The sequence below is a fragment of the Megascapheus bottae genome, chromosome 12 (genome assembly GCF_031878675.1).
Source record: "Megascapheus bottae isolate mThoBot1 chromosome 12, mThoBot2.hap1, whole genome shotgun sequence".
Taxonomy (NCBI): Eukaryota; Metazoa; Chordata; class Mammalia; order Rodentia; family Geomyidae; genus Megascapheus; species Megascapheus bottae.
Window position 1 is genome coordinate 55,527,589 of NC_143520.1, and position 72,089 is coordinate 55,599,677.

Sequence of the window (72,089 nt, forward strand, 5' to 3'; positions counted from 1 at the left end):
GGTAAAAATTGTAACAATATGAGATAATCAAAAGAAAGCAAAAGAGATGAGAGATAACATAGTACATTAAGGACCACAGTCACTCATTATATGGCTTTTGTTTCCTTATCCTGGAGGTCCTTACATTTAGTGTCATACTATTTGGCCTAACGTCTCTAGATTTTGTTCTATTGTAAATCTCTGCTAGGAGAGCCCAAGGTTTCTACTGATTATGACAAATGAGGGAAACTATTGGGCCTATGTTCCTTTGAGTCTGGCTTACTTCAATTAATATGATTTTTTTCTAGGTCTTTCCATTTCCTAACAAATGGGGCGATGTCATTCTTTCTGACAACAGCATAGAATTCCATCGTGTATAAATACCACATCTTGTTGATCCACTCATCAACTGAGGGACATCTGGGTTAGTTCCATATCTTTGCTATGGTAAATAGTGCTGCAATGAACATCATTGTGCTAGTGGATTTAGTATGCCCTTGTTTCTGGATGGTTGGGTAAATGCCTAGTAGTGGAATTGCTGGGTCATAGGGGAGCTCTATGTTTAGTCTTTTGAGGAACTGCCATACTGCTTTCCATAGTGGTTGAACAAGTTTGCACTCTCACCAACAGTGTAGTAGTGATCCCTCCTGGCCACATCCCCTCCAGCATCTGTTGTTATTAGTTTTCTTGATCCTGGCCATTCTAACTGGAGTGAGATGGAATCTTAGAGTTGTTTTGATTTGCATTTCTTTTATGACCAGAGATGTTGAGCATTTCTTCATGTGTCTATAGGCCATTTTTGTTTCTTCTTCAGAGAAGACTCTCTTTAAGTCTTTGGCCCATCTTTTAATGGGATGGTTGTTTCCTTGGAGATTAGTTTTGGATTGATTTAATTTTTTGAGCTGTTGATATATTTTAGATATGAGGCTTTTTTCTGTTTTATGGTTAGTGAAGATCTTCTCCCATTTTGTAGGCTTCCTAAGTAATTTACTAACTATGTCCTTTGCCATACAGAAGCCTTTCTCTGATTTGTTGTGATTCTTTGGTCCTTATTGAGAAAGTTTCAACATTTGCCAAGGAGGCCTAGTGTATCTCCTATTCCTTCTTGTAAAGTTTTCAGTGTGCCAGCTTTTACCTCGAAGTCTTTGATCCATTTGGAGTTAATTCTAGTGCGGGGTGACAAAAAAGGATCCGACTTTAGTTTTCTGCATGTGCTTAACCAGTTCTGCCAGCACCACTTGTTGAAGAGACTGTCTTTCTTCCATTCTATTTTTTTGGCTCCCTTGTCAAAGATTAGGTCTGTGGTTTAATATCTGGGTCCTCAGTTCTATTCCACTGGTCTTCAGACCTGTTCTTGTGCCAGTACCAAGATGTTTTGATTATTATAGCTTTGTAATGGAGTCTAAAGTTTGGTATTGAAATTCCTCCTGCTCTGTTCTCTCTGCTAAGAAGTGTTTTTGCTATATGGGGTCTTTTATTATTCCATATGAAATTTTAGATTGCCTCAAGAAGGACACTTTTTATACAGCCTTGTAGTATTTTTCTGATATATCTTTTTCTATTCCTTTGATTTCATTGTTGTAAATTATCCTTTTGATTCATAATATTTGCATTCATACTGGGGTACAGTTTCTATTTTGACACATATAGACAATTTATGATGATCAAGTCAGGTTATTAGTATGTCCATCACCTCAAACATATGTTACTTTTCTTCTTTACCTTTTCAATTTTTTTTCCTTTTTCATTTGCACTACGGCTTGAACTCAGCACCTTGTGATTGCTAATCAAAAGCCTAACAAGTTGAGCTATACTTGTCAACGTTTTTGTTCTCATTATTTTTAGAAACATGATCTTACTTTTACCAACCAGTCTAGATCATGAACTTCTTTATTTGTGTTTTACACTATGATTGGGGTGACAGGCACATACCAATAGGCTCAATTTTGTTCTCTTGACAATGGTTCTGGAGAGCCTTTTTGCCTAGTCTAATTCAAACTTCCACCTAGTTTCAGTCTCTAGAGCTCCATCTCAGGAGTAGCTAAGGTTATTCTCTACAAACCTTAGGTGTCCCAACATAGTTTCTTTTTAAAAATGGTTACCATTTGCAATTTATACTTGATCAGTGTTAAAGATTAAAGAAGTGACAACTGAATGGAATGGTGCACTTATGACATGGTGTCCTTGACTTTTTGTAGTGATCATAGTTTCTGCTATTTATATACTTAAGTTTTTCTATTATAATTCTTTCTAAAAATTTTTTGGCATATAGGCAAGAAACCTTGACATTACACTGGACATTTGAGTGGAGTCTGTCCAGGTTGACAGTGCCACAAATCATCTCAGGTAGATTGCAGTTCTTTTTATTTCTTGAACTAGTCTCTCTAATATTATCAATTTCATCTCCCACATACCATAATTTTCCATCTACCTGTTTGATATTGATAGCATAATCTCTTGGAACTGTTTGAGATAAGCCTCTACACAGAGAAGCAAACACTGGAGGAAAAGAGAATGACTCCTGCTCATGCTTGTAATTCTAGCTATTCAGAAGGCTTAGATCTATGGATCACAGTTGGAAGCTAGCCCAGCCAGGAAAGTCCACGAGATTCTTATCTCCAATCAAGCAACAAAAAGGCAGGAAGTGGAGCTGTGGTTCAAGTGGTAGAGCACCAGCATGGAGCAAAAAAAGCTCAAGGACAGGGATCTGCATTTGAATTCAAGCCCCAGGATACACACACACACATACACACACACACACACACACACACACACACACACACACACACACACACACACACACACGTCCTTGCTGTCCAGTGCTGTATTTCATTCTTTAAATTTCCATATGTGTCTGCTCTGATGTAGCCCTTGTGCCTCCTAGCTGTTGGGGACAAGAGAAGCAGGGTGTCTCTCAGTGTTCACAGCATCCTGTGGAGGTTCTGTCACTGTACACATTTGTACATGTCCCTGCCTTGTCTTCTGCTTCCCACAATGAAGAGTGGAAAGAAGGGCAGCACAGCCTCCATCCTGTTTGTTTTTCTCTCCAGTTCCCAGCTTGGCAGTCTGTACCTAGGTGTGGTGGGGTCACAGTAAATAATGTTGATCTAAAGAGATGCATAAGACATTTCTTCATCTTCTCCTTCACTTCCACCTATAAACTACTTTCTTTTCCCCAGGCATCTGCCTTTATTATGACTGTAGGATTTCATACAAAGTGCTTTTTGCTCCAAGACTGCATAAAGCCTGACAAACAACTTTAGGTGGAGTATGCCCAGTGACACTTCAAAATGGCTGTCCCACATGCTTTAGAAATTTTTTTCCAAGTTTTTAATGAAGACCTGCAATTTTTAATGCTCTGTATGAAGCCCCTCCACACATCTAAATCACTTTTTTCCCTTTATTACTTGTGAAGGGATTTCTTCTGGTTCACTTGTGAATCTGACATGCTCTGCATATAAAATTGATAGCCAGAGACTTTTAAAATGCTTGTCAAGACTAGAGCTATGTTGTAGCATTTTTTCTCACTTCCCCTCTTAGAATGCGTCATTTTTACCATTTCCTCTAATTCTGGCACCACACTCTTTTCCAAGTGGAGCACCTGAATTATTAATGCTGCTCAGACTATCAGAGGCCCCTGAGACATATGCACAGCACAGTCAGAAAGCCTGAAACCAATCATTTAAATGCTGCCTGTACATTCTAAATTCTGGGACTGCACCTGCCCAGAGATATTAATTTACTATTTTTTTCACTAATGCAAGTTTTTAAACCATTTCACATTTGATTCAATTAAATTTACTTTACCATTCATACACTAATCAGCCATCCTTTCCCAAGGGACTGGAGGGAGGGTTTCTGTTTTCAGCAGTTCTCATAAACTATAGAGTGGGGGAAAATAGACAGTAATGCAGATGGAGGAAGACATCTAAAGAGGTTCAGTAGAACTGAATGCTGAGGGCAGACCACTCCTCAGAATGTGGACTGGGAAAACCTGGGTTCATCCCTGGGTATTGATCACTCACAGAATGGCAGGGACAGAATACTTCAGACAAAAGGGAGAAAGAGCATGGTTGGAAATGTCTCAGCATGTGTAAATAGAAAAACAGACACCAAGTTAAGAGGCAAAATTTTACTCCTGTAGAAGAAGAGCATGCTTTACTGTCAAAGAGCCATGTATTCAAGCACACTAGGTGGATAGTCTATCCAGGTTTCATCCTGAGTGCATGACTGCTGATTGACTGGAACTTAGGTTCAGACTCTTATTTGATTGGCTAGTTTTAAAGGAAGTTTATGTGAGAAAGCAGCTGCGACCAGGACACCAGGCCAAAGCAGGAAGTAATTAGGAAAATACAAAATATGTGACTTAACTAAAACAGCTTCTAGTAAGATGGCAGTCCCCTTAAAATGGCAGTGCTTATGTCAACGCCATAGACGGAAAAAGATTCTAACTTCTAGAAAATCAACTAGAAGGTCAATGTGAGAAGATGTGAGGAACATTAATCATAAAGTCAGAAGTTGTAAGGAACATGGGAAATATTTAGCATATGAAGAGTATAGTATCATTCATATTCCTTACAACAAGGCTTCTTGGTACAGATCTGCATTATCCATTCATTTGGCTATGAAAAGTGAGAAAGGTAAAAATACCTACTGTCACTGTGGAAGAGAAAAACTACATGCAGGACAGAAAACTTTTTGATAAGTCAAGGCTCTGCTGTTGCCTCAGGAACTGACATCTGCCAAGAGACTTCCTTAGAGGAAGGACATGGGTCAGTCTTATTTCAAGAATCTAGAGGAAGACTGGATGCCTCCTTGCAATGCAGGGTCCACCCTTGGTAACCAACTTAAGAGTTAAAATTGATCAAACATATGAGAGGAGACAGAGAATATATATTATATATATGTATATATATATTGTTTGTTTAAATCTTACATGACTGTGAAAAGGAGATGGAACTTTAGTGTAGAGGGAAAATAACCAGGGAGGATAGCCTCTCTCAAGAAATATTCAGCTCAGGTTTTTGTACCAGTTTTTCCCTGAGAGGTGCTGGAAAGTGGTAATTAAACATATCTTTACCTTTCAAAGTGGCTGTTTTAGATAATCTAACTCAAAATTGAATCCCCTTGTTTGTTGGAACAGCAACAGTACATGGCTGAAGATGGTTGAATCATGTCTAGATCAGACTCAATGATATAGTTTGGTTTCATATTGAAAGCAGAACAAAAGAGCCTGGCAAGGTAATCAGGGAAAAGCGTAGGTTTACATTCCTCTTCTTGGCCTTGAGCAGTTACACATGTGGTACCATGAGTGACCTATTGCTCATGTAAGAGTTGTACATGACTAACAAGCTGGTTGCATTACAGAGCTGTGTGGTGAAATGAGCAACCAGTTAAGGATGCTGAATGATTCAAGAAGAGCTTGCGTCGGCTGTGTGGAGTCTTTGATTGGGCCCTGATATAGCCTGTGTCGTGTCCAGTGATCCTGAGAGTAATGTAGTTCTCCCATTTTTAATTCCTGCCCAACAATACATAGATGGTTTCCTCCCATGGGACTTTTCCTGCCTAGCTAGTACTCTGTCATTTTCTTCAATATCAAGAGACAGAGGACCTGATCCAGGTGTTTCAATTTTTCAATATAGGGCTGTAATGAAATGTTTTATTCTGGATAATTATTTAAAAAGGTCTATTTAGCCCCAGGCTGTAAATTCAACATCAGATGATCCTTCCTTTTACCCATGTCACTCTCCCTACCTTCCTTCCCACTCCTCCCTCTGCTCCTCCTTCTTGCCTCCCACCCTCTTCCCTCAAGGTGTCATGGTAGGAGCAAACAGGAAAGGGAAAGTGGACTTCTTGGGCAAACAGGAAGCTCACTTTCAATTCACACCTGTTAGAATTCTTGTTCTCTCGGGAACTACTACCTTATCTTCTCTGAGGAAGGTACTGTCTGACCTAACCAACTTCTATTAGCTTACCCTCTGTTACGTTTTACCATCTCAGCATATAAACCTTTGAACAACACACTCAAGCCACTTCCTGAATCACAATTGTAAGCAAACCATCCCACAGGATCATGTACAGGCAGGCCAGGAGGAGAAAAAAGAAGTTTATTAGGGAAAGGAGAAGGGGGGGAGAGGGAGAGAAGGAGAGAGGGAGAGAGAGAGGGGGGAGGGAGGGAGAGGGAGAAAGAGAGAGAGAGGTACCTGCAGATAGCTAGGAGATAGAGAGAAGCCACTGAGGGATAGATGAGTGGAGGGAGCAGGGTGGAGTTACACACTTCCCTGTGGGAAATGCAAGGGGAGGGACTGAGGACCAGAAGTGAGTGAATATAATAACCAATTTATGGCTCCTGCATCGCTTGGCCCCAATCCCCACTCGAAAGCCTTTGAATCACCTGCATGTCCCCAAATGATATCCTCCTATATTCACATCTAGCAGCAAAAGAGACTGTACTGCCACGGCCACAACACACATCAATCATTCTCATTTGCTCTGGTTAGGATCTGTGATCAGCACAGAATCAACCTCCGTGGTAAATGAAATGGACCCAAAGGACAGAAAGATCTCTTCAAGAGAGGTCAGTTATATGGAGTGCCGACAGTTTGTGAACTCATCAGGCTATACATATTGTCAAGGGAAACGTTCAGACTGAACTCCAATGTCACTTACTCTCCAAAGGCCCCTGTGATTTGTAGACTGTCTGCTTGTTCTACAGAATAAGTTAATGCTGGGATTCTAGGATGGAAACACATAGACATGAGGACACAGGTGTACACCATGTATATGCTAGAGATAAGCATCTACTCATTTATGAGCACTCCTGAGCTCCTTGTCCTGTGTGATGCCCATGCCATGATTGTTGACTGTGGGCAATCACTTAGCAAAACAACGATTGTCACAATTCACATAGAAAAATGCCATTAATGGTAGCTAGTGTTTGCTGATGAGTTATTCTCTGCCAGTCAGTTAGCAAGGGCTTTCTCTTGGTTGTCACAAAATTTTCTATGAAAGCTATTCTTGTGAAAGGAATTGTGTTCTATGAGGGCAAGGTACACTTGTAAGGGGACATCACAGGACCAGAGAGCTGACATTAGTCCATGTCTAAAGATGATGCTTCCATTAGCACACAAAGAATGATCAAGTTTAGTTACATGGAGAACACTTTCAGGTCAAGTCCAGTGTAAAGCAGGTTGAGGCAGATACGACTTAGAGCTCTTGTTCCCCACAGCCACCCTGGGAATGACTGAAGGGCTGAATTCTTTCTTCAAGGCTACAGTCAATTCAAGGCAATGGCTGTAGGCCTTATCTGTGAGACCATAGAGAGTGAACTGTAATTAGCTGGCGCCTCAAGATTCTTAGTGTATTTATTTGGATAATTTTTAAAAACAGCAACAGTGTGAGTATATAAGTATATTTTCTGGGGCTAAGGCAGAAGGGAGGTTATCACACTAAAGTGAGGAAACTGAGTCAAATAAAGTCACAGTCATCCAGGTGCCTTGCCAAGTGGTGGGCTGTTCACCCAACTCCAGGGCCTTCGGGTGAGACAAGCTATCCCTTAAACTGAAGATACCTGACTCAATGGGTAGAGCCAGGAGGACCCTGCTTTGAGGAATATGCAGAAACATTGTGTTGTTTAACCTCATGGGAGCCCTCTGCTTCTGTGCTGTGTTTACGTATAATGCTTTGCAGAGGCTTGGTTTTGACCCAAACATGTATCTATCTGGCCCATAGTGTAACAATTATCATTTTTTGAACTCAGGAAGCTATGGAGAAAGGCATCACCAGGGCTGGTGAGGCAATTCATCAAGAGAGCCTCACAGTTTTGCTCCAGGCGATTCTGCCCTGTCTCATCCTGTCCACCCATATTCCATGACAGTTTACAATTTTTCTGTGTGGATAGATGGCTTGTTATTCTTACCTACAACCTTCAACCTCTTATCATCCTCATCCACTTATACACGTACTTGCAGGACTCTCAGCCCGCTCCATCCATGAGCTCTACTGGATTGTAACACTTATGTGAGGAAAGTGGATTAACCTTCATCCCATGCCATGATATTCTATCACCAACTCGCTCAGATCTCATAATCGTCCTGTGTCTACATTTTCTCTACAGATTCAGCCCATGGCAACAACCGTCTTTCCTATTTCATCACTTCTTTTGCAGTTTCTGAGACTGTGTGATTCTAGTGTGAAGTTGGTCCCTGAGAAGCAACTGAGAAATGCTTGAAAATTCAAGTAGAGCAGCTCACAGAGCATCTAACCCATAGATGAGGATACAGAGGTCAGTTTTAACCTTGCTTATTTGCTTGGGCTCCATGTTTAACTGTGGCATGAGGGTCTCAAGAGAGAGAAAGACAGGAACTGGGGAGTTGTAATGGTGTTGCAGACTGGCACTTCTACCTCCACCTATTGGTGAGGGGAGGGAGCTATAGTTTTCCTTTTGTTTGAATGTCGTAAATCCCATTTCATACCCCACCACCAGTACTTGTCTCTTTTTTTGGCATATTAGAGTGAGTGGCCAGAACTGATATGTTGTAGCCACTGGAGTTGGGTAGGTGGCCCAGAACTCTGGACATAAGGGTCTTAAAGAGTAGTATATTATTCTGGCTCTAGAGGAAAGAACAAGAGAAGGCTGGTATGGCTCCATTCACAGGGTCACTCATCCAATGTGTCTGGCACCATTGGACCTGTGGTCTTGCCTTCTATGATGGCAAAACAAACTGTGAATGCACTTGGGAAGGTGATCCAGTAAGGAGACTGTACTGGGAGATTGTCAGTGAAACAGAAATTATTACCTTGCAGCTGATTGCTCTGGCTTGTTGTAAAAACAGCCCCCAACTCCTTCCACTGCCAGCATTCACAAAAAACCAGGGGATTTTTTTGTATGTGTGTGGAGACTGTGAAATATTGATCACCCCTGCTCCACATTTTAATTGTAATTCGGAGAACACTGAGCTGCAATCCCTGTAGATCACCTGATTTTCCTTCACGAAACCTCTGGATCTGGAGAAGCAAGGATGTAAAAAAAAACAACCTTATAAATAAACTAGAGGAATTATAGAGGGAACAGTCCCAAGTTGGCAACTACACTGTAGATTTGTTTATGAGAAAGTTGTCTCCAAGAATAGAAAAATGAATCAACTTTCTAATGTGGAAATTGAAGATATCTACTCATACTCAGCTTTCTCAGAGGTGTCTGTGATGCCAAACTCTGTCCACACAGCTGGATGGGATGTACATTCTGAACCACGTTCCAGTGAGGCAGACCATGCAGATGCACAACAAATTGAACCATCTCTGAAAGAACTGAACTCCTTGGAGCCCCATTATGGAAGAAAACCCCAAGATGTGAGAAAATTCCTGAGAGCATAGGACTCAGGAAAGGCACATGGAGAACATTCTGGAGCCTCTTCTATCATTGCACCATGTAAGTGCAGCCTTGGAATTCTTAGCCCTGGCTCAAAGGAAGAAACAGCAATGCCATCTGAAATCATAGCTAAATCAGCCTAGATTGTAAAAGACGTATAGCTAAACCTAACCCCTCTAGAAGCAGTCTTCTGTGCAGCTGGTTTTTAGTAAGCTTCCCAGCTGTAGCCAGGAATCTCTACAGGTTTTGATTAAGATAAGCAAACTTCTGCGTTGTGATTTACCTGGTATCTGGCATCTCCTCTCATAAACTTTTCATAAGTGTGCCAGGCTCATCCTTTTGCTGTTGCTGCAAGGGTCTCCCTCAGAGGTCATGGCCATATTATATGCTTCAGAATCAATATTTGATCCAAATTGTGATAGGTTCTTCTGTCCCTAGACCAAAGGAATTGAGAATCAGAGTTACAGATAGGGTGTTAGCACTGCAGGGGACTAGGGGCAGAGCTGAACTGCACCTAGCTTTCCCTTGCTCTAAGCATCCTATCACAATGGCAACACTAACCTGGTGGGTGTCAAGTGGAAGGGCATCTCCCTTCCCTTCCCTTCCTTTCCCTTCCTTTCCCTTCCCTTCCCTTCCCTTCCCTTCCCTTCCCTTCCCTTTCCTTCCTTCCTTCCTTCCTTCCTTCCTTCCTTCCTTCCTTCCTTCCTTCCTTCCTTCCTTCCTTCTTTCCTTCCTCTTCCTTGTTGCCTGCCTACTTTTCCTTCCTTCTTTTCTTCCTTTCGTTATTTCTACCTTTCTCCTCTTTCCTTTCCCTCCCTCTTTCTCTCCCTTCCTCCCTCCCTTCCTTCCTTTCTTTCTTCCTTCCTTCTTTCCTTCCTCTTCCTTCTTGCCTGCCTACTTTTCCTTCCTTCTTTCCTTCCTTTCTTTGTTTCTGCCTTTCTCCTTTCCTCCCTCCCTCCCTTCCTTCTTTCCTTCCTTCCTTCCTTCCTTCCTTCCTTCCTTCCTTCCTTCCTTCCTTCCCTCCTTCCCTCCCTCCCTCCCTCCCTCCCTTCCTTCCTTCCTTCCTTCCTTCCTTCCTTCCTTCCTTCCTTCCTTCCTTCCTTCCTTCCTTTCTCTATTCAATAGGATTTCTCATTCATAAGGATGCAGTAACTATTCATATAGTTTCCTTGAGTTTTTACTTTTTAAACCAATCCAATTAATAAATGGGAAAATAACACAGTTCTTGGAAGAAGTAAAAGTGACACACGCACACACACACACACACACACACACACACACACACACACGCACCACACACTGAGACACACCCTCCCCACACAAAAATGTCCATCATACCCTTAACTATAAAGAAATGCAACTCAGAACTACACACTGATTTCATTTCATCTCAGAAAAAGGATGAGACTGGAAGTCATCATGTTGAGTAAATGAGCTAAGCTAAAAGACACCAAATATAGTGTTTTTTGCTCATTTGTGCAATTTAGGCCTAGAAGATGTTATATTTTATATAGATAATAGAAATATTGGTATGTGTGTATACATATGTATGTATGTACACATACATGTCTGTCTGTCTGTCTCTCTCTCTCTCTCTCTCTCTCTTTCTCTCTCTCTCAGAAAGTAGATGAGCCTATGGCTACAGAGACTTGAAACAGTTCATCTCTGTGCTTAGCATGCAGAGAACGATCTGGAAAATAAGGCTTCTGGACAGAAGAAAGAAGGTATTTTCACAGGAGATAAATCTTAGGTCTGGGTTTCAAAATGTCACAAAAGAACTCATCTACCCCACTCTTCTAGGCTTGCTCAGCCCATGCTGGCAGCTCACTGCCATATCTAGCGGTGGGGCCCTGGCAGATGGAAGAGGCTTGAATCTCTCAGGTTCTTTCTGCCTGATCTCCTCTGCGGGGATCATAACAAGCCCAAAGGTCCAGCTGCTTTTCAGATCTAGAGAAAACTTGCATTGCAGCCTAGCCTATTATCTGCCATTCATTCTTCAAAACATAGCAGGCAGAACCCTCATTTCCAGCAAGCCAGCAGTTCTGATTTATAGTTCCCAAGACTGAGACTTTTGTGTCATCAGATCTTCCTATTCTGGAATCCTAAACTCATTTTCTCTTTTTCCATCAGTTGGGAAACTCCTTAGGAAAAGGGCAAGGTCTGTCTGTCTCATTTTTTTCCTAACATTTTGTATATTCCATTGATGTTTAGAAGTTTCATTGATGTTGGTGATCAAATAGAAGCTGTTTTTATTTTGACAATTTGTTATTCTCTGTAGTTTTTGCAGCCAGTGAAAAAGATGGAAAGGCCATTTACTGATCAGACCATAAGGACACTATAGGAAACTGTGAAATCTGCCAGCAGTGGCCACTTATAAATACCAGTAGGAGGTCTGAGCTTTCTCTTTGAGCCGTCTAATCTTCAGTTCTCCTCAGGGCTCTATTTGTCTCTGTAGACCTCAGGAAATATGTAGATGCAAGACAGCTCCTCTGAAGTGTGTGTCCCTGTGCCATTGAATAGGCCAAGCGGATCTGGCAAATTGATCAGGGATCTATAAATCCACCCTGGAAGCATCTTCCTCCATTCTGAGGGACTGAGCAAGAAGAGAGAAATGCCTTGTTTTCATTAGTCATATTCCTAAATACCCCTCCCAGGTAGAAATAGGCAGACGGGCTAGTTTTCCACTAGACCTTCCTGCTGGTGCTCACATCCTTGGACAGGCCAGGTCAGACCTGGTAAATGGATCTTTCCCTCAGCCAAAAGCAAGGTGGGGGCCTTCCGCTTGGATGTGTGATAGAAAACTGACTGCCTCCACCCTTGTTAGTGAGGGCATCAAAAGAAAAGGGGGCACTGTTACTTGGCAATCACTTTATCTTGACTACTACTTGCCTAACAGTAGAACCTGTCGCATTCTCAATGGGACAAACATTTCATCTAATTTGTCTTATCCATTGGAGAGCAGATAGGGAATGCATCCTATTCATCTCTGTGCTCCCTTCCACACCCAGAAAGTGTCTAAGAAACGGAATTTGGGTAAGCAAATGAACCTAGGTTATCTATAGCAGTTTGCCGGGGATTTAATATAGACATTATTATTAATGGCTAACACAGTGATTAAATAAGGAATGCCTTTTCAAATGTCCCTTGAAAAGAATCAGAAAGTAGATATCATAACCTCACTTCACAGATTGAGGACTTCCAAGGGAACTCACAGGAACATACCATGGTTCATGCTTTGTGCTCCTGCACAAGTTCCTAAAGTTGAATCTCAGAGTGTGTGTTTAGTTTTGGGTCTTGCTGGCAGTGAGATCTTTGATAGACAGACAGACAGACACACGGACAGACACACAGACACACAGACAGACACACAGAGGCTGTAGCAGATTTTGGATACTCTCGAGTCTGATCTGCTTCTGTGTAGCGGGGCTCTTGGAGATCCTAAGGGACATAACTAAGTGGCCTGAAGTGGGCACTAAAACATAAGTGGGTATCTGGATATTGGGCCTGAGATCCTGAAATGTGGACCCTGGCAGTGAGAAAAAGAACCACATATTTCCTCCAGGCAGTGTAGCTCTCAGAGACCAATGTGGGTATATTTGGAGAAAAATCCTAGCTTAAGAGGGTTTTCATTTCATTTGATAGGAGTTTTGGAACCAATCATAAAAATGACTATGGATTTTGAAGGGATCTATACTCTGGCACAGAAGCCCATGTAAAGACAATGTTCTTCTGGGACATGGAACTGTCCCAGTACACCTACAATCAGAAGCATCATATCATATCATTTACCTTCAGTTCCTGTGATTTATTTGTTGAACTTAAGTACGGAGCACATTTAACTGTTTGAATTGCTCTATTCCAGGCAAAAAATGAAAAAGGAAAAAAGAAATGAAAAAGAAAAAGGTAAAATGCTCTCTTGAATGAGACACTTCAGAAGCAATATTTTCAACTGTCCTCAAGCCTTCTGGAGAGGTGTAGAAGCAAAAGAGGGTTTAGAAGGCTTGACTTGGCGAGACTGATGTTCCTTTCTTAAGTGTCACAGGCAGGAGCTGATAGAGTCCAGTATATCTCAGGGCCTGGGGTGAAACTCAATTGTAAGGCAAAGGTTTGCCTCAGTCTTCAGTGTGAGGGCATACATTTGCACATGCATGCATGCACACAGAGAACCAAATAAGAACAAACTTTCTAGATCCATTCTTTTGCTTGATATGGGCCAGGTCAGGACTTCCTGTTGCCTGGGTGTGGTAGCCAGGCCTCAAGACCTTAAGTCATATAGAAGCAACAGTTCTAGAAAAGCCCTGAGACCTGGAGAGGCTCACAGGAGAGATCACAATGGTCATCTTCCTTTGGAGCAGTTAAATACAGAGGAGAAACCAAAGATCAGAGCCCAAATGGGAAACAAGAGGGGACATTTGGCAGAGGAGCAGAGTGGAATGGACACAGTTAGTTAATGGGAGGTTTGGAAACACTCAAGGAGAACATGGTGTATTAATAGATGGTGTAGGGAAATGACAAGTGGGCCTGCTGGAACAGACCTAGAGGTGAAGAAGCTCTGACTTTTAAGAACTCTGCCAAATTGAGAAGCAGGAATTTAACTAATGAAGTGGTAGCAGTCCTTTAACAATGTTAGAACCCCTTCTCAGGCTCCTCTGAGGTGTGAGTGGTGGCAGGAGGGTGATATTTAAAAGCAAGGAAGCCAAGGTCCTGTAGGATCAAAATTATATCCTTCGTGAGAATATTTAAGTACTTTCCTGACTTCCTCTTTACCAATTTCCTCATGTTATTTCCAGCTGAAACTAATGAAAAAGGTAAAGTTTCATCTCACAGTCAGTCATTATGAAAAATTGAACACTGACCTACAAGCTTTCAGACAGAACTCATCTCAGTTCTCAGTGTGAGGAAACCGAATCTCCATCACGGATGTTTGTAAAGATCACAGAACCCTGGATGGCTACAAGGCCCTTAGAGCAGCTCCAGTGGGAACATTTACAGCAAGTGGTTCTCATCACATGAAGGCAGGAAGAAAGAGCAGCAAAGCATTTTATTCTGTAATATTTCATACTGTTTCTGAGAGATGCACGGGAAGCAGCTATGGCCAGAAAGTCTAGAATTTCAAAAAACATGCTTCCTAAAGCAAAATGTTGGATACAAAGAAAGCAAAAATGTTGAAAAGTGTTCTGCCTTTCACATAACCGAGATAAATAGAGGAGAATCATGGTGGTGGTGCTGGGACTGTGCTGTGCTGAGGAATTCCAGAGGACAGGAAGAGATGGTAGAACAGTGTCAAACAGCAAGTTCTTGGTTCAGATCTAATATGCCAACTAAATAATGTTGCTCAAGGTAAACTCAGGAAGATGGGGAAGTATTTGATTTATTTCTGAATTCCACTTGCACAGAGAATATCTTCAACCACCAAGGGAAAAATGCACTTTTTTTTGCCAGTCCTGTGGCTTGAAATCAGTACTTAAGTACTGACACTTTTTGCTTAAGGCTAGCGCTCTGTCATTTGAGCCACAGTGTCACTTACAGCCTTTTCTGTGTATGTGTGTACCAAGGAATTGAACTCATGGTTTCATGAATGCTAGGGGAGCACTCTACCACTAAGTAACACTCCCGGTCCTTGTTTTTAAAATGTCAAATGGAGATAGTGACTTTTTCCACTAAAACATAGAACGTTAAAAACAAATAGACCAGTGTTTACAGAATTCTAAAGGAAAATTGCTAAGGCTCTTGACCACCATCCATTAGATCTAAAAAAGGCAAAGAAAAAAGAATGATTTTTTTTTGTGATAGGAAGTGCCAAAGGCTTTCCCAGCAGTGTGAGTGTTGGGGGTTGGGGTGCTGAGAAGAAAAACCCCCACAGACAGACAAAAACTGGCATCAAGTAATTCAAGACTGGAAAATAAAACAGGTGAATTTGAGTTTCCCCAAGGAAGCTGCACATGCTGTGTATAACCTACACAGGTGGGGTGTGTTTGTAGAATTTTGGGGGACACTGATGAAACAGCGAGGATAGAACCTTTGGGGGGGGCAGCACTGCAGAGTAAAGCTGGTTCTTGCATGAGTTGCTCCTCCTCTATGACCAGAAACTGGTTCTATGGTAACAACTTCCCCATAGGTCCAAAGAAACCCTTCCTTAGCAAGTCTGTCATAGATTCAGAAAGTAGGTAGAAAAACATGTCTGCTTCCTGGGAGCTGGAACCTAAAAGTGTTTTGGAGTCTGTACTGGACAAGAATAGTTGGAGTTGGAAGTGGAGTGGTATTTGGGTATGCTCATAGGGGGTTCCTAAGATTCAAGGTGAGTATAAAGGGCAGGTAACTATTAAAAATTCACTGAGCATAAAGGCAAATTAAAAGTGATACAGAACTAAACTTCCATAGTGGAAGTTGGGAACAAAACAACCCTGATTCTGGTCATAGAGTAATGTTTACAAAGTTCTTCTGTCACTTAGGATACAATGTGCTAATTGTTAACACTTTTATGGAACTGAGGACTGATCACACAGCATCAAGCTTCTTAGGGAGAGTACTCTACCACAAAGCCATCACCCCAGGTTTTTTTTTCTTAGTTTATTTTCCAGATAGGGTCTTAGACTACCTTTATCCTGCTTTTCCTTCAAACCATGACCTAAGTAACTAGAATTCCAGGGCCATCATGCCCTGCTTAAAATGCACTAAAATACTAAGGGTCACTTTTATTCAAACTAAAGTCCTTCATTTCGTTAGCTCATGTACTGATTTTTTTTCTTTTCTTTCATTATTATTATTTTTTTTGCCAATCCTGAGCCTTGAACTCAGGGCCTGGGCCCTGTTCTTGGCCCTCTCAAGGCTCGAACTCTACCACTTGAGTCACAGTACCATTTGTGGCTTTTTTTTTTAAAACAAGGGAACATCTGTGAATATATTTCTTGGACTTTTGGCTTCTGAATGCAACCTGAGAAATAATAGGTGGTGAGCAGAGTGATCTTGAGCAAAGTCTTTTTTTTTTGAAGGAAAAGAGTAGGCTTGAACACGAAAAAAAGGAAAGCTTCTTCAAAGTAGGGTGCTAGGAGGAGGTGAGAAGCTCAGCAAGTGGTCTGCCCAGCTCTCAGAAATGGACCAAATTGCTTCTAGTCACACCCTTGGCTTCCCTGAGTGGGCAGTCAGTTCCTTGTGTTCTGCCATTCTTCACCTAGAAAAGGGCTTCAGGAATATAAAGAGGGAGCAGCCTGCTTATAGGAGCAAAACTAAATACAAATCCAACCAGCAACATTCCAACATGGGACATGTGTTCACTTTATCCAGCCTCCACATTCTGGCTTTTTTTCTATGCATGTGTTACCGAGAAATTGAACCTGAGTCTTCATGCATGACTAAGCTAAACTCTGGGCCCTTCTTTCATTATTTTTTCAATGGGGTTACAGTTACTCTCAGGAGGTAGTGAGTACATTACTCCTTTTACAGTGTTTCCCCTTCCCGTGATTTTCTTCCACGTTCTCACTCCCAAATCCCACCCTTATTGTAAAGTTCATTTCCAACATGTTGTGAACATCACTGTTACACTGGTTCACACTTTGTCCTTTGTCACATCATCTTGTTTTTCCTTTTCCCTTCCCAGATTCATATAAACAAATAGACATATATACAATACACCAGGTACCAAAGTCAAATACAACCACAGTAGGGGACATGACTTTGCATAAAATACATTGGAAACAACATCAACAAGAATAAATCTTCTCTTTCCCTACCTTGGCATTCATTTTACTTAAGCTCATCCTATATCTCTCAATGTACATTGTTTTTGAGCTATTATACTCCTCTGATAGGAAAATTCAAGATGTAAACTAATTATCACAAATGATGGAATCTCTGGGGCTTATGTTCCTTTGGGTCTGGCTTGCTTCACTTAATATGATTTTTTCCAAGTCTCCATTGTCTTACAAGTGGGGCAATGGCATCCTTCCTGATGGCAGCATAGAATACCACTGTCTACATATACCACATCTTCATGATCGACTCATTTACTGGGGGGCATCTAGGTTTGTTCCATATCTTTAGCTCATGTACTGTTGATTGCATTGGAAATCACTGTTAAAACCTTTAACGGGAGCCAGGAGTTTAGCCTAGTGGTAGGGTGCTTGCCCGGTATGCATGAAGACCCAGGTTCAATTCCTCGGTACTACACACAGATAAAAGCCGAAGTGGTGCTGTGGCTCAAGTAGATTGACCGCTAACCTTGAGAAAGTCCAAGGACAGTGCTTAAGCTCTGAGTTCAAGCCTTAGAACAGGCAAAAACAAAACAAAACAAACAAACAAAAAAACCTTTAACAATGAACACCTCAAGGAAAAATAAAAGGTATATTACCATGAGTGTATGTTTTCTCTAATATGCATAATGACATGACATAATACATTGGACATCAGTGAACTCAGCTAGTGTCTAAACTGCTTTGCAGCCAGAGGCATATAGTTCTTCTGAGTCAATATGGCTGAGTTGACTGTGAATTTGGGATTTAGATGGAATCTCCTGAGCAACTTGGGTACCTGTCATTTATTTTGAAAACATGGAAGAATGCAGATTGCCATTTATTATATAAAACTTGTCATTTTTCCTCCCCAGTTATTCATTCAACTAAATATTTGTAATTTATAATAGTAAACACAGTTTACCATGGTAGTTGCTGTCGAGTGCTTTTGATGTGTGAATATGATTAAATAAAGCCTTGCTTCTTCATCATAGTTCATGTTGTCCCCTGAAATATGGAAGAGAGGAATTGGATCAAAGGAAGGAGAAGGCAGACAATAAGCCAAGTTAGAAACAAAAGCAGACTAAGGCTTCAGCTGGGTATTGAAATTCTCCAGTTAGTGGAACATACCCTGGTTGGATATGGTGAAAATGTCATTTAACCTCCTCAAGATCTGTAAGTCCACATCTAGTCAGAAGACACCAGAAAAAATAAATTAAGCAATATTTTTAAAGTGACCAATATTCTTCCAACTGTCAAGGTCATAGGAAACAAAGAAGGTCACATATTTTCACAGAGTCATGATAAACTAATATGCGTGCCTTGCCTTTAATAGGATTATGATATAGAGAAAGAATAGATTAAAAATAAGGAAATTTGCTGAGTGTGGTGGTTCATGCCTGTAATCCTAGCTACTCCAGAGGCTGAGATCTGAGGATCAAGGTTCAAAGCCAGCCTGGGCACAAAAGGACCTGAGATGCTTATCTACAATTAACCTCTAGAAAATGGGAAGTGGGGCTTGGCTCAAGGGTAGGGTGGTGGCCTTGAGCTGAATTGCTCAGAGACAGTGCCCAGGCCGAGTTCAAGTCCCATTATCCACACAAAAAAAGGAAATCTGATTACTGTGTTTTTTTAGTTATCTAGCTAATAATGACATATCACTATTAATTAATTTTAATAATTATACTATACTGTACAACATACTAACAAATGAGTGACTGAGTGTAAGGTAAGTATAGAAACTGTTATCTCTACAACAGCATTTCTGGAAAACAAACTATTCTAACACAGAAGATTTATTTAAAATAAATATTAGTCAACTACTAATAAAGTTACAAAACGTTTTAAAACAGAATATGATAGATCTTCAAGTTCTACAAAGCAAGATAAGGGTGGAGATGGTGAGAATGAGGCATACCACATTATATAGTATGGTCAGGAGAGGCCTCTAGCCTACGGACATTTCAGTAGAGAAGAATGAAAGAAGAAGCCTGCTATCAGAATGAAGGAGTGCAGCAGAGAGGGAACAGCCAACACGTAGAATGAGCAAACTGCATTTGAAGAGCAGCAGGAACATCTGTCAGACACCTTAGGAATTTAGAGAAGTGACAGGAAATGTGGGGCTTCCAGGCCATCATAGAGCAATTCTATTTCACCTTAAGCAAACTTACCAATCACTAAGAACCCTTGGAAGGGTATATTTACATTTTAAAGGACAGTTTGGTTTCTTTGACACAATATATGTGTAATAAGGGTGGAGTGGATTTACAGGTACCAGGGAGGGAGCAATGTCATTTCTCAAAAGGAGAAAGATGAGGTGCTTTAGACTAAGGTGGTAATAAAGAAGCAGACAAATTTCAAAAGTTTTAATTGGGAAGTTTCTTAAAAAACAAACATAGCGGGCCAGGAGTGTGGCTTAGTGGTAGAGTACTCATCCAGCATACATGAAGCTCTGGGTTTGATTCCTTGGTACCACATACTCAGAAAAAGCTGGAAATGCACTGTGGCTCAAGTGGCAGAGCACTAGTAAAAAGTGTCCAAGGACAGTGCCCAGACCTTGAGTTCAAGCCCCAGTACTGGAAAACAACAGCAACAAACCCAAACCATAGAACTTCCCCGTGTCTCAGCCATACCACTTTTGGGCATCTACCCAGATCTTCGCCAGTCAGGATATGTTAAAGATACTTATGCATCCATATTCATTGCTGCAAAATTTACAATAAGTAAGTTATGGAAACAACCTACCCAGATGCCCTGCAGCTAATGAGTGTATTACTAAAATGTGGTATATATACTTGATCTGTTAGAAAGGATAAGATTATGCCATTTGCAGGAAAATGGATGGACCTAGAACAAACCATGCTAAGTGAGCCAAACAGAGCATGTTTTCTCTCACATGTGGAATCTAGATCTAAAACATTAACTGGCCATGATAACTGTTCAGAACACAAGGCAGTCACATATAATCAGACTGAAGGAAGACACCTTTAGGGGAAGAACACAAAGGTGTAACTCCTCTGAACATTTAAAATGGTATTTTCTGAAAGCAACTCTAGGATAACATGGAAACATGTTTTTGTTTCTGTTGATGCTGTTTGTGTTAGTAATGATGTTTGTCTTTGCTGTAAGTTTATTTTTCTTCTGGAAGGGTGGGGGCTACAGAAAGGAGGGATGAAGGATGAACAAGTGCAGGCATTCTATTCAGTATATAATATATGGAAAAGGAGCAATGTGACTGGTGGGCAAGAGCAGGAGGGGACACTGGGGAAAGTAAAGGAAGAGGTGATATCACCTAGAAAAAAGAAATGTATTCATTACTTGATTAATGAAATAGCAGCCCCTTTGTACAACACCTTAATAATAAAACAATAATTTTATAAAATTTCAGATATTCTAGAGGGACTTATTTTAGAGAAGAACAGAGGCAGTGGGTCACTTGGGAGTGGCTTTTATGATGAATATGGACTTCCCTCAAATATTCAGAAATTTACTAGAAATTGAAAAGGAAAGTGTTTCTTTTTTAAATTATATTTTTTTTATTCCCAGTGCCAAGTTGAGGAGTGTGATTCCCAGGAATTGTGGAACTATTGTTTGCCTTACCCAATTTGTATTAAGCTTTTCAGAGCAACTAAACCAATCCCAATCCTCACTCCCACCCACCTCAATCTCTCTATTTGTATCTTTCTGTCATTTCTATGTGTGTATCTGTCTTTAAGTCTTAATGTATTGTGCTTCAAACTATCTATGTATCTAGAAGAAAAATGCTGGAGAAATGGTGTCAGTTTCAGTTCAAATTTTAATCTGAAAATGGAAGAAAGCCAATGTCTCAGCTTGAAGATGGGTAGACAGAGGAAGAGAATTCTTACCTACTTAGCTTTTCATGTAGCATAAGCTTTCATTATCTTTAATGAGTAACACCCAATGTGGGCTTAACAATCTACTTTGCTGAGTCTACAAATTCAATATACATTTCACTCAGATATATTCCCTCAGGCACAGCCATGACTAGTCAAGTTGACATAAAATTAGAGACGCACATGGATGGAGGGAGGGAAGGTGAGCAAATGCAGTCATTATGTTGAATGTGCATTATGTAAGAATTGAACTATATCACTCGAGGCCTGAGATGGAATGGGGAAAGATGGGGAGAATGATGAAAGAGGTGACATTTGATCAAGAGGCATTGCATTAATAACTGGATTTATAGAACTGAAACTCTTAAAGGTACAACTACTTAATAAAGGTAAATATCTAAAAAAAGCTGGAAGTACAAAGATTGTTCCATAAAAGTTCTATTGTTTATCATGTAGCCACTGTGTGGTTCAGAAGAAGAAATGGACTGAAGCAAATATGGCATGCTGCCCACTGAAACAAGCCCATGTAGTTCTCTGTAAAAGCTTGTCTTCATCCTGAGAGCTGGGACTGCTACAGGATTCTGTAATCCAGTCTTCAGAAGACCATGTGCAGCCAGGTACTGGTGACTCAACCTGTAATCTTCTTAGCTACTCAGGAAGATAAATAGTCAGGGGACGAAAAACCCAAGAGACTTATCTCTCATTAACAAAGCCGGAACTGAAAGTATGGATCAAGCAGTAGAGCACCAGCTATAAGTTAAAAAAAGACAAAAGAATTAGGACTGGGCGTTCAAGACCAGTATGAACATACACACACAAATGGAAATCAAAAAATATTAAATAAAATGTGGGGGGTTAACTACGTGTCAGTCACAGGAGCTGGCACTTCAATGACTCTAGAGCCATCTACTGTGCAGGATGGGGGGACTTTGACATTGTCCTCAGGTTTCATAGGGAGAATTGGGATGGGAAAGTAGTATAGTTCAAGCACTTGCAAGTCACAGGCTGTCAGAAGTAGAATAAGATTGTCTGACAGAGCCGGGCACAGTGGCTCACGCCTGTAATCCTAGCTACACATGAGGCTGAGATCTGAGGATCCTAGTTCAAAGCCAGCTTTGGCACTAAATACCGTGAGACTCTTATCTCTAATTAACTACTAGAAAAGTGGAAGTGAGACTGTGGCTCCAGGGGTATGGCGGAAGACGTGAGCTGAAGAGCTCAGGGACAGCACCTAGGTCCAGAGTCCAAGCCCCACAACTGACAAAACAAAAGAAAACAGATTGTTTTACATGATTGGTTAGACAGGGTCTTGTTTCAAGGAGTTATTGATAACTTGAGGTTGATCTTGTCACTCCCTGAATTCCAAGATGGCTGCAAAGGGTATGGAAAAGAGAATGGCTCCAGATATATAATATTCAAGAATCTGGTATACCTAGACTTTATCCTACTCCTAGCTAATTTATGGGCCCAGTGTAAGGAGTCAATGATCCTCAGCACAAACAGCACCCAAAAAAAGGTTTTTAGCATCTCCTCCATGTGAGATTTGTAGTGGTGAATGAGACATTCTATCAACAATCACAGGTGGTAGTTTGGCAGAAGTATTACATATAGGGCAGGCCAATCTATATGCAGAGTATAGGCAGAGTGCAGGCCTTCGGATAAGAACCAAACACTGTCCATTCCAAGACAGAAACAGTTCAGCATTGGGCCTGACCATCAGCCTGACACCAGGTAGCTGGCTGGTCACCCGGGAAATGTGGTACCATAATCATTGAAGGCTCAGTGGTGGCTTCTGTTGCTGACACTCAACAGTGGCTCTGTCTAGACTTGATTTGGTGAGTGACATTACTGAGCATGTGCATAACCTCTTTCCCTGTTACCATGCCTCTTGCTCTTGAGCCTGTTGGGAAATGACAGGAATGGCCCGAGAGTGAGAGGCTGGCCTGTTATCTATAGAAAGATTCATCCTATACACTTGATTACCCAAGTCTTCCTCTGATGAATTCACACTTGGTACATATTCACCCAGGAAACTAATATCTATAACTATTTATTCATCTTTCAGAAAGATCTATTCATATACTTTGTCTTCACATTACTTTGTCAACCTATTTTCTGATGATATTCCTTCTAGGCAATGTGCTGGCCATAGCTTGAACATTGTCACTTGGGATATCAGCTGTATGGTAATAGGTGCGTTTCTTCTGCAGTCCATTATCCTAACTTTACTTTCTTTTCTCTCAGAGTAGAGGTCTCATTATGTGTCCTGGACCCTTCAGTGTTGAATGAAGGTTAGATATAGCAATTTTTCAAAGCCTTTGAATCTTTTCCTTTACATTAAACCAAGATACATGTGGCCCTTAATGTGTGTTTCTGCCATTCTATCTAAACCCTTTCTGATCCTCTCAGCTGCCACAATAAAAGCAGAAAGTCTTCTCAAGTAGCCCAATAAATGATCAGAATCCACGTTTATGCTTTTTCCATACTGTTCCCACACCCCCAATTTTGATTCACAGGCAGCCTGTGTGCTTAGAAAATCACCATGGTATTCTGGCAGATGGCACAACACCTCATAGGTCACATTGGACACCTCACTTGTAGGGCCCTCTTGGGTCTGGAGTCAGGTTATAGGTGTAGACGCAGGCAGGGAAGTCCTGAGCAGAATCGCCCTGGGCTTGCACAGTGAATGGCTGATGGGAGGACCCAGCGTTTCCCCAGGGCTATGTGGAGATGGACGGGGAGATCAGGTGACCTGAGTATGGAGCCTTGCACACTGACAATGAAGCAAACCCTCATCAGAATTCAGGAGCTCCGGGTAGAGATTTCATTGACTCTTCCCACATAGCCTCATTCTGATTTATGAGATCACTTTCTTCCTATGCAAAGGCTCCTCCTGCTCTGCTCGATGGGGAAAAAAGATATTAGTTTTGTTTCTAGACATCACATTGTGCCTATAAGTCCTCCTCTCAAGAAAGCAATTTAACATCAGTAGGAGAGCTTTTGGTATCAGGTACTGGGTTTCATTATAACACCAATTAAATTGCCATTCTATATTGCTCTGCAGTGTTTTCAATATCTTTATTGTTGGACCATATCAAACTGGGAGAAATTATAACTCTGGCTCACTCAAGATGTCAATTGACATTATTGTTTTCTTTTATTGGTGTCTAGGATGCAGATTAAAAAGGGAAGATGTGGTCCCCTGGTGAAAGCCATGTTTTATAGTAGAAGGCCTTGTCTATTGGTTATATGACAGGACACATATAGAGATGAGCAGGTCTTGTTGGGCACAGAATGGAAGGAAGACATGTTAAGGTGAGGGGGACACAGGAAGCTCCAGGCTTGAAGCCTATAGATGTTTCAGAGGAGGGGGGGTTCACTTTGAAGAGGAGCCCATGGATGCTGATACTGGATGCATTGAGTTACCATTCATAGATACCCTTTCATAGATTTCTGCTTCCTTCATCCTGTTCCCATGTTATTCTCAGTCTTGCACCCATTTCCCAAGGCACATCTAGATGACAGGTAGCTAGTGAGTTAATAGATTCCCATTTTCCTTCAGGAAAATCATCGTATTGTTGTACAGATCTATCCCGTGGCAGTGACTCACAGTGTGGAATAGCAACAGGCTTTTGAGGACATAGAAACATGTCAGACATTTGCTATCTCTGATGCAATCCAACCCTCCCATTTAAAGCAGCATACACTTTTAGCAGAGGGTCTTCCTCTAGAATTTACGAATTTAATATGTTCATCTGCAAAAACTATAATCAGATATATTCAAGAAAGGATTAAGGAGACTGTTGGTGGAAGATCTCGTGAGTGTCAGGTTTGCTACTTTGGTACTGTAGTAGCCCAATGATTTAGGCATGTGTAGCATGAGTACATGTGTGTGTATGTGTGTGTGTGTGTGTGTGTGTGTGTGTGTGTGTGTGTGTATAGTCGTCCAAAGATTTAGGCATGTATATACTGAAGAGCACACAAACATTATGTGATTTTTTTAAAATAAATTCTCTCCATTAATTTCACTGACATTCTACATGCAGGCTCAGGGCCTGTGGTCACTTGAGGTCAGTGAGACACCCTTGCTGCTCCTGACTTCTTGAACAGGATTGTGGCTTGCTGGCTCCTGGCTGGCATGGAATGTTGGCAGCAGGGACTTGTGGGCTCTTCTCTATGACCTTCGCCCATGCATGTCTTTTCTCTCCCCTGGGCAAGGCAGTTCAGACCTCTTGGTTTTGCTCTGGCTTTTTGTTTTGTTTTTGATTGGCAGAGAAGCCAAAGGCAGTGAACTACATAACTCTTTCATGAAGACCTTCCTGTCTTATCTCACCAGAATTCCTTCACTAATGCAGATCACATGGCCTTCACCAATGGAGTGGGGGGATGGAGTTAAGGGGCCATTTGTGCAGATCCTGTGAGGCCATTAGTGCAACCAGTCTTGTCTTACAAAGACAAGAGACTGAGGCTTGCTGGGGCATAAAACTTAAGGTAGTGACCAGGGGTTGGGTACTACTCTTTCTCCTTTTTTTTTTTTAAATGTTTTTTTTTGATGGTGGTGGTACTGGACCTCACATTACCAGATAGATACTCTACTACTTGGGCCACCCACTCAGCTCTCTCTGTTTTAATTTTTTGATAGAGTATTCCACCTTGACCAAAACCAGCTTGAGATCATAATCCTTTCTCCCGAGTAACTGGAATTATAGTTTTCAGCCCCTCTCATTGAACCTAAGTGAAATCTTTTGATAATGCCTTAAATATAATCAAGGGTGGATAGTGGTACATTTAGGAAACAAAGAAATCAATGCTCATTGAAATTCCAACTCATCTGGCCAGTGTTGAGAGTTAGAAATAAGGCCACTGCTCGAGAAGTCAAGAACTAACCCGTGGCTGTCCCCAGATGGGACATGGCAGAATTCTAGTTTTAATTTAACATCTTTCCTCCCTTCCCTGAGACACATTACAACAGTCTCACGTGTCCTAAATAACCACAGGCTTGTAACATAGAACTGAACGGAGCCCATTGTGGGAATTCACAGAGAACAGCTGAGAAGTTAAAGACAGGAACTGAATTCCTTTAAATATGTCAAAGGAAATCTCATCTCTTAGACATATAAAAATTAATGAGACATCCAAGATGCTTTCATCTAATTTAGTCTATGTAGACAAGGGGGCACCTCTCAGAGGGCCGTAATATTTAAAGCTACATTTCATTATTAGACCTTGTAGAGGATCTGCAAATTACATTTGTTTAATTCTACAGCTATGAAATGTTAGCCACTTGTGCCTTGCAAGATTAGCTGCGAATGACTTTGAAAACTTGAAGGATCTTGCTGTGTTTTCTCCAGTATTTAACTTTCTAGTGAGTAATTGTTGCTAAAATAAGAGCCCCTGATAATACTATCCAAATTTGATGGAGATGCAAGTCTCTGAATCCACAGAGTCTCTCTTCTGGAAGTCTTCCCCAAAAGTACTTTTATTTGCATGTATTTCTTGGCTTAGAGAGAATTTACGATTTGTCATCTAGTTGGACCTTCAGTGAAACAGGAACCTTGCCTGTTCTCAGTTCTTGAACCACTAACTTTTCCACCATTCACAATCTATGGCTCCTATTGTTGTTCAGTTGGGGTGGGCAGGTGTCTGAGCTATGCCTCAATCCATCATGGAAGGGAGGAGACCCTCCAAATATCACCCACCAAACACCAGACCCATGAGGGAAGCTGGGGAGGGCCAGTTCTCAGTAACATTTTAGTATAGGTTAGCTGGCCCTCCTCTGAAATACCTGGGACCAGAAATATTCAAGAGTTGAGATCCTTTTTCAGATTTTGGAATATTCTCATATGCATAATAAGATAATTTGGAGTCAGGGATCGCAAATGTAAATAGGAAATGTACTAAAAAGTTGCATTGTTCTGAGATACAAGTAGCACAGAGACTCAAACTTTCTGCTATAGCCTTTGCTATTTCACATTTTGTTTTCTCAACTGACACCCAGGGTATGGGGTACGCCATCACAGCTTCCAGTTCGGGGGGCCAACTGCAGTTCAGATAGAAATTCACACTGTTTGGAATCTGTTCATGTGGGAGACAAAAGCTGAGCTATGTCTGGGAATGCTCATGTTCTATATCAGACCATGACCTGGGGATATTTTTCAAATTCAGTGCATCTCTACACTCCAACTCAGGTCAGGTATAATGAGAGAGTGGCAGGTATGAATGGTACCCCAAACTACAAGCACCACCCTCCCTATGTACCCCTTCAAGGAGGCCTACCTAAATGCCTGCACTTGATGTATGTGAGGGGAGCACAGGACAGAAAGAATGCACTGAGTTGATGGAAATGTAAATTGTCTTGTTCAATGAGAAAAATCACTGATAAATATCCTATATTTCCTTTGTTCAGGAAATTGGGGGTAGACAAAACAAAACAACCAGGGTCATGGAAGAAAATGGGAATATTAGGTAGGTGGGAGAGAAGAAAAGGGGAAAGAAGAGAATTAGAGAACATAATAGATGGGATAGAAATGATTGAAGCATACCATCCATGTGTATGGAAATGTCATAATGGAACCCTTTACTATGTGCAATTTAACATATGACAATAGAACAGTAGCTACCTCAGGCAAAAATAAAAGTTCTCTGAAGGTGGTAAAGGAATTAGAGATAAGGCTTAGTGGTACAGCACTTAACTAGGATGTTTGAGGCCCCAGTAGCAAAGTAGGAGTAGGGTGAGGAAAAGGGAAAAAGAAAAATATAAAAGAGGCTCATAAGAGACTACAACTGCCTCAGATTTTTCTAGAATCCTGCAGGCACAGAAGAAGTACCTGGGTCCCTGCTTACACTGAAGAGATTATACCACTCTTCACCTGTGACCTGTCATAGGGCCCAGTGTGGAGATTCAGAGGTGCACACATGTCATACCCTTCTGGAATGGATTCAGGAAGAATGTCCAGGGTACCTCAGGCACTAGAGTCTTTAGAAAGGTACAAGATGGAGGCCTAAACCAATAGCTGTTGAGAGCATTGAGGGGAGGGGTCCCTGGGCTTTAATCTCAGCACAGAATTAAACTTGTACAGTAGGTGACTGTTACCCTATTTTTTTTTGCCAGTCCTGGGTCTTGAACTCAGGACCTGAGCACTGTCCTTGGGCTTTCTCAACACTAGAGTTCTGGCTTTTTCTATGTATGTGGTGTCCAGGAATTGAATCTGGGTCTTCTGGCATGCTAGGCAAGCACTCTACCAGTAGGTCAAACTCCCGGCCAGTAGCCCTATCTGAAACAGAAATGCTGAATATCTTGTCTGAGGTTACACAGCTAATAATGGGACTTGGCAAAGCCAGGAGCTAAGCCTATTCCACTTAGACTGTCTGTTCTTTCCTGTTATGATACAGAGATGCCCAGTCTAAAATTCTGCCAGTACTGGGCACTTGGGAGTGAAAAGTGTGAGAGGGGCAAGGTTATCTCCACTTAAAGGAAAAGGCAATGCAAGGACAAAAGAGGATTCCTTCCCTTTATATAACAACCTTGAAAATACTTTTAGGAAAGTGAGTTTGCTCAACATCTAGATCAAAGGATAAAATATGCTATCAGGTCTGTTAAAGGTGCAGATGGGCAGAAGAACACACATTTCCTACAAGCTAGAGAAGTCCCCTGGCTAGATGAACTGGACACCTTGAATCTCACACAGACAAGTGCACATATCCACTGCATCCTCTCCAAATCAATTGGCAATTGGAAGCAGGTGACTATAGAGAAAATCACCACAGGGCACAGGTAACTTTCCTGTCTCCTCCCTACACATCAGGGCTTGTAGACCAAAGCAGCCACACTTTCTGCACAAGTCTGCATCCAGCTTTCCTCAAAATAATGAGCACAGAGCAGAGTGATTTGAGGGTGGATGGATGGATGGATGATAAGGGCACCTTTCCATGCACATGTCAACCTTTTCCTTACGGCCTGCACTATTTCTGAAGATTCATCTTCAGTGATAACATTTTTTCCTCTTCAGATGGGACATTTACTGCTGTTTATTTAGATGCCACAGTTTTTTTTTCAGTACTCGATACCAAACTCAGGAGCTCATGCATGCTAGGCGATAAAGTGACGTTTTTTGGTGCCACATGTAGGGCTTGAACTCAGGGGCTGGGTACTGTCTCTGAGCTTTTTTGCTTAAGTCTAGTGCTTTGCTACTTGAGCCACAGTCCCACTTACAACATTTTTGGTAGTTAATTGGTAATAAGAGTCTCACAAACTTTCCTGCTCAAGATGGCTCCAAACAGTGATCCTCAGACCTCAGTCTCCTGAATAGCACTGGTGCCTTGGACGGGTAAGTTTGTTTGTTTTGTTTTTAATGGCAACACAATTCACAATTAGTGTTTTCCTGACTGGAGGAAGTCCCCATGGTATTCCATTCTTAGGATCACCAATTTGAATTTGTGTGGGTTCCAAAACTCATCTGTCCCTTTTGGGCAGGTGACCTGGGGCAAGTGACTTGACATTTTGTGACTCATTTTATTTGTATGGCAGAGGTACAAGTACAGATTTGGATTCTCTCAAAGTTAGGATGGGGTTCAGTCTCAAGGAGCCTATGGTAAAATGAAAATATCTGAACTGTGAAATACTAATAACACACATGCCTTTCTGAACTTCCTACTTTAGCCACATGGTACTCAGCAGATTTTGGATTTTCCACTTGTGATCACATTAGTCATTTGAAATTGCAGTGCCCTGAGCTTCTATGGCGATAGAAGGGCATACTGCATTATTATGCCAGGTAAAGATCAGAGTTCAAAAATCCTAGAGACATTAGGAGGTGGCTAGAGGATAAGGTCAAGATGGCAGCAGTATCTGGGCTGATGCAGAGACCCCTTCAGCAGGTTTCCGGGCTGCTGGAGAGGCGCTTTCATAGAACCCACACCATTGGCTCTGTAGCTGACAGTCCGTGAAGCTATTAATCAAGGTATGGATGAGGAGCTGGAAAGAGACGAGAAGATATTTCTGCTTGGAGAAGTCGCCCAGTATGATGGGGTCTACAAGGTTAGCCGAGGCCTGTGGAAAAAATATGGAGAGAAGAGGATCATAGACACTCCCATACCTGAGATGGGCTTTGCTGGAATTGCAGTTGATGCAGCTATGGCTGGATTGTGGCTCATTTGTGAATTTATGGCCTTCAATTTCTCTATGCAAGCCACTGACCAGGTTGTGAACTCAGCTGCCAAGACCTACTACATGTCTGCAGGCCTCCAGCCTGTGCCCATAGTATTCAGGGGGCCAAATGGGGCCTCAGCAGGTGTAGCTGCCCAACACTCAACAGTGCTTTGCTGCGTGGTATGGGCACTGCCCAGGCTTAAAGGCGGTCAGCCCCTGGAATTCAGAGGATGCAAAAGTATTTTTTAAATCAATCCAGTGGTGATGCTAGAGAACGAATTAACGTATGGAGTTCCCTTTGAACTAACTGCAGAAGCTCAGTCAAAAGATTTCCTGATTCCCATTGGAAAAGCCAAAATAGAAAGGCAAGGCACACAAATAACTGTAGTTGCCCATTCAAGACCTGTGGGCCACTGCTTAGAAGCTGTGACTGTACTATCTAAAGAGGGAATTGAATGTGAAGTGATTAACATGAGCACCATCAGACCAATGGACATTGATGCCATAGAAGCCAGTGTCATGAAGACAAACCATCTCATAACTGTGGAAGGAGGCTGGCCGCAGATTGGAGTTGGAGCTGAAATTTGTGCCATGATCATGGAAGGACCTGCGTTCAATTTCCTGGATGCTCCTGCTGTCTGCATCACTGGTGCTGATGTCCCAATGCCTTATGCAAAGATTCTAGAAGACCACTTTGTACCTCAAGTCAAAGACATCGTATTTGCTATAAAGAAAACACTGAATATCTAGCTTGGACTTGAATTATCAAGTCACTGGAATTTATTTAAAACATTTGGCTGGAACTTTATCTGGATTGTACTGTAAGATCTTACTATTCAGAAAGTAATCTCTAAAGCAAGAAACAGGTGTTTTCGTACTTGTAAATTTAAATGTCTCCCATCAAAGACTTTGTGTTTTCTGTTGCAATTGTCCTGTTCTTTGAGTAAGATTAGTGTAAAATTTTACCCTTTCATTAGAAGGACAAGATATGAATGCAGGGTACTGATGAAAGGTATATCCCAAAACGGTAACTTATATGTATTAAAAGGAAAAGTGTATAATCTACATCGATCACGATTGTTTTGATAAACAGGAACGTGTAAGCATGAAAAAAATACAAGAGACAAAGTATGCATGTTTTCTCTCATATGTGAAAGTAAAATCTAAATTATAAACAAATATAAATACTTCTATTTGTTTATTTGAAATAGGGAAGAGAAGAGGGGAAACAAGAGAATTAGGAGGGGGAGGGGAGGGAAACAGGGACAAAAACACTAGAAGGGTTATTAATGTATGAGAAGTAATGCACCTACTACCTGATGAATGTAACTGTAACCCCTCTATACATTATCCCGACAATAAAAAATTCATAAATATAAAAATTTAAAAATTAAAAATATATATGGAGTCATATACAAAAAATCAACTAAAGTATGGCCTACACAGGGCAAGATTCCAATGGTGCAATAAATTGAACAATTAACTTTAGAGTTAATAAAATGCATACAGGGAGCTGAAAGATGTTTGTTCAAACAGTCACAGGGAAGGGAACAGACAGATGAAGAGAGAAAGTTGTGTGAAAATAGTTACGATATTCAATGTTCAATTGTGAAAAAGGAACCAGGTTCTTTGAGGACATGAGAGAGAATAGTAGACATTGGAAATGATGCGTTACATGTATACACAGACACATTGAATTGAAACCCTATAGTACAACCACTTAAAGAAAATAATTCTTGGAAAGAATTAAAAAAAAATTCAAGGGCAATTTCTACTATGTGAAGCACCAAAACCCTTTTTTCATACAGTAAACTCAAAAGCTCAGACTAGAATACCATAAATTAGGGATGTGGTTCCAATTCTTGGATTGCTGTACAAACTAATTTAGTGAGCTGAGAGACTGGAAAGAGAACTGCCATCTGTATCAGTAATTGTTATTACCTTTTGCAAGTGCATGCTATTAAACATAGTATATTTGCTCACCTCTCTTTGTCCCTCTTTTATTCCTTGGTGATGCTTGAACTTGGGGTCTGGGTGCTGTCCCTGAGCTTTTTTGCTCAAGCCTGGTGCTCTATCACTTGAGCCAAACCTCCACTCCTGGTCTTTTGGTGTTTAATTGGACCTAAGTGTCTCAGAGACTTTCCTGCCCAGGCTTACTTTGTACTGTATTCTCAGATCTCAGCCTTCTGAGTAGCTAGGCTTACAGGTGTGAGCCACAGCTGCTAGGTTTGGGTCATCTTTTATAGTGCACTAATACTGCACTAATACTAATAGTGCACTAAACTTGGGGTAGGAACGATGACTCCAGCTTCTGTTCCTTACACCTCTGGCCATGATGCTGTCTCACAGTCATGAGACCGCTTGTCTTGCTCAGCTCACTGAACTACTGCTGTCACTGCTGTTCAGTTGGGAAGGAATGCTTCCTGGCAAATTTCCCCAGTCCGGTGCTCTTTCATGTGACACTGTCTTGCCTCCTTGGTTCAAGATTTTGCTTCTCTGTAGCTAATTTACTTTTGGCTCCCTCCAACAAACTGTCCTATTTGAGACTGCCCCAGTCCCTGGGTGGCAGGATGATCAGGCTGGGACCAAGTGAGTTCAGGAAGCCTGTGATACCTCAGAATGTAGGGTGTTAGGACTTGGAGCAGAATGCAGTTTTTAAGTATGTCATTGCTATCTGGCAGAGCTGGAGGGTGGCATGGGGGAGAGGCTGGGTGAAGACACCTCCTGTAGTTCACATATTTTCCTTGCAGACATTGCACTGCACCCGCCACAGCTGTGTCCCAGGGGGATGCCCCAGCTGCCCATGTGATATGCAGGGTATAAGTAGGCAGAGTGTGTGCATCCGTGATTCATGGCGTGTGGGAAGATGTGGCCGCCATACAGTGACAGTGGGCTTCCGGGAATATTTTCTGACTGTAGAGGTTAGAAGGGGCACAGGGTGGGCCTTCTGAGGAGGGGATAGCCCACCCTAAGAATGAAACCTATGAGTTTTTTATGGGGAAGATTCGGGGATGCCTCTGGCATGTTGGTATTGGTGACACCATAAGATAAGAACTTGAGGCCTGCAGGGGCTAGTCAGGGGACCTTAAAAGTGTTAATGGAGCCCAAGGGATTCTTTTTTTTTTTTTAGTCCTGGGCCTTGAATTCAGGGCCTGAGTGCTGTCCTTGGGCTTTCTCAAGGATAAAGCTCTACCACTTTCGGGCTTTTTCAATGTATGTGGTGCTAAGGAGTCAAACTTGGATTTTTGTGCATGCTAGGCTACCACGAGGCCAAACTCCCAGCTACCAGGGGATTCTTTGAGGGTCTCAAGACCTTGTAATGGTTTCCTCACACTCATACATGCAGACACAGATATGTAAACACATACAAGTACACACACATGCACACATGCTGTTGCCCAGTTTCCTGGTTTGCTTCCACACAGATGGAAGCCCTCTGCTTGTTTGTGTTGCAGATATTAAACCTTAACATATAAGCTTATTATATTCACATCAGTGGCACCATGTGTTCACCAAGTATGGCTTCAGTAGCCACAGTAAAAGGCAGCCAGCAATCTTAGCAGCTTCGTGGAATAAACTCATGTGAATGAAAGTGTGTGAGGCCTTCCCCAAAGGTTTTGCCTTTCCATGCACAGTAGAATGGAATCATGCTCTGATGATCCCAGAACAAGTCCTTCAACTTGAACTAACAATAAATGACTACTGTCTCTGGATCTCAGCATCTATTTACAATATAATTAGTGTGGTAATCAAAGGCGATCGATAACACATAAAAACAATTAGTCCAGGCTTTTAACTGGGTGTCATTAAATAGCAAAACTTTAAAAAAATAATGGCAAATACTGTTTTTCCAATGAACTCTCAAGCATGCTATCATTTGTGCAGCTTTGATGTAAAAATAAAACAATCAATTCATCTTTGTCTGAGACCTTAGCTTATAAACAGCTGCTGGTGGCAAAAAGCCAAGCCTGCTATTACCAGGTTTCCACTAAAGCAAAAGACATTTTTCATACTATTCCAAAAGGGGGAGGTGATTTATTTATTTCTGGGGTAAAGACTAATAAAAATATTTTTACTTCAGTCAGAATTTGGCTTCTGAAATGATCATAAAAATTACTAGCAGTGTTTAGCTGAGAACTGGTATGGTTCTGTCTCAGCATCTCCTTTGGGGCAGCTCTGGACTTCAGGGCCAGTAAGAGGTGAAGAGAGGGAATGGACACAGCAGCTCCCTGCTTCCTGACAGAGCCGGCCAGAAGCTGTTTCTGCTGATCACGGAAGGATAGGCTGTGTTGGTGCCTTTATACGGATTGATTCAGTGAGGCAGATACATGTGATGGACACCCAGCTATTGACATTGCTTTTGAAACCATATACACTAAGCCCAGTCTATGAGCCTAGAAAATTACTGCCAATTTTCAGGTGTTTCTGACACAGAGGGAAAAGATTCCATATCTGATGCAATTTTCACTGCATCATTATCTTCTGGAAGACTCTGAGCATAGAATGCTCTCTTCTCCAACACAGAGCTGGTCACCAGCTGCCTGGCAGAAAGTGTACCATCCTCCTGCAGAAACACAACTACATCTCTCTCCTTATTGAGCCAGGCATCAATAGTTAGTGCTTGTCATTGCCTGACAGAGGTTTGACTGATCTCTGTTATGTGAATCTTCCCTTTGCAATTCTGAAGATGGAAGCCTAGATTTCATCTCTAAGTGCCAACTCCACTCTCCATTTTCTGTTCATTCTGTTGCTGTTCATGGAGAGGCTCCTCAACGTCATAGTATTGACATCAGCCACTCATTACTAGACATTGCTTTTGTTACTGTGAATGCTGGAGGCAGAGGACCCAGATTCCCAAGGCAAAAGATGACTAATTTACTCAGGCATATGTAGCTCAATATCACTATCATATTTCAGAATGCAGGTTTGCATTAGTTTATTCCCAAATTCTATACATTAAATTATGGTAAATTAAACTAGCTATGTTCTATGAATTAATAGGACCCAGATAAAACTTCCATCCGAATTTGATCATTTTCAAGAAATTGAATAAAGAAAATACGAAGACCACTTTTCTATTATTACATAACATTTATCTTGAAATTTTAAAAGAATCTATAAACCAACATTCCTCATAAACAGAGGGCAAAATACAAAAGAAAATTGTGTCACATAGAATTCAACACTAAGGGGCTGGAGTTTGGCCTAGTGGTAGAGTGCTTGCCTAGCATGCACGAAGACCCAGGTTCGATTCCTTGGTACCACATACTTAGAAAAAGCCGGCAGTGGTGCTAAGGCTCAAGTGGTAGAGCTCTAGCCTTGAGAAAAATCCAAGGACAGTGCTCAGGCCCTGAGCTGAAGCCCAGGACTGGCAAAAAAAAAAGTATTTAACACTAAGAGCAGGAGGATCCAGGCCTTATACTATATATAGTATTTAAATCAAAGCAGGTGTTAAACCCAAATTATGAAACAAAAAATAAGTAAAGGTAGAGAATATTGTAATCTCTGTTTAGATGCAAATATTTTAGTAAAAAAGATGATAGGAAAATAGAAACTAAAATTCACAGTAAGTTGTCAATACAGGCCCAGTAGTATGGTTACATGGAAAAATATGACAATATCAGGTGCTGGTGAGAATGTAGAGGAACTTGAACTTAACTACACTGCTGGTGGAAATGCAAAAAAAAAAGTAAAAGGGAAAAGAGAAGAAAATGGTACAACTACTACAATTAGGCAATTTCTTTATAAGTTTAAATATATAGCTACTTCATTGACGGTGAAGGCTTTATCCAACACCCAGTGTCCTGAAGGCCATTGTTCCATGATTTTGTCTATTAAAAACATCCTGTAAGTAAGGATGGTAAATCAGAAGGTAAATCTACTTTCTGACACCCAATTCTGTCTGAAAGTATAAGATCATAGTGAGTTTTCAGAGACAGATTATTATCAGCGGTACATACACATTCCTGCTCATAAACAGCTAAGCAGCTTCCCGTTAGACACCAAAAACACAATTGGATTTTTCACTCTGGCTAATGATTTTTTGTTCATGTCCAAGGTTGTTCAAGGTTGTCACTAGCTACCTACAAAAAAATCTGGCATAGTTCTTGAAGATCACATTGATGCCTGAACTTCAGTGCAATGAATATTATTTGAGCTGGGTGCTGGTGGCTCACCCCTGAAATCTTAGCTACTCAGGAGGCTGAGATCTGAGGACTGTGGGTCAGCCAGCCTGAGAAGGAAAGTCAATGAACTTTTATGTCCAATTAATCATCAGAAAATTGAAACTGGAACTGCAGTTTAAAGTAGTAGAATGCTAGCCTTGAGCAAAAGAGCTCATGGACAGGGCCTAAGATCTGAGTTCAAGCTGCACAATGGATCAAAAAATTTGAGGACATGCTTTCTGCCAAACTCTATCCTGTTGACTTCCTTCTCTATCAAGACAGAGATCCATTACAATATATGAATAAGACATGGGGGAGCTTGGAATGTGGCTTAGTGGCACAGTGCTTACCTACCATGCATGAAGCCCTGGGTATGATTCCTCAGTACCACATAAACAGAAAAAGTGGTGCTGTGGTTCAAGTGGTAGAGTACTAGCCTTGAGCAAAAGCTCAGGGACAGTGCCAAGGCCTTGAGTTCAAACCCCAGGACTGGCAAACAAAAGAAAAGTAAAAGAGGGAAGAATAAGACTTACAGATATTTGTGCTCAATCTGGAAAATGTAGTCACAGAAATGTGTTCAGGTGTTGAGGTGTGGGGCACAGCAATGTATGGTGAGAAGGTCTGTCAGGCCTTGTCTCTCATCCTTACAAGCTCTGCCTAAGGCCATCCGAAGCATGTTAATTATACACATCACAGCTCAGTCTCCATTCTCTGAGATGGTCTGACCAGATGGCTATCTTATTTGTCCCAAGAGGGACTCTGAATGTGGGTACTTTCATCTGAATTTGCTCAGAAAATTTAAAAGGTTATGTTATGTTTCTAAACAGTGATGAGAACATAGGTAAAAATGAAATATTTCTATGTTATATTATCATGTTTTCCTATCGTGTACTATATGTACAAAGCATAATACACAAATCTTTAGCAACTTGTGTCCTTGATCAATACAAATTCTAGTCATATTATGAATAAATCTAATTGAATGGGAGAATGAGTATACACTCACTGATCTCACCCCTAAATTCTTCCTAAAACTGTCTTCCAAATTACTTTTACTATCTTTGTTTAATTCTAGAATTTGAAATTTTCTGAAAGGGTCTCCACTTATATTTGTGTTCTTTGTATCAGAGGAAAAATATAGTCTCTTTTTTATATCTAGTGGATAGGGTCTACAAAACTACTAACATAAGAACAAAGTTGTTTTTGCTATACAAAAACACTTCTTAGCAGAAAGAACAGCTCAGGAGGAATTTCAATACCAAACTTTAGACTCTATTACAGAGCTATAATAATCAAAACAGCTTGGTACTGGCACAAGAACAGGTCTGAAGACCAATGGAATAAAACTGAGGACCCAGATATTAAACCACAGATCTAATCTTTGAAAAGGGAGCAAAAAAAAAATAGAATGGAAGAAAGACAGCCTCTTCAACAAGTGGTGCTGGCAGAACTGGTTAAGCACATGCAGAAAACTAAAGCTGGATCCTTCTTTGTCACCCTGCACTAGAATTAATTCCAAATGGATCAAAGACCTTGAGGTAAAAGCTGACACACTGAAAACTTTACAAGAAGGAATAGGAGACACACTAGGCCTCCTTGGCACAGTTCAAAACTTTCTTAATAAGGACCAAGAATCACAACAAATCAGAGAAAGGCTGGATAAGTGGGACTGCATTAAACTGCAGAGCTTCTGTATGGCAAAGGACATAGCTAGTAAATTAAATAGGAAGCCTACAGAATGGGAGAAGATCTTCACCAACCAAACAACGGACAAAGGCCTCATATCTAAAATATATCAACAGCTCAAAAAATTGAATCACTCCAAAACTAATCTCCAAAGAAACAACCATCCCATTAAAAGATGGGCCAAAGACTTAAAGAGAGTCTTCTCTGAAGAAGAAACAAAAATGGCCTATGGACACATGAAGAAATGCTCAACATCTCTGGTCATAAAAGAAATGCAAATCAAAACAACTCACTCCAGTTAGAATGGCCAGGATCAAGAAAACTAATAACAACAGATGCTGGAGGGGATGTGGCCAGGAGGGATCACTACTACACTGTTGGTGGGAGTGTCAACTCATTCAACCACTATGGAAAGCAGTATGGCAGTTCCTCAAAAGACTAAACATAGAGCTCCCCTATGACCCAGCAATTCCACTACTTGGCATTTACCCAATCATCCAGAAACAAGGACATACTAAATCCACTAGCACAACAATGTTCATTGCAGCACTATTTACCACAGCAAAGATATGGAACCAACCCAGATGTCCCTCAGTTGATGAGTGGATCCACAAGATGTGGTATTTGTACACAATGGAATTCTATGTTGCTGTCAGAAAGAACAACATCTCCCCATTTGTAAGGAAATGGAAAGAGTTAGAAAAAATCATATTAAGTGGAGTAAGCCAAACTCAAAGGAACTTAGGCTCAATGGTTTCCCTCATTTGCCAGAATGAGTAGAAACCTTGGGCTCTCCTAGCAGAGATCTGCAATAGAGTAAAACCTTGATACATAAGGCCATACAGTATGACGCTAAATGAATGGACCTCTAGGATATAGAAATAAACACCATATAATGAGTGATTGTTGTCCTTAATGTACTATGTTATCTCTCATCTCTTTTGCTTTCCTCTTGATTATCTCATATTGTTACAGTATTTCACTTTTTTATCTGATATATTGAATATATGCGTATTTGGTTATTTGAAATTGGATAGGAAAGGGGGGGAAACAAGATGAGAGTGGGAGTGGGGGGGGAGGGAAATTGGGACCAAGACATGAGAAAGGGAATAAATGTATGTGAAGTAATGCACCATCCATCTGGCGAATGTAATGTAACCCTTCTATTAATTACAATAAAATTATATGAAAAAAGAACCAATAGATTAAAAAGCAGGTGACTGTATCAATAAAAATATCATTTGTAAAAAAAAAGAACAACAAAGTTGCTCAAGTCTGTTATATAAAATAGCATAATATTTTCAAACAACCTCTATATAACCTCCTGTGTACTTTCCATTATTGTTGAATAATCTGTAATCCTTAACAAAATGTCAATGCTGCATGAAAAGCTTTCCAATAGTGTTGGTTAAAAAGTGATGGCAAAGAAGAAAGCTGTGTATGTTTGTACCTACCTTTTGGTTGAATTTGTGGCTGTAGAGCTCAGAGTAGGATAATCAGAAAGCTGATTATTCTACTGATTCCAACTTGTGTTACTGTCAATTATCATTCTTTCCATTCCATACCCAACCACTTGAAACTGATGTCATGCTGAACAAGGACACATTTGTTAGGTTCTCATCCTTCCTCCAACTTGGTAGTCCTGAGTCTTCTTAACAAACCTGATTTTTTTTCTTATTTTCCAAATCATTTTGTTAGCATGCTGGCTATGTGGCAGGACAGAATGGCCTGAGGGATTTGTGTTTCACTTAATGGAAACAGCAGCAGATGAAGCTGCTTAGAAGTTCATTCTCTGATCCTAACGTTCGAGGAGAGTTTTCTAGACCAACTTTAATCACAGTAGCCTAGGTTTAGAAGAGTCCTGGGACAAGGTATTTGTGAGCCTGTGGTGACATCAGTCCCTTGTGGGTGCCTTGAAAGTGGATTTAAAACTCACATAATGCCAACAACTGCCCCTTGGAAATTGCTGCAGACTGGGGTGTCTGTGTTGCTTGCTTCCTTTAGTTTTATTTATCCCTTGCTATGAAATAAGCTCTGATATCATACCAAAGTGTGGGAACTCAAATTTAGAAGATAATATGCTATTCTTTTATGAAGAGAGATGTTGAGCTTTTCTTCCTGTGTCTGTTGGCCATTTTTATTTCTTCTTCAGCTCTCTTTAAGTCTTCAGCCCCGGGTGGTTGTTTCTTTGGGGGGTATCTTTATGATCTTTATGGGTAATTTCACTTCTAAGTATATTTTAGATATGAGACCCCTGTCTGTTGTATGGCTAGCAAAGATCTATGGACTTTCTATTTATCTTGCTAACTATGTCCTTTGCCAGTCAGAAACTCTGCAGTGTAATGCAGTCCCATTTGTCAAACCTTTCTTTGATTTGTTGTGTTTCTTGGACTTTATTAAGAACGTTTTGACCTGTGCTAAGGAGTCCTAGCATTTCTCCTCTTCCTTTCTATAATATTTTCAAGGTATCTGCTTTTACCTCAAGGTCTTTGATTCATTTGGAACTGATTCTGGTGCAGGGTGATATATAGGATCTAACTTTAGTTTTCTGTAAGTATTTAACCAATTCTGGCAGCACCATTTGTTGAAGAAGTTATCTTCTACTTCACCACAGTTAGAATAGCCATTATCCAGAAATCTAATAACAACAGATACTGGTGGGATGTAGCACTGTTGGTAGGAGTGTAAACTTGTTCAATCACTCTGGAAAGCAGGATGGAGGTTCCTCAAAAGACTAATTATAAAGCTCCCCGATGACTCAGTAAATCCCACTTCTGGGCATTTACCCAAATGTCCACAAACAAGGTCATACTAAAGCTACTGGCCCAAGTATGTTCATTGCCGCATTATTTACCATAGTGAAGATATGGAACCAACTCAAATGCCTCTCAGTGGATGAATGGATCAAGAAAATGTGATATATATACACAATGGAAGTCTATGCTGCCATCAGAAAGAATGATATTGCCACATTCATAAGGAAATGGAAAGACTTGGAAAAGATCATATTAAATGAAGTAAGTCAGACCCAAAGAGACAGAGGCTCCATGGTTTCCCTCATTTGTATTAGTATAGGTCTAGGATTTTCCTAGCAGAGGATCACCATAGCTCAACAGCTAGGTACATATGGCCATATAAGATGGTGCTAAAAAAATTAACTCCAGGATATGGAAGCAAGAGGTTTTCTTTCTGGTTGTTGTTTTTCATGAACCATGTAAAGTTTTTTTTTCTCTCATTTTTCCCCCCCTATGATTTATCCCCTGTTGTCACTGTATCTGATTTTGGTACCTGGTGTATTGTATATATGTTTATTTGAATTAGGGAAGGGAAACAACAAAATGGTGAGACAAAGGACAAAGAGTGAACTAGTGTAACAGTGGTACTCACAATAATTTGAAATTGAACTTTACAATTTGGGGGAAGTTACTGGGGAGGGAAGTAGGAGAAAAATGTGGGAGGGGGTAATAATATTTGAGAAAAATGTATTCACTACCTTATGTATGCAACTGCAATCCCTTTGTACATCACCCTGACAATAAAATTAATTTTAAATAGGGAAAATAATATGCCAAAAATCTGATGGCTAACAAGTGGCAGATCTCCTTCTATAATGTAATTTTGGAAATCTTTACTCTTTGTTGATATGATTGACTGGACATCAACAAAACTGGCAATGTGTCTGAGTCAAATAAATAGGCAGCAACAAGGTCTCAGTCATAACACAGGAGGAAGCTCCTGGCTCTTATGGTAAATTAAAATGTCTTCTCATGCACCATAAAGCCTGTGCAGTGTACTCTAGCCTCCTTTCATCACACAGCTCTATGCCCACCTCTGGTCTTTATTCCATCCTTGGTACAACATACATAGAAAAAAAGCCAGAAAGTCCAAGGACAGTGCTCAGGCCCTGAATGCAAGCCCCAGCACTCGCAAAAAATCCTGACCCCTGCCTTCTTTCCTCGAAGGCATTTTGTAGGGGACATCTTTCTTCTTTTTCTCCTCTCACCTGATTATCTTCTCACCACCCACACAGAATAGCCACGCAGACTTCTTTACATCTGTACCTAGAACTACTTTTTTAAAAAATTCTTGAAGCATGCATCTTTTTTGGTAGTCAGGCATGGTAATACAAATAAGTACTGGTCTTGCTTGCCCAGTAACCACAGGCTCCATATGCATGAAGGAGAAGAAGGGAGAAAACACAGGAGCTGTCTGATCATCTGATTTTTCAGTGTCTTCCATGGCAATCAACTACTGCTTCAATACAGGACTGACCTTGCCCAATGAGGAAGAGGGCAGAACTTAGTAAGAAGTATTGCTTTGATATTTCCTTCCTGTAAGATCTCAGGCAAATCATATATTGTCTTAGAATCTGTTGATTCCCCTATGAAATGGGGATATAACACTGACTGACAAATAAGGATTACTGAGCAGCTTGAACATTTCACATAGAATGCTTCTAAGGTAGCACCTCCAGTGTGGGAGACCCTCAGCAAATAAAATAGCACAGCATGCTGAGGAAGGCAAAACAACTTAACTGTAATCAGAATGCAATCTGCATCTGCCCCTACTTTCTGTTACTTTTATACAATAGACCTAGTTCCTGCTGCAATAGGAAAAGCACTGTTCTTGGGCTTTCTCAAGTTTAGTGCTCTACCACTTAAGCCACAGCACCACTTCTGTTTTTTTCTGTTTATGTGGTACCAAGGAATTTAACCCAGAATTTCATGCTTGAAGGCAAGCACTCTACCACTAGGCAACACTCCCAGCCAATTTTTTTTTTTTTTTTTTTTGCTAGTCCTGGGGCTCAAACTCGGGGCCTGGCACTATCCCTGAGCTTCTTTTGCTCAAGGATAACACTGTATCACTTGAGCCACAGCACCACTTCTGGCCTTTTCTGTTTACATGGTACCTAATTTCTACACACACACCCCCACTACTAAAATCTCATTCCTAGACTAACATGCATGAACTTTAGCCCCTGTTCAAGTGATTTTTTTTTGTTTGTTTGTTTTGCTTAATTCATTCTCAGATCAATCTAAGCTAAGGTCTTTATTGACTTCCGTTTGCTTTACCACTTACTCGAATAGACAGTGTCAAATAGGACCTGACTTTTCTTTTAATTGTGTCATCTTGACTTGCATACTCCAGATGTCCTCTCCAGGTAAACCCTTTACTCAGGTTCCTCTCATTCTCAGTGCTCTAAATTCTGATTGTCAACACAGAGGATTGCGTGCTCAGGAGCCCTCCAGTTAGAGCTGTTTCTATATCCTAAACCCATGTTTGGCTTCACTTTTGGAATATCTGCCTCTGCTCTCTCACAGTGTCCTAGGAAAAACTTCCAATTTAGCGAGGTGTAACCCTGCTGTGGACAGGAGGTGCCTGGGTCTGAAAACACACACACAAGTCTGCCCTCTACCTTCAGGACAGAAGTAACACCTTCAACTAACTGTGTAGGGTAATGACAGAGTAGGGGCCCAAACAGAAAGGATAGACCCTCCTTCCCACTGCCTCAGTATCAGAAAGGGCAGCACTGATTAAGCCTTTTCCTTCTTACAATTTCACCTCTAAGCTCAAGTATTAATAAGATCCCCTCCCCGCTGTACATACATTCATACAATAGATTTGGGGAATTTAGCAAGTCTTGTGAGACACAGGAAATTCTTGTCCTCCAGTCACTGCTAATGCCTTTCTATTGAGAATCCCAAATGATTTGGAGAAGTTCCATATTTCATCTTTTCTCTCTGGTGGGAGAGGCTGAAGAAACAAAATGACTTGCCTTTTATTTCATTTAAAAAATATCTCTCATTTAAAACGTGTCAATATGCCTAATATTAGTGATGGTAAAAAAAAATATATGTGTGTGTGTGTGTGTGTGTGTGTGTGTGTGTGTGTGTGTAAGTAAAGGAATTTAGATGATAGAGTTTTCCTTTCCCTGGTTCTTTCCCTCTGAAACCCTTGAAGACAAACTGACAATCACAAAAAGAAGCAAATAAAGAGCAAACAAACAACTCTGAATGAATGTCAAAAAGACAAAGACAGGTTTTGAAAGGCTTTAAGGTTGGAGGAATACCATCAGAAGGGGGTGAGATTTTTGTATTTTTATTTCTACATGCTACATGATACATTGGAGTCCTGAAGACAGATTTCTTAACAGATGCACATGAAGACACTGAACCAACACAACTTCTTTCTCCAGCAAAGGATTAGGAAAGAGCAGAGCTGCTGTAATAATTTATATAAATGTTTGAATTGGTAATGTAGCAGAAACCACAATGTTTTAGAGAGCCTCTCCATAAATACATGTTTTAATGGGTACATCAGAATTTGTCAACAACTCTCCATGAAGTCTGCCCTCTGGAATCAGGAACTATCTTAGAAATTCAAGGTCTAAAGAGAAGATAATGATTCCAAGAAACTTGATCTAGGGGAAGAACTACATTAGCACAAGCATCATAAGGCAGAATAAATGTTGTAGTGGGAATAGGCACAGGCATTTTGGGATGGAGGAAAGTACAAGACACTATTAGGGGGCTCTTCAAACTAGAACTCTATTTTTCAGTAGAAATAAGGTCCTGGCAACTTTAAATTGCGAAGTTATATTTGGTCAACCAGAAACTGTACATATTTGATTTCAGAGCATATTTTATATAAAAAGACCAGTGAAAGCAGTCTACAGAACAAGGACTCCTGTTTTCCCCCATGGTAATGTGACATCTCAGAGGCAGGAGGCATCTCTGTTTTGCTAGTCAGATTCTATTACTATAATAAGCAGCCTGCAACAAACATCTATGACATTGGTCCACAGTCTTGGAGATGTGTTTAGCCTGGATGAATTTCCAGACATGCACAGATAGGTACATGATCAATAGACGAATTGCTTTGGGCTATGTCGTGAATGCTAGGCTGTTGGGGCCTGACCTTCATCTCTGAGGCCTGATCATCATTCCAGCTCAGCGGCCATTAAAGGGCTTTGGCCAGGCATTGCTCCCGCTCCTTGCATACCTCTCTTAAGGCATCTCTGTGTACGTGATTGGACTGTGCCCCCCACAGCAGCACAGGTCTCTAGCGCTTTCCTGCACTTGTCCCGCCCAGTTCCTAAAAGTTTGCCCCGGACCCTTAGTGATAGCACGGTGGCCCTCTTCCTATTGGCTGGCTTCCCAGTTCCCACCTTCTCTTTCCCCAACAGTATATAACTAATTGCCTGACTCTATAAAAGAGAGTGATCTGCTGCGCTTTTATGGCTGACACAGCTCCTGGCTCAGTGTTTTTTCTTCCCCGGTAATTGGGGGAGGGCTGGGTCATTGATACTTACCATCTCGCTCGGCTCCGGGGGACTTCAGGCTGGCCCTGGGTGTCCCTCCCCATACCCGTGTTGCTCCACAGTAGCAACACTAGGCAAGCATGCTACCACTAGGCCATGCTCCCAGCCCTGGTACATTTGTTTTTAAAAAGAGTTTAAGGCGAAAATTATATTAGATGCTAACCTGACCACATAGTTCTTTACTGCTACCACTGCACAATCTCATTGATAAAGATGATAGAACACTTCAAATCAAAGTCCCCGCCCCCTCATGATCACACACACTTGCTGATGAGAAGCCAGGGAGAAGTCAATGGGGGAAGGCAGTGGGATGGATGTGAGGCAGGCTCATCTAGATCCACAGCTATGGAGATGGTGGATAGTGTCTGGCACTCTCACAGATAAAACCCTTGAGGTCCAGATACGGGCAGTGCGAGGAGTCAGTGGTGTACCCGAGGTTCAGTCTCCCTGCATGGCCTTCTCTCTGAGGATTCCTCTCACAGAATGGAGCCAGTCCATGGAGTGGTCCTACCACATCACCAACATCAGCAGCCAGCAGAATAGCCTTCATCTTGTTTTAGAAATAAGGTAGTCTATAACTTTAGAAAATTAGTTGGACAAACAAGGAAGGTGAATCTGTCCCATGCCCCTAAAGATGTATTTTGGTATTGGATGTATTTCCTAACATGGGCAGAATCAACATATCTGTAGACTCTGGCACTGAACACTGAACCCACAGAAGGGTATATTTCATAGGTTCCAAGGGTTCCTTGCTGCTCGAGGTGTGAGAACATACATGAGGACTCTGAGGACAGAAGGAGATTGTGTGGTCCGGCTCCCAGTACTTTTTGACACTACTGCTCATGAAGCAGTGTCCTGCAGACACTGGTGGGAAAGACACCCCTATATAGCACAGGGTTTCACAATGATGTGACAGTGGATGAAGATGTTACTCTATTTTTAAATAAATTAATCAGAGAAGAAAGGAATAAAATAAGACAAAAAGTAATGGATTAGGCTTACTGAACTTTAAATTTTATATACTAATGGAATTTGGGATCTATGTTTTGAATCCTAGAAAAGAATCATTTGCCTATTGAAAAAGAAAACAAGACTAGTGTCTCTTGATAAGTTTAGAACAGAAGAGCACTCTGCTGGCTTGATCAGAATTTATATAATATTATAATGGCAATGAGAAATTGTGTTTTTCACTTTGTTTGAGGTACAGCAGGATGCCCCCATTTTTGTCAGTCCTGGGGGTTGACCTCAGGGCCTGGCACTGTCCTTGGGCTTTCTCAAGGCTAGCGCTCTAACACTTGAGCCACAGCAGTGCTTCTGACTCAGAGTGTGTACGTGGTACCCAGGGCCTTGTGCATGCTAGGCAAGTACTCTACCACTAGTTCATGCTCTCAGCTCAGGATGCCCCTTCTTACTGCTCATACTGAACACTAAGGTCTAAGTCCTCTCCTGACAATAATCAGAAAGAAAAAAGAAATGAAAAGTATGTAGACTAGGAAGGGAAAAATGAAGCAGATCTTGATCCCAGATGGCATCTTAGTTTACACAGAAAATTTCAAAGAATCAACAACAAAAATATCCATGGGGCAAGAACTAGTGAGAATAAGATTGCAGAAACAAAACTAAAAAACAGTATCAGAAATGAATTATTGCAATTTGAGGTTAAAAGCACAATTTTATTTATATTAGCACTCTAAAATAAAATGCTTACATGTAAGTTTATGTAATACAAATATAATCTCTAATGAGACAACTGCAAAATTCTAATAAAAAGATCAAAGAAGCACAATAAAAATGGAGAATCTTCCCATGGACGCAGATGGGAAGATGATGCCAGCATTTCCCAAGGGTAATATCAGGGCAAACCTGACCACAACAACTGCAAAGTCTTTTATGGATATTGCCAAACTGATTCCAAAGTTTGTATGAAAGTGCAAAGATCCAAAAAGCCAACACAGTATTGGATGACAAAGTCAGATAACTGATGTTACTCAGCAACAATTAGTATAGTAGTACCAATGAAAAGAAAAAAAAAGAAAGGCAAAGGGAAAATTGAAACAAAACAGAGAGCTCAAAAATAAAACTAGAAAAAAAACATAGTAAAGCTATACTTAACAAAGATGTAAATGCAATAAAGAAAATAACAAATATTGTTGGTAAAACCAGGCATCAGGCAGTGAGGAAGAAAGAGAAAGAGAGAGGAGGAAGAGGAAAGAAGGAAGGAGAGAGAGGAGGAAGGAAAAAGAGAGGACTCAATGAATTGTGGGATAAAACACTCAAGTGCAGAACTTTTGGAAGCTAATATAGGACAAAAATCAGGTGCCCTTGGCGTTGGTGATGAGGTTTTTAAATCCAACACCAAAAGCATGTTTCATAAAAATTTTAAAAAATGATAAATTTGGCTTATGAAATACAAAATCTTTAGATGTGTAAAATACACCTTTAAGATTAGGGAAAAGAAAAAGATTAGGAAAAAAGCAGATGACTAACTGGAAAAAATGTTTATAAGATGCATAGCTGCCACAGGTGCAGTATCCAAATAGATAAAGAATGCTGAAAACTCAGAGAGAATGCAACTCAGTGTGAAAAATGGCAGAATGATCTGCACAGACATTTCACCAAAAACATGCATGAACGGTGACACAGCCTAGGAAACGATGCTCAACATCAGCCAATGGCAAGGCGAGAGCTGGAACGATAGTGGAAATCACTGCCCACAGGTAGAATGGCCATAGCCTGGAACCTGAATGTTGCTGTGAGTGCAGCACCACAGGAGTCTTTGCTCCTTGCCAGTGGGGAGGGAAAGTTAGAGCTAGCTTCCTCTAAAAATGATTTGTCAGTTTTATAAACCTTTAGCATCCCCATACAATATCCAGTGATTGTCCTCGTTGGCATTTGCCAAGTCAGTTAGCCATTTCTGTCTATAGGAAACTACCACACATACTTACAGATGCTCTATTATTAACTTTTATAACTTCGAAGTGAACAAAATCAGATTTGAACTCAGAGCTTGCTCAGATGGTGCTCTACCACTTTGAAGCCACCTCCTAAACCTGGGTTTTGCTGGTTACTTGTGGAAATGGATTCTAGCAAGCTTTTATGTCTGAGTTAGTCTGACCTTCTACATCTACACTTCTGAGCACCCAGCTGGATTTTTTTTTGTCGGTGGGGGGCTTGAACTCTGGGCGTGGGCTCTGTCCCTGAGCTCTTCAGCTCAAGGCTAGTGCTCTACCATTTGAGCTACAGTGCCACTTCCTGTTTTCTGGTGATTAATTGGGTATAAGAGTTTCAAGAACTTTTTGTGCCCAGGCTGGCTTTGAACTGTGATCCTCAGATTTTAGCCTCCAGAGTAGCTAGGATTACAGGCATGAGCCACAGGCGCCTGGCTGAAATGTTTTTAAGTAAGTGAGTGTGTAAACAAATTGTGGTCCATTAACAGAAGGAAATATTATTCACTAATAAAATGGAGTGGGTTAACAGGTCATACAAAAACTCAGAGGAATCTTACTGTCATGGAGTACAAAAGATCTGTCTAAAAAGGCTGAATGATTCCAACTATACAATATTCCAGGAAAGGCAAAATTAAACATTGATGGAGGGAAAATTTAAAGGGTAGAGCACTGAATTTTATTTTACTGTACTTAATCTACAGAATCATGCAATAATAGACACATCATTGTTCATTTGTTTAAATCCAAAGACTAAAATACAAGCAAAAAGCTTTACTGTGAACTTTAAACTTTAACTAGTAATAAAGTATCAGTACTGGCATAGTAACACAATAATGTGTTAAAAGTAGGGAAATTTTAAGTTGAAGAATATAAGGACAGAGGCAGGTCTGGAGGCTGTCCATAAAACTCTTTATATTTCCTGTTTGTTTTATTATAATCTTAAAACTGGTCTAGTACTAAAAACTGTATTACTTTAAAAATACAAAGAAAAAATTCACTAAATTAGACAATGAGAAAACCAAACCTTTCATTATATTAAATAAAAACAGTTATTTTCTAGTACATTTATCAAAAATGCAAAAGAAATGGAAAGGAGTAATTCATCAGAATTTACTAAGCCATAATTTTACTGTAATGGAATCAGGGAACAATTCTTCTAATTGAATGGGAATTTTTATTAACATGTGTTAATTGTTTCATTGTTACATTTTCATATACATTTATAATGTACTTTGATCCTATTTAGCTACCCCATTATGTTAATACTTACAGAGCCATAGAAGAGAAGGAAAGTTCTCAGAAGGGCTTGCTTGCCTATCAATGAACAGAACAATTAAACTGAAAGCACAGTGACACATGGTATATATATACTTAGCAAAGCTAATAAAAAGTCGGGGATCTTATAGTTGGTGCTTATTGAGTAGGATCTACCACACCTAGAATAAAAGTATGGTTCTGAAAACTCCTTATAGATTGTTAAAAAAAAGGGGGGGGGATAGTTTCATGGGTAGAACCAGACTCCATCAGCTTTGGAAGCATGAATTAGGAGGATCAGTTTAAGGCTTGTCTAAACAAAAAGTTATTGAGACCTTGTGTGGTCCTGGAGAACAATCACATAAACCTACTTGAAAACAAACAAACAAATGGACAGACAAACTAAAAAGCAAAAAGAGCCATGCCTCAAGGGGTAGAGGGCCTGTCTATTAAGCAAGAAACCAAATCCTAGGTTGGCAAAAATGGAAAAAAAAAGCTTATGGATAAACAGAGGCAAAATAAGGTAAGGGAACACAGGAGTGAATAAAAATATAAATCTGTATCCCTAGACAAGAACAAGGTCCATCAACAGTTACGGTAATAGTTCTCCACACCACCAACTAACTCTGTTAGGTGGAAATATGGACAGTCAGGAGGCAGAAAGGCAGTGTGGGGAAGAGAAGGAAGGGCAGTACTTTCCTGGACCATCAGAGGGGATTTTGAAATCAAAGTCCTCTGTGGAGCCAGGAAACCTGAGTGTCAGTCCTCAGGCTTCTAACACACAGCTCAGCAAACCAGGGCCTGCAAAGTCAGGGGACTGGAGCAGCAGGACCCACATGTGAGGGTGTTGCTGCCATTGTTTCCATATGGTGGTTTGAAGTTGCTCAATCAACACTGCTATTTTCCTGGCACTTAATGGTATCTCCACATTGATTTCTTATAACATACCATAAACTCACCTTTTTTAATTGTGCCATTAAATGAGGGGTTTAAATGCTTTCACAGAGCTACATAAAAATTTTAGTAACAGGGCCGGGAGTTTGGCCTAGTGGTTAAAGTGCTTGCCTAGCATGCATGAAGACCCGGGTTCGATTACTCGGTACCACATACATAGAAAAAAGCCGGAAATGGTGCTGAGGCTCAAGTGGTAGAGCTCTAGCCTTGAGAAAGTCCAAGGACAGTGCTCAGGCCCTGAGCTCAAGCCCAGGACTGACAAAAAAAAATTTTAGTAACATTTTAGGTATTTTTTCACTCCTGTCACCAGAGCCCCATAAGGCTAGCTCTCTGTGTCACATGAATTGAATTCCATACCCCATTGTGTGTGTGTGTGTTTGTGTGTGTGTGTGTGTGTGTGTTGTGTGTGTGTGTGTCTCCATTCACCCATTGAATATCTGTGTCATGGCATTTCATTCCTATTGGCAAACAGCATTTGACTCTGCTTACATGACATTTCTGTTTAAGACAATGCCCCTCTGTAGCCCAGAGATGAAATTTACAGGTGTACACCACTATTCTTGGATTATATACAACATTTTGATTACTCGTTCAAGCCATACTGTATTTGATCGTTTTATGTTTCTAGTAAGAAAATGCCCCAGGTGAGGTATGTAATAAAGAAAATAGTGTTTGGCTCATGGTTCAGAAAATGAAAGGAGAAAGGGCTATATCTGTCAGATATATCTGGCTATAGGGCTTTATTGCTAGCAGAGTCCTTGTTTGTTGCGGGCCATCATATGACAGAAGATTGTGCGTGTATGTATATGTACGCATGCATGCATGCATGTGCATGTGCATGTTGTGTGTGTTGTATGTGTTTGGGGCTCTGCTCCTCTTCTTATAAAGTAAACAAAACTGGATCCCATTTATATGAATTTAACTTATCATAATCATTTCCTTAAGACCTTGCCTCTAAACATGCAGTAAGAAAAAAGTATATCCCTTCTTATCTCATCAAGAGGAGAGTTAACTTCAGCACACAAAGCTGTGCTAGAAGCTCAAACGTTATCCAAACTTTCATGGTTCCCGTTTTTGTCTGTTTTAAATAATGCTGAATTGAACATGTGATGCGTTTTTGTGTGAACATAATTTCCACTTATTGTGGTTGCATTCTCGGGAGAGGAATATCCGGAAAGAAGGTTAATCTAAATTTAACTTAAGAAAATTTCTCCATTTCAAGGGACTGCATCTGTCATTTTGTACCTCCATGAACTATGCCAGCATTCCTCTTCATTTGTGTGCGTGTCAACAATTGCTGTTGTCTCTCTATTCTAATCCAGCACCCTGGAAGGTATGAAGTGATCATTCATGTGGTGTGGGTTTTACTATTCTCTAAGAGAAGTATTGAATACCTCTTCTTCTACTTATTGGCCGTGTGGAGGAAAGGGTACTTAGATTTTTGCTTATTTTTAAGTTAGATGATTTCTCTCTTAAATAGTGGTTTATAAAAGTTATTTTAAACGTATATTGTAGATGGAAAACTTTTATCAGGTACTCAGTTTGAAACTATCTCCTAGACTCAGGATTGCTATTTCAGTTTCTTGATGGTGTCCTTTGAAATGAAAAGTTTTTGGTGATACTGCAGGTTAATTTTTGCTTTTGTCACGTAGGATTTTATTATCACAGCTAAGAAAATAATGTCAAACCCAGGTCAAAAAGATCATGCCTGTGCTTTTGCCTAAGAGTTTTTATAGTGTTGATCCTATGTTTCAGTCTATACTTTCAAATTTTGTGTATGGTGTGAGGTAAGCTGACAACTTCATTAATATACATGTGAATATCTAGTATCTCAGCATTATTTGCTTTAAAAAGCAATGTCCAAAATATATATACTCTTTATCTGACTTGTATAACTGTAAGCCTTCTGTATATCACCTAACAATCTAACAATTAAAAAAAAGGCTGGGGACAGACAGCGGCAGAGACCAGAGGAGAAGGAAACTACCCACCAACACCGCAGAGCAGCTAATATCTAACCCTGTCAGTAAGTAGTCCAGCGGGTTCCCCCAAACCCCTCGGGAAAGCGGAGCTGGTGAGGAGCTACAGAACTCAACCCAGACCACTCCACCCCAACCAAGAAAGACTGGAAAGTGCAGGGGTCAAGGAACTCAGAATCCTGTCCCTTCTGCCAACAGCCCCCTCCCCCAGGCCATTGACTGGAGACTGACAGGCAGGCAGGCACTAAGACCCAGCACCTCACCAAAGGGGGCGAAGGTGTCCCTGCTCCCACCTGCCCAGCAGCCTCCTTTCCCAGGCAACTGAAACTGGAGACTGAGGGGGCTGAGACCCTGCTTTCCAATAGCAGGTGGGGGTGCATGGGACTCTGGGAACCAGCATCCGACTAACGCAAACTGCCTGCTGGGAGTCTCTAGCAAGACATCACCAAGGGGCCCCCCAGAAGTCATAGACACTCTCAGCCAAAGCAGCTGACACACAGCAAGGAACTGAAGGGCAGACTAGCAGGGGCCGAGCTCAGCCCCTGAGAGCTAGAAAAGCGTGGCACTACCCTTGGAACCCTCGTACTTGGTTGGGCCCCACCCCTGGAAATGGGGTGGAAACCACTCAGACGGGTGCAGCTGAGAGCTACCAGAAAATCCCAAACCCCAGGCCTTTGGCTGGGCCCTGCCCCTGGGAACAGGGCAGGAAAACTAGCCATCCCATGGGCTAGCTGAGACTCAAGTGGGCAACTCCATCCTACGGCCCACTGTGGGGCCACTGGTTGGTCTGAAAGCTATCTGTGCAGCAGCACGCAACCTCTGGGAACAGCCCAAACACCTGTAAAAGCTACAAACTCTGACTTATTCAGCAGCGAAACCAAGCTGGCTGAGAACCACAAGTATACACAGATTCCCAGAACCATCAGTCCCAAACCAAGTAAAGATCGCGACCTACCAACCACAGAGCAAACCTACAACAGTCCTCAATGCCTCAAAAAGCACAATGCTGTATTACAACATATATAAATAATCAAAGTCCCACACAAAGCCCAAAAGGAAACAAGAGCGAGGGGACAAGAGAGATGTCACTATTCCAAGAAATGACACCTGAAGAGACACGAAATATGAATCTATTCAAAGAGATGATTGTGGACATGACTAAAGAAATTAAGGCAGAACTACAAAAACAATTCAAGGAACATAAGCAGGAAATTACCAAAAAGCTCATCGAATTCAAAAGAGAAATGGAAGCAAAGTTTAATACCCTCTCAGCAGACATGAGCAGCTCAATGTCCACAATTCAAGCAAAAATGGATGCATTAAGCAACAGATTGACTGAGATGGAGAACAGGATATCAGGAACAGAAGACAGAACGCAAGAGCTGGAACAGAGAATCATCAATCTGGAGAAATCAGTCAGAATTCACCAGAGAGAACTCCAGGACCTGGCAGACACAGCTAAGAAATCTAATCTTTGTATAATAGGGATTGATGAGGGGGCAGAGTTCCAGGACAGAGGAATACAACCCTTATTCACCAAAATCATATCAGAGAACTTTCCCAACCACAAAAGGGAAAATACTCATATTACTGAAGGTTTCAGGACTCCAAACAGGCAAGATCCTAGAAGAAACTCATCTAGACACATCATAGTAAAAACACTAGACCCGAATACCAAGGAATTGATCTTAAATGCTGCTAAAACAAAGAAGGAGCTATACTAGAATTGTAAAAAATAGAATAACAGCAGACCTCTCCACACAAACCCTAAACGCAAGAAAAGCTTGGAAAAACATCATTCATGTCCTAAAGACCAACAACAACTGCCAACTCAGACTGATACATCCAACAAAACGGGCATTTACATTTGAGGGAGATACAAGAATATTTCACTCCACGGGGAAAAAACAGAGAGAAAGAAACTTAGAAGTAAAAATAAATAATGACAATGGACACTGACCACTTCGCCATAATTTCCCTAAATGTGAACGGGCTGAACAATCCAATCAAAAGACATAATGCAGCAGACTGGATTAAGAAACACGACCCATCCATATGTTGCCTGCAAGAGACCCACCTCACTGCCAAAGACAGAAATAAATTCCAAGTGAAAGGATGGAAATGAATTTTCCACTCCAAGGCACCATGCAAAAAAGCAGGAGTAGCAATCTTAATCTCCGATAAAATTAACTTCTCAGTAAAATCAGTACAGAAAGATATAGATGGCCACTATATATTAGTAAAGGGTACAATACCTTGTTACAATATTACAATTACTCCCCTAACACAGAAGCACCTAAATATGTCAAACAAACTCTCTTAGAATTACAGAACAAGATAGATTCGAACACAATCATAGTGGGAGACCTCAATACACCACTCCCAACAAATGACAGGTCAACTCAACAAAAGGTAAGCAAAGACACCATCGACTTAAACGACACCGTAGCCCAGCTGGGCTTAACAGATATACACAGAGTCTTCCACCCAACGGCGAAACTTTTTACATTTTTCTCAGCAGTACATGGAATATACTCCAAAATAGATCATATAATACAGAAAACTTAAGCAGATACAAGAGGACTGATATAATTCCATGCATTATATCTGACCACGGTGGAGTCAGACTAATTCTGAACAATGCAAAGTCAAAAAACATTCAAACACTTGGAAGCTGAACAACACACCTCTGAATAACTCCTGGGTTATAGATCAGATCAGAAAAGAATTCCTTGAATGTAATGACAATCAAGAGACATCACAAAGGAACTTATGGGACACAGCAAAAGCAGTCCTAAGGGGTAAATTTATCGCACTAGGAGGGCATATTAAAAAGACAGAAGAAGAGCACGTAAATAACCTAAAAAAGAAACTGAAACACCTAGAGGAGCAAGAAAAAGTTAATTCTAAAACAACTAAAAGGACAGAAATAACAAAAATAAAATCAGAAATATCAGAGATTGAAATAAGACCCACTATACACAAAATTAATAAATCAAAAAGTTGGTTCTTTGAAAGAGTCAACAAAATAGACAGACCCCTGGCAAGATTAATCCAAAAAAGGAGAGGGGAGACTCAAATAAACAAGATTAGAGACCCCACGGGAACAATCACAACTGATATCCAAGAAATTCCGTCCATAATGAATAGGTACTACCAGGGTCTATATTCAAAGAAACAAGAAAATTTAGTAGAAATGGATGATTTCTTAAATAAATATAGGCTACCCACACTGAACAACGATGAGGTAAACAAATTGAACAAACCAATCCCTTACAATGAAATTGTGGAAGCAATCAGGGAAATGCCAACCAAAAAGAGTCCAGATTGTTTCACTGCGGAATTCCACAAGGCGTTTAAAGATGAATTAACACCTATACTCTTGAAACTCTTCCAAGAAATAGAAGCAGAAGGAGCAATACCAAACTCATTTTATGAAGCCAATATTACTCTCATCCCCAAACCAGGGAAAGACCCAACAAAAAAAGAATACTATAGACCTATCTCTCTAATAAACTCAGACGCAAAATTCCTCAATAAAATACTAGCCAACAGAATCCAGAACAAATTTAAAAAAATATACACTACAATCAAGTAGGCTTCATCCCACAGATGCAAGACTGGTTTAACATTCGCAAATCAATCAATGTAATACATCTCATCAATAGAGCTAAGGATAAGAATCATATGATAATTTCTCTGGACATGGAGAAGGCATTTGACAAAATAAAACATCCATTCATGTTGAAAGCACTAGAAAAAATAGGAATAAAAGGTATATTCCTTAAAATTATCCAAAGCCATATATGAAAAACCTACAGCCAGTATTATACTAAATAGTGAAAGACTGGTACCATTTACCTTAAAATCAGGAACTACACAGGGATGCCCACTCTCTTTACTTCTCTTCAATATAGTGCTGGAACCCTTAGCCAGAGCAATAAGGTAAGAAAAGGACATCAAAGGGATCCACATAGGGAAAGAAGAAATTAAATTATCCCTATTTGAAGACGACATGATCCTCTACTTGAGTGACCCAACAAGCTCCACTCCCAAATTCCTTGAATTAATAAACCACTTTAGCAAAGTGGCAGGATACAAAATTAACCTTCAAAGTCAGTAGCCTTCTTGTAACACCAACAATACACAAACAGAAGGCCAAATCAAGAAAATGATCCCATTCGCAATAGCCCCCAAAAGAATAAAATACTTAGGAATTAACTTAACCAAAGATATAAAGGAATTATTTAATGAAACTATAAAAGCCTAGCAAAAGAAATTGAAGAGGACACTAGGAAATGGAAAGACATCCCATGCTTATGGCTAGTGAGAACAAACATAGTGAAAATGGCTATACTGCCAAAATTGATATATAAATTCAATGCAATCCCCATCAAAATCCCAAAGATATTCTTTACTGAAATAGAAGATACAATCTAACGTTCATATGGAATAAGAAAAGACCTAGAATAGCCAAAATTATTCTAGGCAAAAAGAGCAATTGAGGTGGTATTACAATAACAGACTTCCTGCTCTACTATAGAGCCATAATAACAAAAAACGCATGGTATTCGCACAAAAACAGACCAGAAGATCAGTGGAACAGAAGACCCAGAAATAGAACCACATATGTATAGTCAACTTGTATTTGACAATGGAGCCAAAGATATGCAGTGAAACAAACACAGTCTATTCAATTATTTGGTGCTGGCCAAACTGGGCAGCTACTTGCAGAAAACTAAAAAGAAACACAAAGACATCCAAACAAAATCCACCTTTTTAAATGGAAAATAAAACTCACTAACCACTGTTTGGATCTAATAGCCACATATTAAGGCTACCATGTGCCTTTTGTTCCTTGGTCTTGACTTGTCTCACTCAACATGATTCGCTCTAGATTCATCCACTTCCCTGCGAATGCCATTATTTTATCTTGTCTGTTGGCTATGTAGAATTCCATTGTATATATATACCACATTTTCTGTATCCATTCATCTGCAGTAGGGCACCTGGATTGTGTCCATCACCTGGCTATTGTGAATAGTGCAGAGATAGCTACATAGACATAAAAACCTATGACTCTATAGTCATAATGTTTTATTTCATAAATTACTATGTATCTATGATATACAAACCCTTAGCCTAATTTTGGTTATGTTCTAAAAACTAAGTACCAGTGATTGTATATAGAGATTCCCTTCTTGAATACTCATTTGTTAAACATGTCATTTGAAATGTGATGTAAAAATCAATGTTAATAAATTCTTTAATAAAAAGGCTGGGAGAGAGGCCTAGTGGTAGTGTTTGCCAGCATGCATGAAGCCATGGGTTCAATTCCTCAGTACTGTATACGTAGAAATGACACTGTAGCTCAAGTGGCAGAAAGCTAGCTTTGAACAAAATGTGTCCAAGGACAGTACCCAGGCCCTGGTTTCAAGCCCCAAATAAAAACAAAAATGCATAAAGAAAGACTATTTCTCCCATTGACCTTTTCTTAATGCCCTTGCTAAAAATATCAATTGATTATTTAGTATAGCTGGAGGCAGAAGACCATATCTCAGTGAATAAAAAATAGTTGATGACAATTTTATCATCCTACATATATAGGAACTTGAGTTTATGATGACTATAGTTCCAGACCAATTCTGGAAAAATTGTTGCTCACAAGATACACTCTCTCTTTCATTTTATTCTGAATTAGAATGCATTTGTAATACATTTTCATCATTTTTATTTTATTGTTCATTGTATAATTTCCATATGTGTAATACTATACATCTCAGTAGAAGAAACTGGACATGATAACGTGCTCTTGTCTTCTTAGCTGAAAGAGCAAAATAGGAGGAACATAGCCCAGTTACAAGAAGGTGATCAAAAATAATTTTAAAAAAATAACTAGTACAGAAAAAAACTGTAGTCATCTTTAGAGAGAATGCTTGCATAGAAAGCATTTGAATTTGAATCCAAAGGCCACCAACATAAGAGAAGTCAATTGATTATAAATGAAATCAGTAAATGACTTATGTGTATTTCTGTTTGTGTCACACTGTTTTTAATTCTACAGCTTGATAGTATATGAAAAAAATGGAGTTCCCTAAATTTGCTCCTCTTATTCGAGATTGCTTTGGGTTTTCTGGAGCCCTTGAATTGCCACATGAATTATAGCATATTTTATTAATATATGCAAAGGTTTTAATAGGAACAATTTAGAGGTTATTGCTGCCATAACACTGTAAAGTCCTTGGATCCACACATGAGGAATATCATTTCCACTTCTATGTATGTTAGCTTCTCTTCTTTGCACTTTTGTTTTTCACTTCACTACCCATAGTTAATTATAGCCTGAAAATACAAAACAAATAATTCCATATGAACAAAAGTAATTGAAAGAGGCCATATTGACATGACGTCTATGATAGGATGTTGCAATAATTGTTCTGATTTGATTATTGTTGTTGCTGTGAATCATTCACTGTGTCTAACTTACACATTCATCTCAATAATAGAAACATATTTTTGCCAATCCTGGGGTTTGAAATCAGTGTCTGAGCACTGTCCTTAGGCTTTTTCCTCAAGGTTAGCACTCTGCCACTTGAGCCACAGCACCACTTCTGGCTTTTCTATCAAGGAATCAAACCTGAGTCATCATGTATATGAAACCAGCACTACACCACTAGGCTAAACTCCTGGCCCAAAAGAAATATTTTTATGGGAACACACACATCTAGGACTTTCTACTAGCTATGAGCAGAGAACACACTGGGGTTGGGCTTGGAATGTATTCCTACAACTAAGAGTGGGCACTGTATCTTTAATTTCTTTCAAGGTTTTTTTTTTTTGTTGTTTTCTTTTCAATGTTAAAAAAAGCAGTCTTGCACTTACCTTTTACAGTTTTTTTTTAAATCAATGATTTGAATATGATTGTGAATGAATTGTAAATGGAAACAAGAGCATTATATTATGTGACTGCTGTTCTTAATGTACTGTTATTTCTCTTCTCTTTTGTCGCCCTTTGGTTAATCTCATATTGTTACTGTATCTGACTTTGTTACCTGGTATATTGTATATGTGCTTATTTGCTTATTTGAAATAGAAAAGGGAAGGGGGGAAAACAAGATGTTTGGGAGGGGGTAGAGGGAGGGAAATAGGGACAAAAACATGAGAAGGAGTATCAATGTGTGAGAAGTAATGCACCTACTACCTGATGAATGTAACTGTAACCCCTCCATACATTACAATAAAAAAATGAAAATATCAATGCTTTGAATGTAATTTTGAATGGATTGTTGCATAAAATATGTTTGAATGGTTTTATTTTGTACAGTATTTTATGTATACATATTATTTTATTTATTTGTACATGTGATGATTATGATTATTGTCAATTCTGGGGCTTCAACTCAGAGCCTGGGCACTGACCTTGGGCTTTCTCAAGACTAGCACCCTCTGCCATTTGAGCCACAGCACTACTCCTGGCTTTATCTGTGTTTGTAGGACTGAGAAATCAAACACAGGTCTTCATGCATGCTAGGCTAGCACTACAACACTAGGCCATGCTTCTTACCCCTGTGTATTATTATTTTTGTATATTAAAGTTGTATCTTGCAAATGGATTACTACAGTATATATATATATATATATGTATATATACATACATACATACATACATACAGCACTATTCCTTCTAAAACAGAATCATTTTACTTCTTCACTTTCAATCTTCAATTTTTTCCTGGATTATTGTTTTGGTTAATGAGTCTCATTCAATGCTGAACAGAAGATACCTGAGCTTTCTTTTCCCTGACTTCACATGGAAAGTACCTTTGAGATGACTTGAGGTTTTTAATGCGCCCGTTTTACTGGGGGGGAGGGATAACTCTTTCAGTTTTTCCAGGTTGTTTTTTTTCATAAAAGACATTGGAATGTGGATATTGTCACTTGTTTTTTTCTGTATTCACTGATGCAGTCATCTTGTTTTTGTATTTTGATATATTTATATGGCACATTTCTTTAGTTCATTTTTTAGTGATATATCAACTTTTCATTCCTGGGAAGAATTTCATCTGATCAAGCATATTAAAATGCTTTTATGTTGTTGATTTGTAAGAATTCTTGGATATTGTGTGATGCCAAAATTAATAAGATACTGGTCTGTGAGTCATTTTTCTCAGAAAAATTATAGTATAATACTACAGTTTGGGTATTTATCTTGATATAATCCACTGATCTTATTCATGTTTCTAGGTCTTACTGCACTTGATTTTAGTGTGTGCCTGTCTCTCTCTCTCTCTCTGTGTGTATGTGTGTGTATGTGTGCATTATTATTTAAACATTTACCAGCTTGACAATATCTGTGCTGACTCCAGTTGGGGGCTACTAAAAATAAAACTATTCTGAATATTTATGTACAGACTGTGGGAATGTAAGATTTTATTTCCCTTGGGTAAATATTCAATAGTGCAATGGCTTATCACATGACAATAAAATATTAAGGCTCTTTTAAAAATATCTAAGTACATTTCAAGGGCAAATGCATCATCAGTGTAAAAGTGACTAAGTTTATACTATTCCTTACTATAATTTAGTGCCATTGTTTTTAATATTGATGCTGCAATTCCCTAATAATAAACATTTTATATATCTTATTTAGTGAAATGCCTTTGTAAGCTTTTGCTAAATGGGACATGTATAGTTTTTTTCTTATATTTTTATTGTAATTAATAAAGGGTTACATGATATTTGCCAGATAGAAGGTGCATTAATTCACATGCATTGATACCCTTTCACATGTCTTGGTACCCATTTCCCTCCCCCCACCCAGATCCTTCATCTTGTTTTCCCCCATTCCCTATCCAATTTCAAATAACCAAATACAAATATATCCGATATACCAGGTAACAAACTGAGATACTGTAACAATATGAGATAACCAAGGGACAGCAAAAGAGATGAGAGATAACATAGTACATTAAGGACAACAATCATTCATTATATGGCTTATGTTTCTATATCCTAGAGATCCTTTCATTTAGCGTCATACTACATGGCCTTTTGTATCAAGGTATTGCTCTATTGCAAATCTCTGCTAGGAGAGCCCAGGGTTTTTACTGATTATGACAAATGAGGGAAACCATTGAGCCTAAGTTCCTTTGTGTCTGGCTTATTTCACTTAATATGATCTTTTCTAAGTCTTTCCATTTCCTAACAAATGGGGCAATGTCATTCTTTCTGACAGCAGCATAGAATTCCACTGTGTATAAATACCACATCTTGTCGATCCACTCATCAACTGAGGGACATCTAGGTTGGTTCCATATCTTTGCTATGGTAAATAGTGCTGCAATTAACATTGTTATGCTAGTGGATTTAGTATGTCCTTGTTTCTGGATGATTGGATAAATGCTAAGTAGTGGAATTGCTGGGTCATAGGGGAGTTCTATGTTTAGTCTTTTGAGGAACTGCCATACTGTTGAACTAGTTTGCACTCCCATCAACAGTATAGTAGTGATCCCTCCTGGCCACATCCCCTCCAGCATCTGTTGTTATTATTTTTTCTGATCCTGGCCATTCTAACTGGAGTGAGGTGGAATCTTAGAGTTGTTTTGATTTGCATTTCTTTCATGACCAGAGATGTTGAGCATTTCTTCATGTGTCTATAGGCCATTTTTGTTTCTTCTTCAGAGAAGACTCTCTTTAAGTCTTTGTCCCATCTTTTAATGGGATGATTGATACTTTGGAGATTAGTTTTGGAGTGATTCACTTTTTTGAGCTGTTGATATATTTTAGATATGAGGCCTTAGTCCGTTGTATGGTTGGTGAAGATCTTCTCCGACTCTGTAGGCTTCCGAATTAATTTACTAGCTATGTCCTTTGCCATACAAAAGCTCTGCAGTTTAATGCAGTCCCACTTATCTTGGTCTTTATTAAGAATGTTTCAACCTGTGCCAAGGAGGCCTAGTGTGTCTCCTATTTCTTCTTGTAAAGTTTTTAGTGTGTCGAGTTTTACCTCGAGGTCTTTGATCTATTTGGAGTTAATTCTAGTGCAGGGTGACAAAGAAGGATGCAACTTTATTTTTCTGCAGGTGCTTAACCAGTTCTGCCAGCACCACTTGTTGAAGAGGCTATCTTTCTTCCATTCTATTTTTTTGACTCCCATGTCAAAGATTAGGTGGCCATAGGTCTGTGGTTTAATATCTGGGTCTTCAGCTCTATTCCATTGGTCTTCAGGCCTGTTCTTATGCCAGTACCAAGCTGTTTTGACAATTATAGCTCTGTAATAGAGTCTAAAGTTTGGTATTGAAATTCCTCCTGTGCTGTTCTTTCTACTAAGAAGTGTTTTTGCTATATGGGGTCTTTTATTATTCCATATGAAATTTTGGATTGCCTCTTCTATTTCTTTAAAGAATGACATTGTGATATTGATGGGTATTGAATTTGTAGATAGCCCTTGTCAAGATTGTCATTTTCACGATACTGATTCTTCCAATCCAGGAGCATGGGAGGTTTTTCCATTTCCTCAGTTCTGCTTTAATTTCCTTTTTCAAGGTTTTAAAGTTTTCATCAAAAAGATCCTTTACATTCTTAGTTAAGGTAATTCCTGCGTACTTTATTTTCTTTGAGGCTATTGCAAAAGGAGTTGCTTTCCTGATTGTTGCCTCATTCCTCTCACTGTTGGTGTAGAGGAAGGAAGTTGATTTTTGAGGGTTAATTTTATAGCCTGCAACACTTCCAAAGTTTTGAGTCAGCTCAAGGAGCTTGGGAGTAGAGTCTATAGGATTCTTTAAATACAGGATCATGTCATCTGCAAAGAGGGAAAGTTTTACTTCCTCTTTCCCTATTTGGATCCCCTTTATGCTTGCTTCTTGCCTTATTGCACTGGCTAGGAATTCTAATAATATGTTAAAGAGGAGTGGAGAGAGTGGGCATCCTTGTCTCCTTCCTGATTTTAGAGGGAATGACTTTAGCTTTTTGCCATTAATTATAATACTAGCTGTGTGTTTGTCATACCCAGACATTATTATAGTGAGGAATGTTCCATGGATTCCTTGTTTTTCCAGAGCTTTTAATATAAGGCGGTGTTGGATCTTGTCAAATGCCTTTTCTGCATCTATTGAGACAATCACGTGATTTTTGTCCCTGCTCCTGTTGATGTGTTGAATTATATTAATTGATTTGCATATCTTGAACCAGCTTTGCCTTCTTGTGATTAATCCTGTTTGATCATAGTATATAATTTTTTTGATAAGTTGTTGTAGACGGTTGGCCAGTATTTTGTTGAGAAGTTTGCATCAATATTCATCAAAGAAATGGGTCTATACTTCTCTTTCTTTGATGAATCTCTGTCTGGTTTGGGGATGAGGGTTATACAGGCTTCATAGAATGAGTTTGGTGAAGAACCTTCATTTTCAATTTTGTTGAAGAGCTTGAGGAGTATTGGTGTGAGCTCTGCTTTGAAGACCTTATGGAATTCAGCTGTGAATCCATCTGGCCCTGGGCTTTTCTTAGGTGGAAGTTCTCTTATTGCCATTTCTATTTCAGTGCTTGAAATAGGCCTGTTTAGTTGGGTCAGATCTTCTTGGTTCAGTGTGGATATGTTAATATTGGCTAGGAATTTGTCCCTTTCTTCTAGATTCTCAAATTTGTTGGCTTAAAGGCATGATACTCTGGATCTTGGTAATTTCTGTCATGATATTACCATTTTCGTCTGTGATTTTTTTTATTTCGGTATGCTCCCTTCTTTTATTGGTAAGATTTGCTAAGGGTTTGTCAATTTTGTTAATTCTTTCAAAGAACCAACTCCTTGTTTTGTTGAATCTTTCTATAGATTTTTTGGATTCCAATTCATTTAGTTGTGCTTTGTTTTTAATAATTTGCTTCTTCTAGTGGGATTAGGGTTGGTTTGTTGCTCTTTTTCCAGGAGCTTAAGGTGACACAGTAAATTGTTGGTTTGTGATTTTTCCAATTTGTTATTGTAGGCACTCAGAGCTATAAATTTTCCTCTGAGTACTGCTTTTGCCATGTCCCGAAGGAGCTGGTATTTTGTGTGCTCCCTTTTTTAAATTTCATAAACTGTTGGATTTTTGTTCTGATGTCTTTAATGACCCATTGGTGATTCAACAATGTGTTGTTCAATCTCCATGAGTTTCAGGGTTTTCGTTGGTGGAGATGTGTGTTCAGTTCCAATTTGATGCCCTTGTGGTCTGAGAGAGTGCAGGGAATAATTTCAGTGTTTCTGAATCTGTCCAGGTTTGTTTTATGGCCTAAAATTTGGTCTATTTTGGAAAATGTTCCATGCACTGCTGAAAAAAACATATATTGTGTTGTTGCTGGATGGAATAATCTACTGGTGTCTGTTAGATCTAGTTCCTCTATATAGTTGTTCATTTCTAAGGTTTCTCTGTTAAGTTTTTGCCTTGTTGATCTGTCCAAAGGTGAGAGTGGTGTGTTAAAGTCACCAACAATCACTGTGTTTCGATCTATGTATGGTTTCAGTGAAAGTAGTTTGCTTGATGAAGTTTGGAGTTCCGGGATTAGGTGTGTAGATATTTAGGATGGTTATGTCCTCCTGGAGAAAAGATCCCTTAGTATTATGTAGTAATCTACTTTGTCTTTTATTACTAATTTTAGTTTGAAGTGTATTTTATCTGATGTGAGGATGGCAATTCCAGCCTGTTTATGGGGGCTGTTAGCTTGATAGAGTTTATCCCAACATCTCACTTTCAAAAAAATGTTTGTTTTTTGGTTAAGATGTGTCTCTTGAAGACAGCAGAATGATGGATCTTGCTTTTTAATCCAACTAGATAGTCTATGTCATTTAATTGGAGAGTTAAGTCCATTGATATTGAGAGTCAGGATTGAGAAATATTTATTAGTTCCTGCCATTTTTAAAAGCTTTCATTAGGACCTGTGCCTTGATAGTTCTTGTGGTACTTAGATGTTATGAGTTTTAGGTGCCATGTTTTTCTCTGTATCACATTTGTGTTGATTTACTATGTGTAGAACATCTTTGAAAATTTTCTGTAATGTTGGTTTTGTTGCTGCATAATGTTGAAGCTTTTCCCTGGAATGGAATGTTTTTATTGTTCCCTCAGTTATGAATGAGAGCTTAGCTGGGTACAGTATTCTTGGTTGGTAGTTATTTTACTTCAGGGCATGGCATATATCCTTCCAATCTCTTCTTGCTTGCATGGTCTCTGCTGAGAAATCTGGGGTTATTCTCATTGGTTTGCCTTTATAGGTGATTGTTCTCTTCTCCCTGGCTGCTTTTAGGATCCTATAGTTAGCCTCTATTGATCCAGTTCGGATTATAATCTGGCGGTGGGATGTCCTTTTCTGGTCAGGTATGGTTGGGGTTCTAAAAGCTTCTTATATCTGGATGGTCCTGCCCCTCTGGATATTTGGGAAGTTCTCTGAGATAATTCCCTGAAATATATTTCCAATACCATTGACCTCTTTCTCCAGACCCTCCTCAATACCAACTAGCCTTAAACTAGGCTTCCTTATTGTATCTTGGACCTCCTGTAGCATTTTCCGAGATTTGAATTGACTCATTTTCTGTTCTTTTTCTATAACAACTAAATTATCTTCAACCCCAGAAATTCTCTCTTCTGCATTGTCTAACCTGCTATCAAAGCTATCTACTTTATTCTTCATCTCCCTTGCTTCTAATTGCTCATTTTTGATGCCTTGCATCTCTTGTTTTAGATCATGTGTGGATTTCTTTAGCTCCTTGATTTCCATTTGAGTGGTTAGCTCAGCAGCTTTATTCTCTTTGGACATTTGTTGGAGTTCAGTCACCTTTTTGTTTGTGGATTCTATGAATTCGTCCATTTTTCTTTGAAAAATCTTTATTATGGACTCCTTTATGGCTTCCCCTTTTTCACATATCACCTTGTTTATGGTTTTCTCTTGTTTAGCTGTGGCTTCCTCCCTTATCTCTTTCTTTATGTTTTCACATTTTTCATTAATGATGTTTATCAATTGCATTTGTATAGCACTTGGAATGTTCTCCTCTAGACTTGCCACTGACTGCTCCATTGCTTTTTATGTTGGGTGGGAGATGCTATTCCTTGATTTGACATTTTTCTTATGTGTCTTGTTCTGCCCATTTGAAGATGGGAGCAAGATTAATACTAAACACGATTATAATTTTTCAGACATAACCAACCTAGACCTTTTTAGTTGGCTGACAATAGATGTTCGCTCTTTTAGATTGGTAATATCACACTCTCTTTCTTTTTGTACACTTACATACAAATCTAATACAATCACAGATGACCAATTTATGACCAAAACAATAAGCCCCTCAATCCAATCTCTATTGTATTTAACTCCCTCTGGACCTAGAGTATAATTGAACACCTAGATACACAGCATTGCTCAACAACCATCAAATGTAGATCCATGTACTATAAGAGTTGAAGGATGAACAGAGGACCAGAGATAGAAAAATAATATGAAAGATGACAAGGGAGGTAGGAAAAGAATAATACAGGAGTGTAAGAATATTTTAGTAATGAAGAAAAGGTATCATGTAAGGATAAGTGACCTAAGGTGATGGACAGGTAGAGTATTTGTGTAGAAAATTTAGATGAACTTAGATAAAACATCATAATAAGAAGAGTAATAAGAAGAATATATAGAGAAAAGAGGGAGGTAGATATAGGAGATTTCAATGATACAAATTTTAAAAAGAAACAAAATAGCAACAAAATAAAACAGAATACACACACACACACACACACACACACACACCAAAAATTTAAAAAAAATTAAAAAAAAAAAGAAAAGGCGGGGGGAGATTCCTCACTGTTCTGAGTTCTTACCCAAGAGATACTAATGTTGAGAACCAGGAGTTTAAAAAGCAGGTAACTGTATCAATATGGATATCATTTTTATTCAGACTGTACGCAGAGGTGTCACTGTGTTTCTAGGAATGACCACAGTGACAGCAGGATTGAGGGAAAATAGAGGAGAAAAAAAGAAAAAAAGAAAAAAAAAGGAATGAATCATAACATTAGAAAAAAAAGGTGTAGGCTAAATGGCAAAGAGAAAAATAAGAACATCTAAAAATGCAAATGAAATGAGGTAGAAAAAAAGGGTATTCTTCAGTTTTTTTGGTGTGTGGGGGGAGAGCAGAATAGGAAACTTGTGTCTCCACTAAATTCGGGATCTAAACATTTCACAAAGTCTTTTTCTCTTGAGATTTGCTTTTCGGATGAGATTGCTTGTTTGGTAAAACAAAGCTGAAAGATCCATGGGCGGCTTTGTTTACCAGGTCTGCAATTGGCGCAGGGGATGGACTTCAGCAGCACTGGGGCCAGATTTCCGGCTAAGGGATCTCTGAGAAATCCTTTGCCACTTATAAAGATTGCTTTGGCCAGGTCTTTGCCAGCAGTCAAGATGGTGCTGCTCTCAGCTGGAGGGGGAGGGGCTCCCTCCCAATGCCATTCCGTGAGCAGAAGTGGAAACTTCTCCTTGGAGGTACTCACAAATTGCTGGATTGTCCGGTTCCGTGAAGCTGGCAGGTCCCTGCAGGCTGGGTGTCAGCTCTGGGCTCGCGCAGGCTCTGTGTGGCTCTGTCTGCAGCTGGCGGCGCTGTCTCTGCTCTGATTCAGAAGAGCCTTTGTCTCCCCAGCCGGTCTGCAGAGGAGCTCCACACTCTCTTCTCGTGCCGGTATTCTGCCTTTTTTTCTCTCTGCCTGAGTTCTCTTTGATCCTAAAGCTTACTTAGGATCAATTTCTGGTAGAGGACTGTCTCATGCACTGCCAGTACATGAATCTTAGCAGGAGCTCGGTATGTCTCACCCTGAACGGCCGCCATCTTCCGCCAATCTCCGACATGTATAGTTTTTATGATTAAGTTTTGAGTTCTGTTTTCTAGATGCAAGTCCTTAGTTAGATATGGAGTTTGTATTATTTTTTTTCCAAATTTGCATCGTGCTCTCTCATCTCTGTACAGATCTTATTAGACCTCAAACATTCACTTTTAGTAAGTTTAGTTCAAAAATTATTTTTCCTATGAAACATGCTTTTTGGTGTTAATTTTGGGAATACCTTTAGATTTAAATCCCAGGGACTTGCTGGTCTCTTTTCTCCTCTTGATGTATCGTTTCGTATTTACATTGATATCTGAGGTCATTTTTGGAATACTTTTATATATGCTTAAGATTTACTTTTAATCATTCTTCCCCTTCCTCTTAATAGCCAATGTCAGTTGCTTCATCTGTATTTGATAAAAGGCTAGGCCTCCTCCATGAAATCAAAAGTCCTAATTTGTTAAAGATAAATTAAGTTCATATTTGTGTCGATTCATTTGCTGGATGTTCTACTCTGTTTGATTGATCTGTGTCTGTATCTCTGCCAGTGTAATATAGTGTTGTGTACTAGATATATATTAAGATAAGCCTTCATATGGGTCAGAGAACGCCTATCACTTTGGTCTTTGTTAGGACTATATGCCATGTAAAAATTTCCATTTTATTTAACAAGTTGACTAAGTTTATATAGATGTTTATATGAATGGCATGACACCTATTGCAGTTCCTCTAGCTTAGGGAGAAATGACATATTTACATATTGAGCTTCCACTACTCATTCAATATCTTTACCCATTTAGAGTTTTGTTTTTGTTTCTTCCATCAGCGTTTTATCATTTTCAGCATGCAGATATTATATTGTCTGTACACAGGTAATACTTGGGTGCTACATTTTCTTTGGATTAATTTTAAATGATATTTACTATTTAAGATTTTTGCTTATAAATGTGCACATTTAGTGTATAAGATTCATATTTTGTATAAAAGTGGTGACTTTGAACTGAGTTCATTTATTCTAGTATATTTTGAATTTCGACGTTGACAATTTGCCATTTGTAAGAGAATCGTGTATCTTCTGTTCCAATTTGTATTTCATTTGTTAATATTGTCTTACTACTATGGCTAGTTTTTCAAATACTGTGACGAATAAAAATTGTCTTAGATGGAAACCTAAGTAAGTATCTCTTCATAACTTTTCCCTAACAATGTTAGGAGATTCTACACTTCTCCAAACTTGCTAGGAATCTTTTCATCATCATTTAAAACTATGATGTTTTCATAGTATGTAAATAGTATACTCTTGGTGGAGCTTTGACTGATTTTTCAAATATTGAGTCAGCTTTAATTAAGTCCCAGGTAATGAGTCTTACATGGTCATAGGCCACATATGAACACACTTAAAAATCTTTTTTGCATCTAATAAGAGATGCTAATCTGTAGTTTTCTTCATAAATGTGTCTGGATTTGTTATCAGGGTAATATTGATATCAAATACTCATAAATAATACTCATAAATTAAGTTAGGACATGATTTGGCTTCTTCTGTCTTAGAGGCGTAAGTAAAACTAGTGTTAATGCTTGATATCCCAAAAAACAATTTGGGTCTGGAAATTATGAGGAATTTTTAAAGTATAAAATTCAACTTTTTTGGTTCTTGATTGTGATTTTAATTATCTAATCTTGATTGAATTTTAGTCACCTATTTCTGAGCAATTGGTTTATTTCTTTAAAATTATTGAACTTTTAAGGGTTAAGTTGTTCATATTCTTTGCTATTTTGTTGTTTAATGAATGTAATAGCTGAAGTTCTCACTATCGCTTCAGTCTTTTATTGGTAAATTTCATCCTCTCTTATTTCTCTTGGTATAAGATTTTCAACTTCCTAATTGTCTTAAAGAATAAGCTTTTTATTTCATTGACTGTTGTCTCTCTTTTATTGCTTTTTTCAATTTCAATGGTGTTTTCAGCACTGCCTTTGTTTTATTATCCATCTCAGGGGGATAGTTTGCCCATACACATCTTGTTTCTCAAAGTTGGTGTATATGTAATACATTCGAGTCTTGTGTTCATTTCAAATGCAATTGTTCAGTACATTTTCCTCTTTGAATGCTTTAGCTGAAGCTCTCATGAACCTTGGTATGTTTCATTTCACACTTGATCCTGGGCATTCTGGCTCTGTAGAGAATGAAGTCTGCAGGGAGTGGCTACTTACTTTCTGTAACACTGATTACTGTCGTTCATTGTGCTGTCATTTACTTGATTTTGTCAGGCAATTTCTACTGAATCTGGAGAATAAATAGCTTAAAATAAATGATCACTAGAATAGGTGTATCATAAAATACTATACATGTCCTGGCAATCCTGACAATAGTGGCTCACAGCTATAATCTTATCTACTAAGTAGGCTGAGACCTAGGATCACTGTTCAAAGCCAGCACGAGCAGAAAAGTATGACACTATGATTTCCAATTAAATAGCAAAAAAATGAGATCTAGAGTACTGAAGTTGTGTGTCATGAAAATGTAAATAAAGTAAGATAAAATAAAATGAATTAATTTAAGTTAAATATTTAAAATAAATATTGTATATGGATGGCCTTTCTCTATTGGATGGAATGTAAAAGGCAGCCAGAGCTGTGTTTCTCTTGTCCCAGGATTCCCAATAAACTCATCTGCTTCCTAACATTTGCTTGTCTTTTGTACCACTTGAAGGGCTAAGAGTTGTAATTAGTGAGGAGAGAAGAGAAAAGTAAGTTTGCAATATGCTATCTGGTGAAAGAGTCTATTGTGTCTTTTCTTGTAATTTCTTTGTTTGGCTTTGGATTCTATGGACCATAATCCTGGATTCAAGAAATGAGTTTAAAAGTGTTTCTTATCAGTGTTTGGAAGATTGTTTTTTAAGGTTAGTATTTTTTTTTAAGAAAAAAACATACTTGGTAGACTTCAGAAAGTAGAGTTGCCTGAGTCTCAGTGGTTCTTTATGGAGAGGACTTGGAGTCTTTGTTTCTACTAAATCTACTTTGTATTTCTCATTGTGAGTGTTTCTAGGAGTCTATCTGAGAGGCTTGTCAGGCTTCCTCTTAAAGTTCACTCTTGATTTTTAGTATCAAGTCCTCTATTTTGCTGGTAAGATTCACTGATGGTTTAATCATGTGGCTGATATTTACTTTGGTTTTCTAATCTTCCAGTGATTTCTTTAACCTCTTATTTTAATTCTGTTTAAGGTATTTAACTATTTCTATTTATTTTAATTACTTCTATATCAAGTATATCTGTTTAAGATATTTTCCATCCACTTGAGTATAGAAATTCCCATGCTTCCCTTTAAGAGGTGAAAGTTTAGTTAAAGGATTTCAAATACGTTTTTAATATTGCCATTTGTGGATAGACTTTTCCCTCAAACCCTACTTACCGATATCTTAGAACTTTGGATACATTGTGTTTCAATTTTTATTTATCTCAAAATATTTTCTCATTTTTCTATAATATTTTAAGTGTTCCATTGCTTATTTTAAAATACATTATTTAAATTTCACAAATTTGTGGAATTTAAAATTCCCTTATTATTTATTTCTAATTTATTCCACTGTTGTAGGGGAACATACATTGTATGATTTTGGCTCCTACACTAACTGAGAATATTTGACTGCATATCATATTGTCTACCCTGGACAGTGCTCACAAGCCAGAGGGAGAGTGCTATATCAATGTTAGTGAGATCTTGTAACACAGTATGATGTTAAGTCTTCCTCTTTCTTGCTTACCTTTTGCTTATTCTTCATCTCAAGTTCTCATTATTTCACTCTGCTTTCTTGCTCATGCCTGGTATATTACCAGTTGAGCAACATTTCCAGTCTGACATTTCACTGGTTAATCAGACTTCTATGCC

At 39.6% G+C, this 72,089-nt stretch overlaps 1 pseudogene; it reads left to right on the top strand.

The window, feature by feature from the left end:
• The first annotated feature begins 29,765 nt into the window (after window positions 1-29,765).
• Window positions 29,766-30,828, top strand: LOC150056571 (pyruvate dehydrogenase E1 component subunit beta, mitochondrial pseudogene; annotated as a pseudogene).
• Window positions 30,829-72,089: the final 41,261 nt, after the last annotated feature.